We start from the raw sequence: 53,999 nt of genomic DNA, 5'->3' as shown, positions 1-53,999 counted from the left end.
TAGAGCTTTATCACTGGAGAGAAGGGATTTGCTCAGCCCTAAACCTAAACAGGAACAAGTTCAGAAACCGTGTTTTGTCACTCGCTACAGCAAAGAAGCTGTCCAGATCAAACACATTATAAAGAAAAACTGGGATATCATTGAGAGTGACCCTTCTTTACAAGAGGTATTCCCTGAACCGCCGGGTATCAGTTTTAGAAGGGCCCCCACCATCAAGGATAAATTAGTAAGGAGTTATATTCCTGCTCACAAACCAGACACCTGGCTGTGTTGACCAAAGGTGGAGGACAATTGTTGAATAAAAGGCAACAGAATTAAATTTTGTTATTTTGTGTTTTCATTTCCTATTTAATCAACACCTGATACCCACCTAATACTTTATTTTCATTATACCATGCAGAACACAGGTAGGTTAGTGCATTTTAAAATCCAGTTTTAACTTAGGGTGACCAAGAGTTCTCTTTTGGCCGGACATGTCCACTTTTCACGTCCTGTCTGGGTCCGGTTACGAATCGTTTTTCATTGTTTTTCACGGGACTGTTAAGCACATAAAGACTTGTCTATGCGCTGACGGTGCTTTGTGCAGCTTACTACTGTATGGTACTTTTTACAAACTGCAAAATTGCAAGTTACTTCAGTAGCTGACTTGGTAGGAGTTCTGCAACAAATACCCATTGCAATTTTTACTGGAGCGGCACGGGTTCGAGTCCTGCTGTGTTTTTTTTTTTTCAATCCGGTATATTTTATTTTATTTTATTTGTGTACCATTAATAAGTATATCATATAAAAGAATCAGGTGGAAACATGCAATAGACAAAATAATGTAGACCTATTTAATAAATGTTATAGGCTACATGAAATGCTGAGGCAATAAAAACAATCTTAGATTCATTATGTTAATATGTTGGTTGATGGTTTCAAATAACTACTCTTACCCTCTACGTGTGCTGAGATTAGCCTACTGTAAAGTTTACATAGGCTATGTATAAGCCTTTGAGCAGGTGCATCAGCTTTCTTGTGTTCAATTGTTCAAAAATATCTTATTTAGGTACATTAGGCCTACTGTTAAACTATTCAGTGGTAAATATGAGAGGTGTTTTTTTTTTTTTTTTTTTTTTTTTTTTTTTGACAAAGACTGGAAGAGAGGCTCCGACTGTCCAATCAACAAGTTAAATATTTTCCTATGAACTTGTCGCTAAATATGGACAGAGTTTAGGCCTATACCCCATTTTGACAGTTAATGTAATGCAATAAAGTTGCTGACAGACTCGCGTTACATTGTTGTTTAATTAAATATAAATCAACGACAAAGCCGTTTCCTCCAAAAATGTCTACATGATTTTATTTTGAAGTTTCTTGCGTGCACTTCCTGTCCCGAGCGGCCTGACACTGGAGGCAGCCTGAGAGTGGAGCCTGCACCGGAAGCAGCCTCACGCTGGAGGTCTGCACCTTGGGAACATGCAGCCACACTCACTCACACTGATTGGCTGCTGAGTTGATGGGTCGTTAATTAGCAGAGGCCCCAGCTCTGCTTCTGTTTCTCCAGCACCTCTCCAAAAATTTTGTTAACCCTTTAAGTATTTTGCCTTTCTGAAGAAGTTTGACCCTCAAACATGAACATATTTTCACACCATTACTTTAACTAGATAAAGTTTGAATTAAAACAAAGTGCATCCCCTTTTATGCCTTCATATATATTTTTGTGTATATTCATAAATATGAATAAAAAAAAATATATATTTTTTTCACATTCAGTCTTGATCATAAAATCATCTCCATCATCATATTCAGGGTTTTAACCCTTTATATGCCAGATTGATATTACCTAAAATCAAGGCTTACATAAGATGTGTGAATGTTGGTCTCTTAGGATAACAAAGCTCATCCTCTTGAAATAAGATTTATCTTGTTATCATGAGAAAACAAAACACACTTGACAGGATCAGAGGAGCAAGACAATATAGATTACCTTGTCACATATCTCTTCTATCAAGGCCAAATAAAGGCTCTTGTTGTTATAGATCACAACTGGTTCGACTGACTGGGGTTAATAAAGTTAGATTAAATTATTAAGCCACAGGCTCCACAGTTTAGGGCCTCAAAAGTGTCCTGTATTGTTATATTACTCTTTTGACCATGACGTATGTATTCAGTTGAGACACTTCTCATGGCGAGAGGCAAACACAAAGAACCTCCAACTTTTGTTCTTGTCTGATTTGTTTTTAAATCAAGTATTGGTCTTTCCCTCTCTTCTCCCAAACCAGTCAGTGCTCATTTCCATGTGTTAGCTCTAGAATTTGAAAAAAAATTAATAGTTTAGACGGTTTTCATAAATAAATTCCAGTCCTGAATGTTGTATCAACAACAGGAGTTCTTTCCCTTTGAAGCAGTTCTGTGGTTAACCGGGGAGAGGCAGCAATGTGCCGCAAGGCATCTAGCCTGCCGGAAATGAAAAAGAAGAAGAAGAAGGGAACAAGAAATACGCTGGATAAACGGCCCTGCTGTTACCTCGTTTGTTCTTTCGTCTGGTCGGATGGTAGTGCTCACACCATTGCTTGGACATTTTACTGCTTTGGAAAACATACAACGGCTGGAATATAAATTATTGATCAAAACGTGTCAACAGATATGGCTAGGTGAGTTTATTATAACGTTATGCCTTTTATTTTCAATGCTGTAGTGGCTGTCATTATCCGATGTGAGTCCCTGCCCGATGTGACTTGAACATGGTAACAACATTCAGACAAAATACTTTTATAATTGGTTCAACTGTTTTTTTTTTGTACATATTTACGTCATTTTCCTTGCGCATTTTTTTTTCCTGTATCGCGATTCAGTCGGGTGCCTTTTTTCCGTTTTTTTTTTCAAAGCTGTGTTGTTCAAGCTGGCGGAACCGACTGGACCCGACTGCGCATGTGCGACCCACATCTGGCTTTTTATTTTTATTTTCCTACACTTTTGTCAAGTCTTTAAAACCAATTACAATACATAACAAATGAGCTTTTCTGTTTTTATATACTTTACATAAAGGACCATAAAGTTTTAATTTAAAAACGAAACAAGATTTCATTTGGGATAAACACAGGAAATCTGTGTTTATAATTGATATAATTGAAATTGTTGTTGCCATAAAACAGATAAATATGGCTCACTTAGAAGAATACTGAAGGCTCACTATAAACCTTTTTTTTTTTTTTTTCCACTAAATCCGTTTTCACTCTAAAACTTTATTGAAGACATTCTCATTTAATGTTATGTCATGGAGGAGTGGCTGGGGCATATTGCAGACACTTTGGACGCATTGGCAAATGAGCTGCAAATGCCCCAAGCTGAGACTGATCATGTTCTCATCACCTTGGAGAGCATCAGCCATGTTGAGGGATGTAATTCCATGACAGTGATGTCGAGGAACAGCTACAATTCCTATTGGAGAAAAACTTAAGAGTTGACGATATCGCTAGAATTTTTAGCGTGAGCAAAAGAACAATTTGAAGGAGAATGACAGAATATGGACTCTCTGTGCGACAGACTTATTCTGATATCACTGATGAAGAACTTGGGCGAGTGATTTCAGAATACATTTCCCATTGCCCAAACGCTGGAGTAAGGACTGTGACTGGGCATCTCAATTCTAAAGGAATCAGGTTAGTTACTGACTCATTGCCTATACATAATAATAATAATTTGTCTAAAACTGTCACTGCTTAAACCACTGAGCATTTTTACCTTAATTTTATCATCTATATTCTTCATCAAGAGTCCAGCAGTACAGGGTGCGCCAGTGTTTGAAAGCAGTTGATCCTGTTGGCAATTTTCTTCGCGGGCTTCAACTTAACATCACTCCTAGGGTCCCATACACTGTTCCGGGTCCCCTGTCTCTCTGGCACATTGACGGCAACCATAAATTAATCTGGTAAAACAATTTTTACATTGATAAAACAAGTTGTTACCCAATTTGTGCTCACTGTCATACAAATTCAGATCTCATTGGCTGTATATTCAATACATATTTCCCAAATTACATTAAATTATTACATTTATGGAGAAGAAGAAAAAGTCAGCTTCTCTATCACATCTACTATGCATAACATCCACCATCTCCTCAAACTTATGTACCTCGCTCTTCTACCGTTACATGGTAAGAGTGCTATTTTACTTCAAATTAAAATTGTCCTTAAAGCAACACTGCGTAGGATTTGTGGTACTGGTCCTCTGGTTGAGAAGAGCAACTGTCTGATACTGTGTTTTTCTCAGAGACACACTGTAGCCTATGAGAATTTGTTGCCGGTGCCGTCACCGGTGCCATTGCCGTCGCTGCCGTCATTACCGGCAGCCTACTGGTGCCGTAGCCATAACCGGTACCGGTGCTGCCAGTGTTCAACACCGGCGTTGTCGCCGCAGTCATTACAGGTAGCCTACCGGTGCTGTCGGCGCAACTGGACATGTTTTTGTACATGTGCAGCGGCGGCACCATTCATCCTGTTAACTATTTTTCTAACACTTCAATGAGTTTAGAAACATTATTTTAAGGTCGAAAAACTACACAGTGGGGCTTTAAGGTTTTGTCAACAAATCTTGTTATGTATACATTTTGAAAAAATAATGTATTACTAAGTTTTAAAAGGCTGTAATGTACATTCCTTTATTATTCCCTAATAATTTATGTAAATAATTGTTTTTCTCTTCACAGCTGGAGAGTTGCGATACACGGAGGCATTGACGGGTATAGCCGACGCATTATGTATCTTACAGCTAATGCAAACAACGGGGCATCAACAGTTCTCTAGTGTTTTCTAACAGCAGTGAATCAGCATGATTTGCCCCACCGTGTCAGAAGTGACAAGGGAGGTGAAAATGTTGATGTTGCTCAATACATGTTGGAACATCCACAACGTGGACCTGGTAAGAATTTTGTGTTTTTGTACATGTTCTATCCGTGGGATGTTCTATATACATGCCCAAAACAAATGTGGCGATTATAATTGTCTTAAATTTACTAAACATTACATCATTAAGGGAAAATTAAGGACATTGAATTTTTGTTAGGTTGGAAAAAGTTAATTGTGCCAAGCCTCACCCCACTGACGAGGGAGGCGATCTTTAAAGATCGATGATGATGATTTTTTGAGTACTGCATCTCATTCTATGCTGTTATTTTTTGCCGGTCTGTATTTCTGTTTGGATAAGCTGACTGTGACAGATAGGTTAAGCGTACCTGTTAAGATCACGTACCATATAAGCCCACTTGTGACTTCTGAGTCAATTAAAAAAAAAACTACATCAACATTTTTGCTGGTTCATGGTTCTTTCAATGAAGCTGCTTGTTACATAAATTATACTTTTGATTGTAAGCCAGTCAGTTTTGTCGATCTTGAGTTATCGAAGCACATGTGTGACATGTGCCTGCTGCTCCCAGAAGAAGTAGCAAAAAAACTTCAGTGATTTTGATGCCCTGAAAAAACAACATTTTTTCCATATTTCTACTCCTGCTTTTGCTAAGTACTCATTTGTTATCAAAATTTAAGAGATTAGTGCTTTAAATAAAACATATGTTAGAATTTTACTAGAATTAGAAATATTTTTTCTTTTGAAGTCAAAATATGTGTTTTAGCATGCTAGCCAACAGCCCACATGCTGCATCAATACAGTCACTGCATAGCATTGTTCATTGCAATGACATAAAGCATGATAAGCATGTGTAGTTTACATTTTTGTAGGCAGAATATCCTATTATACTGTTAACTAGATAATACATGTGTATATTTATCTTTATTTATTTTTTAATTAACATTTTTACCAAGTGGACTTAAAGGGGACACTAGCAAAAAAAACCCACACCATTTAGGGTGGATGTAAATAAGTATAGCTAATTACTTAAATGCATGATCAATTGATACTTTTCATGTTATGTTAGTGCAGCATAGATAGATTCATGTCATGTAGTTGTTGTGTAGTTGTTGTTTTTTTATGTCGTGTGTAGTATAAAATATTCTGACTTTTAACCAGAAATTCACTGATGTTCCCTTTAAGCCCACCTGCTCCCATTAAGCCCACTTAGCTGTGTTTCAATGGAGATTTTATCCCTTTAGACTTTTGAATCATTTTCCTGCCTAACATTGACCTCACCTAATCAATCAGCTTCATAATTCAGATAATTAAATACCCAAATTTAAATATCAGTGATGTTGCATAGGTCAGTTCATTCTGTTTACCTGTTTATGTTTTAAAAATCAATTAAAGTTATTTGTTTAATTGTAAATACTGAAATTGACTCATTTATTATCTTTAAAATATTAGTATTGAACCAGGAAACTGCCTTTCTTTCAGTCATTAGGTCTTCAGAAATCTAGATAAAAACATCTGCACTCTCAACCGGCTGGCTGGACCAGAAATTTTGGCCAATTGTAAATGCCAACAGTACAATGTAGGATAGAGATACAGACAAAATGACAACGCATATTGAAAGATGAAGAGAGATTGAAGAGTGATTTCCATTCTAATTTTGATTTTGTTAATGAATAGTTTTTTGGCTACATTCCAAAGAAGACATGTTGTAAGTTTAGCTTTTTCTGTGTTGACAACACAGCAAAAGGCTGATCATGCCTATTTCAAATGCCATTTACAGGCCAGAGGAAAGGAGTGGAGACAAAATGAAAATAGCTATTGAGAGCTAAGACATTACATATTTTAATAGAATAAGTTTGGATTGTTAAGATTTTTAAATATATATATGTATTTATCAACAAATCATGAAGTGGGCTTATTTGGAACACCCATGGGCTTAATGGGTACATTAAGTACCCATTAAGCCCATGCCAGACTTTTGACATATATTTTGACAAACAACAAAAACATTAAAAATAGGTATAAATGAATTATTGACACTTCAAATGAGACATTAGACTATGATTTTAACAAAAATGTTCTCACTTCAATTGGGGCGGTATATATAAAAAATGTCTGAAAAGCAGATTTGGTGGGCTTAATAGGGACATTTACCCTACAGTTGTGCTCAAAAGTTTACATACCCTGTCAGAATTTGTGAAATACTGGCTACATTTCAGAAAATATAATTGATAATGCAACAAAACTTTTTTTATTCAGAGTTAGTGGCTGGGCGAAGCCATATATTATCACACAACTGTGTTTGATCTTTATAAATCCTAATAAATGCAAACACCAAAATGGCCCTGATCAAAAGTTTACATACCCTCAAAGTTTTACCCTGATAAAATACACACAGATTGACACAGACAGGTTTAAATGGTTACTCAGGGTAACTGTCCATGCCTTAGTGTCTGTGTATAAAAAGTCAGTGAGATTCTGGGCTCTTGACAAACACCTCATCATTTCATCCATTGCTGCACTGACTTTGCTGGATTCTGAGCCATGGGGAAAGCAAAAGAACTGTCAAAAGTCCTGAGGGAGAAGGTTGTTCAACTTTATAAAACAGAAAAAGGATATAAAAAGATTTCCAAAGATTTGAAAATGCCAATCAGCAGTGTTCAAGCTCTCATAAAAGTGGAAATTGAGGAGTTCTCTTGATACCAAGCCACGGTATGGGACCATCAAAAATTTGTTGGTCAGACTTTTTAACTTTTTAAAAGATTGTGTTATTTTGGGATGTCTCAACAGTTTAATTTGAATCCCATTAAAAATAAGAGAAATCTGTTTTGCCTAATCACTCAAGACCATCGGCTGCCCTCTCCCCTCCCTGATGGACATTTACATCTCCTGCTGCCTCAACACAGCCAAAAACATCCAGGACAACTCCAACTGTTTTACCCACTTCCCTCAGGGAGGCGCCTAGTTGACCCTTTGCCAGAAAATACAACGTTAAAATGCTGTTTTTAATGTATTTTTTGAGCATATGGGCTCAAAGTTAATCTAAAATCTAAAATTAAATATAAAGTGATACAACAGTAAATGAGAGCTATTTAAAAGCTTATATAAAATAAACATTAAACTCTGCACAAAATATAATATCTGTAAATATGCATCTGGATTCTTTTGGGTTGCTGGCCTGTGAAAAGCAGAATGTTAAGTCGGTGTATGAGGTCACAGAAGCAAGGTTTTTATTTCTCATATTGCGGGAACTCTTATCCAATATTTATTTGTTTTTTTTTCCTACAATGATAGTCGGCAAGGGACATCATATCCGAATTGAGCCAGCTGATCCGCAATAGTGCGAATTCCGGACAGACTGTCACTGCCGGGCCTGCTACAGCTGCAGCAACAGCAACAATGGAGCAAGTCATACCCCCCACCTTGGGCAACTTACAAATGACCCGACCAGACCTGGTCAGGGCAAATTTGACCAGGCTATTTCAGCACTACTAGGGTTCAAGAAGGCGCCCAAACAAATTAACACAGCCCTGGCAGCACAAATTTTTCTGCTGCTCTCGGGTAGCTACCCATGAAATCCCTGACCTGGAGGAAAATATGTGTCTCCAGGCCAGTGGACTTGGTGCGACAAAGGTCTTGTTTTGCGATGTCAAAGGCACAGCACAGCAGTTTTTCCAAACACTGGAGAACACTTTCCCCCCATTAAAGAACTGCAGGGGATTTAAAATTATGCGTTGCTGCAGGAGCAGACAATTAATCGACGTAGTAATGCCACCAGGTGGTTATACTGCAGAGTATATTAAAAATCGCAGCACACTGAAGAAGGCTGTCGCCTACATCGTCCCTCTGCAGAATGACCTCCCCCTCAATATGGCAGTGCAACAGGCAAGATATATAGTAAATTATTTGTTAATTTGTATTATTTTCATGTGCCCTAACCCTAACCCATCTCTGTAAATTACATTATAGGAAGAAAATGTGGAGGAGATTACAGAAGATTGCCAAAGATGCAATAGCAAGATCCCGCTGTGTCAACTTGAAAGGCACTTACAACAGTGCAACATCGGGTAAGCCACTATCATATAACCCTTTTTAGACCACTGTGGCAGGGAAGGTGTAGGTTTGCTGTGTGAGCCCAAGTTTAAGACCTCATACAAGATCCCCTGGTGTAGTTGCTTCATCTCTTCAAACAGTGTTTATTAAAATACACATAAGCAATACAAACCACCCTTTGTTGCAGCCTTCATTTCAATGTCTTTGTGAACTGATGGGGTTTTTTTTTCACAATTCCACTCTGATGCAGTGCAAATTTTATTACCTACCGGTATTAATGAAGTTATTACATGATTGTGCAATACATGTTTTGATGCTTTACTTTTGAAAAAGCAAGAATGACATTGATTTCAAAATGAGAACAGTGACATAAGAACAAAGTTTTTTGACTCTAATATTATTGGAGTGTTATTATATGCAGACAGAATATACTGCATTTTTACCACAAAGTTAGCTTGTCCTTTAATTTGGAGGAAGAAAATTTATTTTGCTTGAATCCTGTATTGTTACATAGAAAGTTTCAACATAGTTGGCTATCTAACATGACACAATCATGTGTTCATTTTTTTTTTTACACAGTAGCAGCGCCACAAGGGTGACACACTCCAGCGACCATACGTAAGTAAAAATTCCCTATTGTTTCTCGTAACATATCTACAAATTAAAACATCCTTGCAAGTATATTAGTAGTTATATTAACAAGTCTGCACATACACAAAGAAAATATAGGTGACATAGAAAAAGTATAACTCTATACACAGTTTTCATTCACTACTTTGTGTGGTTATCTATCTTCTCCCAGAAGCAAAACACCAGCCACCCTGCTGTGGGCTGTCAATTTAAGGTCTTAACAGAAGGTGTTGTCCTTTTTTGGCTGGATGTATTTTCATTTGACCACAAGATGGTGCATTAATGTGTGAACTGTAAAGCCAAAAAAGGTGGCAATTTGGTGACAAACACGATGACTTCATAACCAATGATGTAATTATCTCTAAGGAAGCCTTGTAATATTTGAAAATTTGTAATTTATGAAATGAAAAACTGTATTTTAGTTTGGCCCCACATGAATTTATGGAAATGTTGATTTTGATTGATAAAGCGTGACACACCAAAAATAATACCACTGTTTAATTTTATGTTGTTTTTGTAAAAGAACCTCAAAAATGGGGTCTATATCACAAAGTAGTAATGTGTCCTTGCTTGTGTGATCTTGTGTTGCTTTTTTCGTTATAGTAACCCGGAACATAACAGCTGGTCAATGAGGATTTGCCTCATGCGAACCCATCAAAAACTGTTCAACTGCCGCCAAGGTAAAACACCAATCTCTGTTTAATTTTTAAATATTATGTGATCATGTAATTTGTGTTTTCCATGGCCTGTAATAGCCACTTTTCTTTGTTTTTTTTTAATTACCTGGATACATAAAACATAAAATTGTTGGATTAAAATTCAATCAGAAACAGTAAACCCTCTCAAACTGTTGTGGAATGATTACATTTTGAAATGAATAACATGTACAGCACTAATCTAATCTTCGGCATCCAGGGTGTGACTTTGTTGGTACCCACAAGGAAATATTTATATAAAATCAAAATTAAATTTGTGGCATCGGTGGCTTGGTGGTAGAACAGGCGTCCCATGTACAAGGCTGTTGCCGCAGCGGCCCAGGTTCGAATCCAGCCTGTGGCCCTTTGCTCCATGTCACTCCCTCTCTCTCTCCCCCTTTCACACTTGTCTGTCCTATCAATTAAAGGCTTAAAAATGCCCAAAAAATATCTTTAAAAAAAAGAAATTAAATTTACACCCTTGAGTAAATTGAGAGTGAGTAGAGTGAGTGTAATGCAATGGTCATGCGACCCATGAATCCGGCATATGTGGAAAATAACATTTTACCACAAAATGTAAAGTTTGATATACTGTACTTATATTAATTCTCAACAGTTCAAAGTTTCTTTTTTCTGTTTTTTTATTGATGTTTTGTTGTTGTTTTTTTAGCCGATGAGGTGAAAGTTTTCAAGGTTAATAGGAACCTTGATGCAGGTGGCTTTCGGCAGTTTATAAGGGCCATCTACCCTGAGCTGCGGAACAACAACTTTGAGTTCTGCAAAGTCAACAGGCACAAGGTGGTGGTCCCCCTGACTGAAAGCACGCCAAAAGAGATCCGTTCAAGCGGAGTGTTGGGACGCTCAGCTTTATATGTTCGTCCGTTGGTGAGTAATCCTTTTTTCTAGAAAAAAAATCTCAGTTGTTGCAATATTAATGTTTTTCTGTTGTATTAAAATTGTTTTTGTATTTCATAGTGTGAAATTGAAACGGACACAGACAGCAGTGAGCCAATGGACATGGTAAGTTAACAATGTTAAAAAAACAACAACGAACACTTCTGCACTTGGAAAACGTTATGGGGGGAAACACTCACAAGTACTATTCTTCTAATGTCCCCCATTAGTCACCTGAAAGGCTTTCAGAAAATGAGCTCCACACAGAGGAGGAGGAGGAGGAGTGAAGCGTAGTTAATCTTAATGAATTTATGTGTACTTTATTCATGTCATTTATTTGCTGACACACCTGTACAAAGCCAATTCACTCTCCATAGCCAACCTCAAGCATTTCAACTTCAAATGGCTTTGTTTTCATGAACGAATAAAGACAGTATGATAATCTCCCTTTTTTATTTAACAAAGCTACAGTATTAATGACATTAAAAAATTAACACAAACACATAAAGTCTTCTGCACTTGGAAAACGTTATGGGGGGGAAACAGGTAAGTTTAGGAAATTAAATTTGTAATCATCAGTGAAGCGTAGTTAATCTTAATGAATTTATATTTGTACTTTATTCATGTCATTTATTTGCTGACACCCTTTAACAATTTACAGTATTAATGACATGCAGTGCAACAAATCACAGAACTTCCTGAGTATGGCAACAAAACATTTAGGCTTTTGCCATCACGTATGTGACGAATTACATCATTGTTATAATTGGTTATGGTCTGCCACTGCATCAATTACATGATTATTTTCAACACCCCTACTGTGTGTACTGTGCACCCAACATAACAATGGATAATATTATTTGTTAACTCTATTTGTTTGCAGGATTTGGCCTCTTTCCCTTCTGCCTCTTCTAGAAGTTCCCCTCCAGTGTCCCCTCCAGTGTCCCCTCAAGTGTCCCCTCAAGTGTCCCAAGAGTTGAGGGAGGTTCTATGCACACTGGTGGGAAACCTCGACATTAAAGCACTGTCACCTCCAGCAAACAGAATTAATGTCGTGAGGGCTGACATTATAAAGCATAAGAACACATGAATGCCTTATGTTTTATTTCAATCATCATCATTTCAAATCATACTGACACAAATGTTTACAAACGACAAAATGGTGATAATGTCAGAGACAAGTAATACTAGTGTACACCTGCAGTTATCAGTACATTCTGTCTACAGTTGTGTGGTTTTGCTGCCTAACCTTTTCTACCGCAAAATTTCAATTGTCTTTTACACTTTCAGGACTTAGTAGTGGCACCTACAAGGAAACATCATTTCTGTGAGTGTAGTTCATGGAGGAGGGGGGCCACACGTGCTTTCAAAGCGACTGCTCTGCCGGCTGACAGGGGAAACGACTCCCCCTGTTGATTTGATGGAGGTGGAGGATGAGGACTTAAGGAACCAGTTCCAGAAGGCAAGTTTTAAATTACTGGAAGCAATATTCAAAATTTTGATTACCATATACCACTTTATATTTATACCACTTTTATATTTCAACAAAAGGACATTTTACAAAAAGGGACGTAATGTAAAAATAACTTTAGGCTCATGTGATTGTAATTAATTACATTTAAACATAGATTGGTACTTAAAATTATACTTTAGCAAATATTATTTTCTATAACTCATTACACTTACATTCTCACTCCAACTAAATTTGATACACTCCCAGACAGTTGTCATTACAAAGGTTACCGATCCTCTGGTTTGTATTAAATGGACACATGCTGACCACACATGGCAGGGTTTCCTAATACAGTACCATTAGGAGAGCATTAGTTTACACCATCATTGGATTTGAGGTTTTCTACAGTGAAAAATAAAGGACCTGTAAATGGGCAGAGAAAGCTTAGTAGATGTGGAAAAAATAAAGAAAAACATAAAAAAAAAAACATTACTGATATTTGAATTCAATTTTATTGTCAATCATAGAAATTATTAATGGAAATAATAGTCATAGAAAATTTTGAAAATATACTCAGCTCCACCCATTTCTCAATTTACAACTATATTCATACATGTCTACAGCACATAATAGATGCCTACTACTGTATATTTTGTGCCTATTGAAGTAATTAACTGAATATGGAACTGTGACATTATTTATCTGTACCAAAACTAATTTTAGGCTCATTGCAGATAAAACAAGTGGCAACAACAGGAGAAGTCCAAGAAGCTGCGTTGGAGGCAGCGTCCAGCCTGTCACTGGGGGTCCCTATCAATAATCCGGACCCTCAGTGACAGGGCAGACATTATCTCTTCAGCTTTGAGTTATCACTTGGAAGGTCGACTGGACGCACCTTTAAAACAGTCAGTGATTTGATTGTGTCTGTCGTATATTGGAAAGATTAAAGGAGAAGTCTGGTGATATCTGTTTTGGTTCTGTGTGTAAAAATGCAGTGAGAAAGCAGGTTACGCATGTTTCTGGTGGAACTATTACAAGCCCCATAATATATATGGGCCACTGATTAGTCTAAATCAGCATACACAGTATATGTATCAGATCATTTAACAGATTTCTTCACTACCCCTGACCTTACACTCTCACACACAAACACACACACACACACACACACGCCATAATAAAAAGAGTAATGCATCCAAAACCATTAAGCCAAGGTTCCCTGAATTACCCGATTATATTTCAAGTAAGCCCTGATTTTTGTTTTTGATCTTTTCATGTAATTAGTTATAGAAATATAATTTTATCAACAGCTTTGATATATTTAAGATTCTTTTTTTACAACTAAAACGGGTACTACATTTATATTGGCAGGTAGTAATCTGTGTAATCTATGTTATGTCTTAGGCTTCAGGAGGGCATGGAAGCTCTGGGAGTGCTGCAGGCACTCAGGGAAAAGCCTGCCTTACGGCTGCTGTTTTTTGGAGGCCCCCCTGGTCCGCTGACAGCGGAGCAAGTGACAAAACTATTTCAAGTCACATTCAGTGTGGCAGGGAGCTCTCTGCGTTTGGAGGAGGAGAGAGCAGTTGGCCATTGGAGGGACTGGCTCATTGACGTAGAGGGTATGCACATTTTGATAACTAGAAGGAAATCGGGGAATGTTGAACACAATGCAACTTTTACAGAGAAAACCAAAGTATGAATGGTGTTGCAGTGTCTACACAAATTGCATTTCTCTCTCGCACAAAAATATGTGAGCTGTCATATGTTGACATTATACACAGGGTTCCCATGGGGCCTTGAAATCCTTGTAAGTTTTTTAATTAAGAAAAAATAACAGGCCCTTGAAAGTTTTTGAAAATAGGCTTTAAAAGACATTGGTCATTCAAAGTGCTTGAATTCATACCTTGCCCAAGAGGTTTTGTGAATATTTTTTACATATTGAAGAGTATTCCTGCCAGACCAGAAAAAAAATCAGTTTCACTTCATAACAAGATCAGTTTCACGTTATAGTCCGACCCTTTTCTTGTAGGGTCATTCATTCATTAATCTGACGGAGTCCACAAGCATTACCACACATGAAAGGCCATTTCAAGTCCTAATCAATGCTTGTCACATATGATCAGTTCATCTCATACCATCCATAGACCCAACTGCAGCGTGTGGACGTTTATATTCACTTTGTTCAAGAATCTAGCATTTTGTCAATGTGAACGTATCGGCACAGACATATTTTAAAATTGTTCTGTGGATGCAAGTTCCATCATTTTTTTTGTCCAATAATTTTTTTAAAATTGTTTTAAAAAGATAATTTTAACCAAAATAGGACTTACCGTGACGTCAGCATTGTTCATTTCTGGGTCAGCGAGCACTGTACTCCGTTACCATAGATGTTACTCTAATTACTCTCAGCCAGAGGCGTCACGTGACTCGTTAGGTGACGTGATTTCAGAGACAAACATTGGAAAGGCAAGGCAAGGCAATTTTATTTGTATAGCCCGTTTTTACAAACAGTTTGTCTCAAAGGGCTTTACATGGCATCATAACAACATCCTCTGCCCTTACACCCTCACATCCACTGAGGAAAAATTCCATAGAAAACCCTTTTAACAGGGAAAAATTGGAGAAACCTCAGGGTGAGCAACACAGGAGGGATCCCTCACCCAGGACGGGCAGACATGCAATAGATGTTGTATACAGACAAGAAAACTGTTTATAACACAGAATGTGAAAAACATAGAAATGTTAACAAGAGCTGATGGAGGCAGCTTCTGGTGGGAGGAAAGGCAGGGAGAGCAGGCCAGCTTAATGGGAGTACATTGATTAGGACTGGAAATGGCGTTTAAGGAGTGAACAGGTCTTGTGACTCCCTTCATACCTAAATGTTCAGTGATAGCATTTAAATTGACATTTAGCATAGCCACACCTTCAAACGCTATGATACTGGGAGGTGACCTGTGTAAAGCTGCAGGTTTGATCCATAGTGCTCTACGGACCCTCTGACTTGCAGCCTAGAGTTAAACATGCTGCACTGGATCACCATATGCTCCTTAAATTGGAGGGAACTGGACCTGGAAAGTCCTTGAAAGGTCCTTGAAGTTGATGTTAACCAAACAGTGGTAACCCTGTATATATTTACAATGAAATGGTCCATTTTCGAGAACATGGTTTCACAGCATCCAACATAGGTCCATTGCCAAAACGCAATCATAATCATTTTGCCTTCATTAGATTGAAGGGGTAGTTTTGATATTTACACTTACAGATTTATTTGGAGATAATTTTGTTTATGCTTTGTGAATTGTAAAACAACATTTAACCAGAATCACTTCTTTTACATGTATCACATCTTTTACATTGCAGGTGGAGATGCAGTGTTGATCCAGGATGGACTTGAGCCAGTCCACATTACACTAGAGGACGTCCTCATGTTCGCCACTGGGGCGGACAGAATCCCACCTCTGGGCTTTAGTGTGGTGCCGTCACTGGCTTTTTTGCACGAGCCCCTGAACAACCAGAGGAAGAGGAAGTTTCCAGAGGCCAACACCTGCGCCCTCATCATGAGGCTGCCAATGCATGCCTCATATGAACAATTCAGTGATTCAATGATATCTGGGATTAAGCAGTCCCCACAGTTCGGGACTGCTTAATCCCAGATATTGGATTGGCTGACAGTTATTATTAGTTATTAGTTATTATTTTCTCCTCCAGTCCTGATATACTGTATGAATGGTGATTTCATGCTGAGACTGTCAGGTTAGAAGAAAGAACCAGCTGTTCACAGGTGACGTTATCAAGAGCTGTGGATTTCCAAGATGGCTGCCAGAGGGCATGTTACATCACCTGAGACCTGCACATAGCACAGGATGCCCCTACCAGTGTTTTTCTACTGCACAGCCATAATAAATGAGCAGGGAGGCGGGCAGGACACTGCTGACAGATTAATAATGAATGAGCACAGATAGACAGAGAGGGAAAAAGAGAAGGACTACTGGAATCACACACACACACACACACCTCACATACACGAGCCTAGTTTCCATGACTGATTGAAATTGCAATTAGAACCTGCTTCAGACTGCTGCTGGGAACAAAGTACTGTCAGATACTCCTTCACACACACACATGAATGGACGTGAACTCATACTTTCACACACTTGTATTGAAATGATTTGCTATTAAGCAGCGGTACCCTGGCATTTAGACAGCAAATTGCACTGAGTTAAAAAATAATGAAAGGGTCATGGAAGATTTGAATAACAGATTCATGAGTTTGAGGGCATATCATATTCAAAGACACAGAACAGCAGTTTAGAATACCCCGAGAAAGGATTTTCCAGCTCCAGAAAAATGATCACAGTGACAATAATAGTGTCCTCTGTCTGGATGTAAACAGTAGAATTAGCCCATTCGCATCATAAGATATTCTGCAAGGAATGTGTGCGTCGCCTGGTGACATTGCATTAATTGTTGTTATTGATTAAGTGTTTACTGTTATTATTGATATTGTTTACTGTTATTATTGTTTACTGTTAAGGTTGTTCTTAATAAATTTGTTTACTGTCATAATTATTAATAGCCTGTCTAACACCAGACCTCATCTCAATTTAGATTGAAATTCGACTTGCACAGCGAATAAATTCGTGCAAGGCAGCATGGGTATACCTAGGCTAAATTATTAAGTGATTTTTTTTTAAAAAATATAAAAACATATTAACCAGCACATCTCAAAATGAATACGTACTTTAGATTCAACACACATACAATTTGGCCAGAAATACTTTTTTGTTTTTTGTTTTTTGTTATTTTGCATTTCACGTGTTAAGTTCTTTGTGGCAAATCAAACAGCTGGAAAATTGAAAATTCTGTGACTAGCCTATTGATTGCACTTAAGTAAGCAATCTGCACCCTTGTGGCCTATTGCTATGTGATTATATTGAGACATTAAGTTACACACAAACTGTCCACAAAGTTCAATAAACGAGACTCAATTTTTCCTCCTTAACTTTATTGCTGAAATTGACATACAAACAATGCAACAGTGCCATCAAGTGCTTAGAGACCGCAGTACATTAGAAATGTTGAAAACATAAATGAAATTTGACACTGTCTTGATCGTGACAGACTCAAAAGCAAACATTTTGGAGGTAGGTGCAAAGTCTTCCATAACATTTAATGTGAAGGTAAAAACAAAAATATTGCCGTTATTGCAACTGTGGAAGATTGTTATTCAAAAAAATCATGTTTGAATGCCCATGCAAACACAACAGATTTATGGAGACCAGAACTGATGTGAATGAGAAAGTTGACATTGTGTATGTGCATTTTCTTGGGTAAAAAAACATGATTTAAAGTTATTCATTTCATGATTTGTGCACACTAAGCTGTGATGGGTTTAAAAATAATTTAAAATTCATATATACACACATAATTGTGTGTTGGCTGTTACAAAGTTTTGTGCAGCTGTATATGCAACTTTGTCATTGAATAGTTCATGTTCAGTGATTTAAGATAAAAAGAGAGTTCATACTGTACAGTAAAGATAAATAGATAAAAAGCTAAATGCATGAAGAAGAGAGATAAAAGAGATATATACGAATTTATTTGAAAGAGATACTACTACTGCTCTACTATGCTTTCCCATAGTATAAATCTCTAGTATCCAACCGTTGTTTTCTTGTAACAGGTTCAGTCTTGTACTAGTTCCTTGTTATTGCCTTCTTGCATGTAATGGATTATATCTTGGCCACATATCTACCATAATCTATGACATTATCGTTTATATTTCCAAGATACATAACCTTGCAGTCATTATGTGTCCACACTGTTGTTTTTATCATTTGTTTTATAGCACTTTGAGATTCCCTGGAATGTAAGGTGCATTATAAATAAAATGTATTATTATTATTATTATTATTATGTGGCTGAAAGACATTTCCTCATATACAGCATCAGAATAAGGAGCTACACGGGAAATACTTCACAGTCTGTTGTGGCTTAGATATGTTTCATATGTGCACATGCACATGTGTGCAGACATGTATAACTGAATTTTTTTTAATATGTGATGTCATTGCTGTTAATATGCTCCTTGGTCTGGTGGTGAGGGCCCTTATCTTGTGGAATTATTACTTCTTTTAATTTTCAAGTCTGTGTTTTCTTTTGCAGACTGCTCTGTGTTTGGGGAAAAACATCAATAAATAAATATAAATTTTTAAAGAATGGTCTCGAGCTGATGAATCAAATCAGTCACATTTTAAATGACCATTTCTACGCTTTTAATTGAAGGCAAACCATCTAACTTGCTTGCTTTAGGTTCAGACCGACAGTGGCTGTCATGTGCTGTTGGTGCCAGAAAGTTCCTTTTGTGGTGGACAAACAAAGATCGTGTGTGAAGAACAGGATGACTTAGTAGTGGAAAACGTGACAACATCCGCTCAGCAGTCAGACAGACTAATACTGATCACTGACACGTTATGAGACAAATTAGTTGATTTCATATTTTGAAATCTTGTATATAGTCTATGATTTTCTTTTCAACAGAACCTTGCTATAAAAGGGTATTATCAGAAAAACATAGTTTAAGTATCAAAAGCAAACTTTTATGCTAAAGAAACTGCTTTTCACATGCAAAAGAAACATTTTCTGTGTATTTTCTACACAGAACCTTTAACCTGAAACTGAATCAACAGGTTAGTCTGACTTGAATATTTACAGCTATGACAGATAATGACAAGAGAGATGAGATCCAATTTTTTTTTTTTTAATTGATGTACTTGATGTATTCCAATTGAAAAACAATAAACCAATTAGCTTTTGCTGCATGGCTTGAAAAAAAAAACAAAAAACGGGAGAACCGGAGCACCCGGAGAAAACCCGTCACCCAGGAAGACAACATACAAACTCACAAAGGCTCAGGACCGGAAATCGATCCCTCACCTGTGAGGTTGCGCTGCTGACTCCCAAGGTGGTCCTGAGAGCTCAAGTCCTGTCTCACATGTGTCCAAAAGGTAACCTGGAGGTCACCTGGATGGGATGGGAGGCAGGACATGAGCTCTCTATTGAATTCATGTTGGAAGAAAAAAAGCCTCACGCCAGTTTTTTCCTCCAACATGAATCCTATGGGCTCTGTGCAGCATTGAGTATTTCCTGTCCTATACTATTGGATTAAGTTACCTGATTAACCACTTAATCCAATAGTATAGGACAGGAAATACTCAAGCCTACTTCCTTTCAGGAAGTAGTGGAGCTGATGCACAGAGTCCATTATACGTCACCTAAATGGGACTGGCCCTCCTGAAGGACTTGGAGATTACTCCGCCCAGACTGGAAAAGAACCTGCAGATGATGTTTCTCTGCGGTGTCTTAAGGTGACGTGCAAAGGTGCAGACTGCATAATCCATTTCTGGTTGTTCTTGACATAATGAAACCAGAACGAGCTCTGCACAGCCCCAGAATCTACAGAGGTCCTTGAAAATGGTCTTGTCCAGACGTTTAAATGTTTCCGGGGTGATATCACAATCATCCCCCTGGACTTCGGCCCATATCTTTTCAAACAGGCAGTTGATGATGATATGGGGGTCTTTCAAGTGAATGTTGACCTTTGCTTTTTTGTAGACCCGCGTAACCAGCTTTTCAACAAGAATTTGGACACAGATTTTGTTTTTCTCTGTGTTCAAATCCCTGTCTGGTCTTACATGCAGCACAGGTTCAGCACCTGCCTCAGGTACACTGAGTGCTGGTTCTAGTGCTGGTTCTAGTGCTGCTGCTGCTGCTGCTGGTTCTAGTGCTGCTGCTGCTGCTGCTGCTGCTGGTTCTAGTGCTGCTGCTGCTGCTGCTGCTGCTGCTGGTTCTAGTGCTGCTGCTGCTGGTTCTAGTGCTGGTGCTGCTGCTGCTGGTGGTTCTAGTGCTGCTGCTGGTGTGGCTCTGTCCTCTGATCCCACTGAGATCTGCACAGGAGAGAGCCAAGACAGCTTGGAGCTCTTTATTGGTGTAGATGTTAAGTGGAAGCTGTCATCGTCATCAGCCTTCAGATCTACACGTCTTGTTCTGCAACATAAACTGACGTTGCCCATGAATGATGTTTTCACCGGGCTCTCTATCGGTGTAGATGTTAAGTCGAAGCTGTCATCATCGTCATCAGCCTTCAGATCTACACGTTTTGTTCTGCAACATAAACTGACGTTGCCCATGAATGATGTTATCATGCTGCAAGCATGTTCCACCATGTCAGTCAGTCTCGGAGTGTCCCCGCTGGTGCAGGTGGAGGAGCTGATGCTCTTGGAAATCTCCTCAGACATCATCTTGGTTAGAGTCTCAGAGCTGTCACCTGATTCCTGATCGCTGACGCCCAGAGCCTGAGCAAAAGCCTCAGGGACTACATTGCCCAGTGTGGACGCAACGCTCTCTTCAGTGACCATTTGATTTTTGTCCACATTTGTCAGGGAGTCAGTCAGGGAGTCCTTCAGGTACACCACCAGGTCCATGAGCAGCACCGCCAATATATCTCTGGTGGTCTCATCAGGTTTCCCATCCCGCAGCTTTTGGCGCTGCACTTCTGACAGCTCCTGGAAAAATCTCTTCGCAAATGGAATAACATGGTCCACTCCCAACTGAGATGACTCTCTTGATGGTGTCATGCTGAGTTCTTCTTCCAAATGTCTCAATTTAAAAGAGTCAAGGTAAAGTCTGCAACTGTAGTCTGAGTTCAAATCGACTCTTACTTACAAACTCGCAAAATGTGTATCGTGATGTCACATATGACGTCATCGAATAACCCATACGCTAGCCCCTCCCCCAGAGCGACTGCAGCTTAGCAACCGTTGCTAAGCACCGGCGGAACGCTGTGTGGCACGGCCATGACGGGCATTTTGACCGTTTTCAAATTTCTATGTCAAAGAACTTTATTGAATTAAAAGTTACAGTGCTGCTGGTTACTGACTTTCCCTAAAAACATCTTTAGCCTATCCTATTTAGGCCTATTTAAAACGTCATTTAAGCAAATTTGACAAAAGGCATTAAAATGTGATGATTTCTAGGCTACCTATTTCGGCCACAGGCGGTCATAATGATTGCACGACGATAAACTGATAAATTTATCGCGCCGCGGCAGATGCATCTTGGTTGCTAGGCAACTATCATTGTCTCTGTCAAAAGTTAAAGTCCGGGAGAGAATTCATTCATTTCATACTAAGCTAAGTGGTGATAACTGGAGGAATCAATAAAAGAGAAGCCGGCTGATGCTGAGGGATCGGTACCGAGACCCGGTAGCTATTAAACGGCCCGAGGCAAATTTAATCAAGACCATAATAATAATAAGCTCCGACGTCATCGGCTCTTATCGTTACTTTTTAAAGTTTGGTTTCATGTATCATCATGAAGCAGCCTCTCTCCTGCTGCCTGTCTGCACGTCAGGGCTGACCTCCTCCTTACATCGTGCACACACACACACACACACACACACACACACACACACACACAGAGTTAAGTCAGACATCAGCAGAGAGGCCGCGGTGCAGATGAAGGGAATATAACTTCAAGATCACTCTAGTTGACAACAGCTGCGCTTGTTACTGTGAGTAAGAGCAATAAGACCTCTGCCAATAAAAAGCCAATACTTTATCAATACATGTGATCAGCATGTAGAAAGCCGTATTTCAATTCGCTCTGTCCGCACTCTCTCATTCACCGCTATTATGATTCATGATCGCGGTCGACACAAGCACATCGCGCTCGCGAGGCTAACAGCAAAGTGTTATAGACAAACTAAATGTAGGCTAACACTTTATCTGAAGATGCACCTGAGGCAGCGACCTGCAGACAGAGTGTCCTCAGTAGAGGGGGGACAGAGAGCAGGATGAATGACTGATACTGATGTCTGTCTTCTTCATGTTGACATAACGTGACTTTCTTCACTCAGTATTGTGATGTCAGGAGGAATATTTATTTTATTGACATGTTAGATTTGTTTCCACTGAGACATTATTGAGTTTATATCGTGACTTTGTTGTTGTAAATATGACTGTTGCTGCCACGGACTGTATAAAACTATATCCTGTGTAACTGACCTATAAGGAAAGCATCAGGAGGTGAGGTGTGTGCATGTGTGGAGCAGAGGGAGAGAGGGAGATGCTGGTAGAGAGATAGAGTGTGTTATTACATACTGTTAATGTTACTTATTATGCTTCTGTGCAGTGATAGCTCTTTTTTATTCTGTTTCTGAATGCGCGTGTGTGTATAGGCTTATATATAGGCTATATATATGTAGGCCATTAGCCTATCTGGTTTTAAAATCCAGCCCAGCTGAAATTGAAATTGAATAGCCCTGTCATAGAACTTTATTGAATTAAAAGTTACAGTGCTGCTGGTTCCTGACTTTTCCTGAAAATGTCTGTATTTTTATTTAAAGCGTTATTTAAGCAAATTGGACAAAAGGCATTAAAAATGTGATCATTTCTACCTATTTCAGCCACAGGAGGTCATATGATAAACTGATCAATTTATCGCGCTGCGGTAGATCCATCTTGGTTGCGAGGCAATTATCACTGTCTCTGCCAAAAGGTAAACTCCGGGAGAGAATTCATTCACAGATTTAAATGTAATCAATTGTTATATTCGTGTTCTGAGCTCTGTTTGTTGAAATAATTAGCATTTGTTTTGCGTGATGATCAAAAATATTGAAAAAATGTTTAATTAAACTTGTTGAAAGTTACATTTCTGTGTCACTGAATTGAACTGAAAATTGAAAACTTATTCTAACATCATGTAACGCCCATTAGTTACACACACACAGAGTAATCCCCAATGTTTACAGCTTGACAATGTGTAGAGCCATACTGCCTAGTAAGATTTCAGATGTAGTTGCTTATTGTCACCAGCAGGGTGCGCATTCATCCCACACAAATGCTGGCAGCGCCGCCAGTTTCCTTGTTTTTTTTATACGCCGATGCAAACCAGAGCACTACAGGACAGACGAGTGAGCTTGATAAGGTTGATAACTGCCTGTAAAGTTGTTGAAACTATATTTTTTGTTCGAGTTATCAGTTCGGAGGACTTCCGTGTAAGGAAGAGAAGGTTTTCTTGCCAAACCTGACCGTGTGGATATTGATTTTTATCGAGCGAAAACTCCAGTGAGTAAATGCTAGTAACGATCAACTTAGCGTAGCATGCTAGCGATGCCTACCACGGCTAATTACCTGCTTATTTTCTTGAATATGTCTCTACTACGTATAGTTATGCTTCTGTGATAGTGTTTAAAAACCAACCGGAGACTGATAAACATTAGTCTTGGACCCGCTTGGACCAAGACGTTCATTGCATTGCATGAACGTCTTGAAAACGAACCCCGTTTTTCGTGTGGGGGTTCCCGGTCTAGACCGATTCACGTCTCCATAAACGTTCAAATCAAACATGTAATGTACTCACCGCATAGGCACAGATGTTAGGAAGGTGTACGGGGGTTGCCGTGTGTTTGTATACCCGTTATTGTTCAATAAACATGCATTTTATCGCGGATGTCTGAAATTTTCTTCACCACTACTTCTTCTTGCAATGAATGAGTGCACCGGCTTTCTACTGTGCCACAGCGCCCCCATAGCGGTTGGGAGGTGTATTGCACATTGGTAGTAAGAGGCACATGCGCTCCTACATCAGGTTCAGGTAACGTCCTTTTTAATTGACCAATTATGGGTGAGGTCGATTTGAGGTCAAAACGTCACAGAGAGATGAGAACAGAAAAAAAGCCGCAAAGGGGGAAAAAACATGTATGTAGTTGGAGTTGAGTGGATGTTTAGTAGTTTTTCCTATTTGATATGGCTGTTTCGCTCGAGGACGCATTTGCGTCTCTCCCCATTCCCCTTAAGGAAGAACAGAAACAAATCTTCCAACATTTAATTGATGGAAGACATGTTTTTGGCGTCCTGCCTACAGGGTATGGAAAAAGTGTTTGCTTCGGATACTATGGAGCAATAATGGATAAAGTAAGTCATTTAATTACTTATTTATTACTTATTGCCTTTGTTGAGTGGCTGATATTAAGTTGTGTTGTTCTAATAATAATAATAAGAATAATAATAACAATAATAATAATACACTAGAGTGCTTTTCCATCAAGAAGAAGCTCAAAGAAACAGGATAGAGGGAGAATGGGGGCAAACCTCGTCACAAAATGAATAATTTTAATTTGCTAATGTGTAGCATCCTCCTTGGTGATGCTAAGGCCAGCAGCTAGTATACACTACAGCTTATCATGTCATTCTTTTTGATACTAGGAAAACTATGACTCACTGAACATGCATTTAGAAAACTGTAAGGAATAGCAGATTTTTTTTTCAATACTACTAGTGTAATTGTGCTGCTTTTATTTATTAGTGTGTTATTGTGTATGCTGCTCTTAACTTGTGTGTTTTTTATACTCTGATTTTTATTTATTGTCTATAACTGTTTTGTGTTTATCTGCTGGATACCTGAATTTTCCCACGGGTATGAATAAAGTATCTATCTATTTATCTATCTATCTATCTATCACCAAAAGTAGTAATTGTCTCTGAAAAATCAACTTTTTAGCTTCATCCTGAGGAAAAGCACATTGTGCTTGTCATCAGTCCTCTCAAGGCCCTGATGAAGGACCAGGTGAGCCGCAGATTAAAAGTGCTGCAGTCACCAGAGACATGTCTGCAGAAGACAAACAGTGTGAGTAATAACACCATGATTATTAAGCATCTAAAGGCTTTTTTTATTGAAAGAAACTTAACCTGTGTATCTTATGCATTTAAGCTATTCTGGACAGCAACATGAACCTTGTGTTTATGTCCCCTGAGGCTGCAGCGGACACCTTATGGTTTGGCTGGGTGAGGCAGAATAAAGAAAAGATCTGCCTCTTGGCAATCAATGAGGCTCACTGCCTTACAAGCTGGTAAGATAAATTGATAGTTAACTCACTGCCGCAATCTTAATCTATTGACTTTCAGTGTAAACATCATTGGAGATCAGAATAGAATATATTTTGTATTATGTATGATGAAAACATTATATGCTCACATCAGAGATGTTCTAGAGTGAATGACGCTTATATATAGGTTAGGTCTGTCCATGAGAGTGTAATAGCAAACTGATTTTCTATGTAGAAATTTCAATAACAAATATAATGTACACTTAATTATTAAATTTTCAAAATCAGGGGAAAAAGCTTTCGGGGGGAGACTACCTAAGGATCCCCAGTCTGAGGATATATATCACAGCGCTAGTCCTGCTACTGACGGCGACAGTGACCCAGGACATGGTCACTGAGATTCTAAACCTCCTCCGCCTGGAACCACCCCAAGTGACAATGGTCATCTACCTTCCCGACAGGTATGAAATAGGATTCTACCTTATGTCCATTAACTGCTACTGCTTTGTAGATGTATTGGAAAACCTTAAGTAATATAGTTGTAAAAACATACAATTGTGTAATGGATTATTTTACTAATTGAAAATAGTTCAAAAACATTATTTTCAATTAATGTACATTGTATCTAAACAGGCCCAACATTTTCCTGGATGTCCAAAGGACGAAAGATGAGGACATCACTAGGGTTGGGTACCGAAACTCAGTACTTTTTGTACTTGGTACCGATTCACGTTGGTACTACCGAGTACCAATTCACTTAAAATGAAACAGTGCCAAATTTCGGTACCTGAGGTGGAGGCGGAGCGAGAGCGCATGACTCGCACCTCAGACTCAGCAACAATGGCGACAAAAACAATGTGCAGACAAAAGTTAACGTGCAGCACTGTTCCTAAATATTCTCAATAAAATGTTGGAACTGAGAAGTTTAGACTATGGGCCCCCAAGGACGCATAGTGCATCCAAATTCAAATTCACCCGTTCTTCTCTGTGGATTTTCTCCACGACCGTGCATCCAAGCGAGAAGCCACGCATATCACGTGAAACAGCAGAATTGTAGCTTTTCGACAAGGCCAAGCACTTGTCGGTGATCCAATGTTTTCACAGTGAAAAATTACAATAAAATGATGTACAACTTTGCACACACATTACTCTTGGATGGATTACTCGCGAACGCAGGCTCGCACAGAAATGCCACGCACATCACATGAAAGCGCAGGACCACACACATCATTGTACTGTCATCCCATCACGCTCTAAATACAGATCAGTTGTCTACAAAATAAAAACTTGACGAATTTCTTTACAATCCATTATACAGATCTTGTTATCAGTCACTTCATATAGTGAGGAATATCGTATCTTACCACGTCTTAGGCTTGCCTGTGTTTCTCCCTGTCTATCCACATTTGTAGTCCGGCTTTCAAGATGCAAGTATCTCCATATTGTCCAGTTGACACTCCATCAAACTTTGTATGACAAGACCAGCCACTTCACCTTTGCGCACCCAAACAACTGCAGCCTAATGCATGCTGACAGGGCCGTAGTCACCATATACATTGAGGGGGACACGTGCCCCCCCACCAATGCCCAAAATGTCTCCCCAATATATAACTGAAACTGAAAAACAAATATTATCTTGGAGGACATCATTGCACTTGGTTGACTATTCTTCTGTTATCTTAGATGTAAATATTGCATGTTTCTTTCAGATAATGAGTGAATGAGTCAATGGAATTTCTTGCAATAATGAAAAAATACTGGCAATCATGTCCGCCTGGCACAAACCACCCCTGCGTTCCAATACCCATACTACCATACTATTTAGTATGCCAGAAAAAGAATTAGTATGTCCCAATACATAGTATGTCAGATGCAGTATGCCTAAAGTACCAGGATGTTCTACTACATCCGGTCACATTTCGCAGTATGCATGTCAGCATGCTTCTTTGGCCATTCTGACCCACAATCCTTTGCACAGCGGAAGTTACGTCACACTGACTGAGCTGCGTGTACAACCAACACCCACACTTCCTTTCATACATGGTTTATTTAATTTGAGATACTAAGACACTACATATTAGGACTGCAATGATCTGATTATATACTGTCACATATCATACAGTTTTGCAAGAACACGGTTACAACATTCAACTTTACTGTGATTATAGTATAATCAATGTTAGGGTTCAACTATGACTACAATATAGAAGATTCTACCAGTACAGGCAGTGGTGTAAGTGTGGTATAAATAATGAATGCATATGACTAAATATGAATACACTATGGGCCAGGTATGAGCAGTATAGACTAGTAAATATATGAATAGTAAAAGTCAAACACATATTAAGTAATGTAGTAAGAATGTGCAGGTATGTTACACTACAAATAAAAGTAATGTGAATGTAAGGCTGCTTCACGTGCAGACAAAATATAGTGCCAGCAGCTGCATAGCTGTAAATATATTTAACAACAAACATCTGCCAGCAACAGAGAGCTGTGTGTGAAGGGGTTAATATGCCTACTGGTGACTAGTTCAATAGACAGGTCACTAATAATAGGCTTGGGACTGTTTATTAGAAACAACAACATACATGACGACATAACAGCAACAGAGCTCTCCGGCACCTCCGACAGTATGCACGACTCTGGCGAGCTCGACGAGAGGAGATTTGCTGCATCTCTGAAGTACAACAACATAAAATATTCAAATGTGGCGCTACGGACGGCGGCGGAAGTAAGCAAGAGGGTCGGAGTTCAGGGAGCGATGTGATGGCGGATGTAGTGTGTCCCAATAGTATGCATACTGCATGCATACTGCATACTACACTACATACTTTTTAAGGGCAGCTGCAGTACATACTAAAAGTATATAGTAGAAGTATGCGATTTGGAACGCAGGGCACATGTTTTGGACAACTGTGAAGTGACAGAATGTCCCGGCATCATGGTTCTTATATTACCAGATTCTCCAGAGTACAGAGTCTCCCCTCTTCATATATGGTATTATGTCTTTTTCCAACTTGCTATGGTGAGATACATGTAATAATGTAAGAATTTAGGCACACAGATTTGTTTTTTTTCATTGATATAAAAATTAATATAAAATACAGGCACATAGGACATGAAATGATGGCAAATCTGGTTAGCCCAGATTGTCCTGAAAAAAACAAGATATAGCATGTGTATGTAGCCTTTATAATGACTGTGATATGAGCTTAAAAGTAAAGGCAGTAAAAATACCTCAAAAAAAGGCCTAGGGCCCATAGGGTTAAAAAGTACCGAAATAAGGTACCGCTTGGTACCAGTACCGAATTCCAGATACCGGTACCGGTACTGTATCAGTTTAATTATGAACGGTACCCAACCCTAGACATCACAAAGGCAGCAGAATGGCTGGTACCTCACCTGCGCCAGGGGAAAATGCAGGGAAGGTCATTGTGTACTGCAGGTTGGTAAAAATCTTAATATGAATTCTTTTTATAAGGTTCTCTTAGAAAAAAAAATAATAAGTGAATACATTTCAGAATACTGCAAATTGTCTTCAGTGATACTAATGGACCGTTAAGGAATATGTTTTTTTTTTTTTTTGGTAAACCCACCTACTTTCCTAAGATACATACAAGTAATTACAATGTTAACATAAACATTTTATTTTTAAGGACCATCAGTGATGTGACCAATGTCTACAGTAACATCATGGCAAAGTTGGGGAATGCTGCCTGGGTGTCAGATGAACACAGTCCACACCAGGATAGTGGAAATGTTCCACAGCCACCTGGACTCCAACAGCCAGAAAAGGACACTGGATGCATTTGTTGAAATGGAAACAAATGTGCGCTGTGTAGTTGCCACAGTGGCCTTCGGGCTTGGAGTGCAGGTGCCAGATGTTAGATACATCCTCCACTGGGGACCGGCCTCAGACATTCTTTCGTACTGACAAGAGGTTGGACGATGCGCTAGGGATGGTGGTGGGGGAACCGCCGTAACCTACCTTTACTTGAGGTTGATAAATAAGTCATTTATCAACAGCAAAAACATTGAAATGCTACAGAAAATTGAAACGGGCACTTGTATTCGGAGGTCAGTGTTTGAGTTTCTGCACCTGAAGGGAATGAGCCAAGACTACAGCAGGACTTGTGAGCATCAAGATTGCTGCTCAATTTGCAACACCAGACTGCAGAACTAGAGGTAGACTGATGCATCGGCCGGCCGATATTTATCGGGCCGATATGTTTTTTTTTTTAGGGCTGTCAAGATTAATCGAGTTCATCGCAATTAATTTTTTTAAAAGTTAACTTGTTCATTTACTTTAATTGCGACCTATTTTGTCCCTCTATTTTGTGTTTCCTGTGTAATTCACATGGCGGTGAAATAACACCCTGTTCTGTTTGTAATAAGCTTGGTGCAAATCTCCCTATTTTTGTAGCAGCACAAGAGAGTGATCTGCTCTTTGTATGAACATTGTCTTATTGCAGTGGTTCTCAAACTTTTCCGGTCATGCCCCTCCGGTCAAGCGCTATATTTCTGTATTCCTGAATGCTTATGGACAGAATTAGAATATGCAAAACACTTTGAAGTTGTCTACTACCTCTTTAGTTTTAAGACCACATTGTTGTGTCATTTTATGTTGAAGCTGTATTATAAGTAGACATGTTAATTGGGTCTACATTGCATTTTGCAACCAAAAACAAATACTATGCTGCTTTTTGCTAGTGTGTGCAATACTATTTTAATTTAATATTTTATTAATGTTTACATGTTAATAGTGTTCAATTGATTAATAAATTAAATTAATAAATTTAATAATATAATAATAATAATAAATGTTCCTTTTTTTGGTTACATTGTGACTTGTGTATTATTTTTGTTAAGAGACAATAATAACACCGTGTAGCTTTGTTTGGTTGCCTTTACTGACCAGCCTGCATGTTTCATTTTACACTAACACATGGCGCACATCGCAGTGAAACCTTATAGGCACAGTAACCAGTCTGCGTACATTTTCTAGTCCTGTACAGGTTGAATACCACAGAAGGTGTCCCACTTATCCATGTCCTGGGCCAACTGCTGCATCTTCTTTCCCATTTTCTTTGGGTTTCTGATGTTGGTGTTGTACTTAAAGTTGTTCAGGCCACGGTGGTATCTCCCAGGGACACAGGTGAACAGTCTGTCAGATCGTTATTCTTTTACAAATCGCCCGACATCCTCCCTCTGTCTCTTTTTGAGACTGCTTCGTCTTGACCATGTGTCCCCAAATGAGACGACTCCTACACTTGTAAGGATATTGTCGAGGTCCTTCCCAAACGCTCCTCCCATCTCCGCACACCTTTTGGCTTCATTGTCTGTCTATTTGCCATTGGATCTCTTCATCATTTCTGAAACAACATGCAGTATGTACTTCTTTAAAGCAACTCTTAAAACAGTGCAATATTCAAGCTCTTATCTTAAATCATGTGAATTTTTGCAAGTAAGACAATTATCCTACGTTTGAAATTGTTGTTGAGGAACTTGTTGACAAGGTCAAGGCCGACGTTTCCCCCTGGTGTCCCCGTCAGGTTGGCAACTCTATTCCAGATCATGTCATTCCTTAGACCTTGAGAAAGGTAGCCTTCTACTCCTTACATTTTCAGAACTAATTAAAAATCCAAAATCTAATATAAAAGTACTATAAACCTTTTTCAACTGTAATACATACAATAATTTGTATAAAACAAAATAAACACTAGCACATAGTTACAATGTGTAATTTATTTTACTGGTTAGCATGTTGTGGGCTATGATAAAGTATTTGGGATGGCTCCTGCTCCAGAACTGGATAAGATCCATCTTCCAACTCTCCAGCATTGCTGGCCCATCACCTTCCCGCACCGCATCCTTCCTTGCGAGGTGATTAAGTCCCTCCCACATTAAGGCCTTTGTTAAGGACAAAATCCTCTCCCTTCCGACCTGAGTCCACCACTTTGCAGCCTTCGCAGCAGTACCAGATGTCTGAGGTAGAAAAATTATATCATACACTGTAAAGTTCATTCGCACAGTTAGACAGTTACATGTTAATTCAGAACATCAATTGTATGACAATTAGAAAGCATACCCTGTGCATCAGGTCGGTCAGATGGCATGAGGCATGCCATGTGGTACCACTCATGCTTGGTACAGGTGTCAGCAAGCTGGCACTGAACCATTTCTCCCTCTTGTCTTTCCTGGCACCAGCAATAAATATAGCTACTGTCCTCCTCACACTGCTCGCTACAGAACCAGTCTCCCTCTGGAGCTTGGGAAAGGCCTGCACAAGAGAGATGGAGCCAGCACTGCAGCTAGAGCTGCTGCACTGCACCATGCTCTCTTGCTTGTCTATAAATACACATGAAAAGTATGAACATTATTAATTTGGTGTTTTATCAAAAAAAAAACAAAAAAAAAAAAAAACCCTGACATACAAAATGATTTTTATACACAGACCGGCTTTAAATTAATCTTTTTTTTTTTTTTTGGTTTTGATAGAATTTTCAAAAAATGTAATACCATCTTTGCATATACAGTACAGGAATATATCTTCTTCAAAAGACTCCCCTGGACTTCCTGCACAAGCTGCAACCAGGTCGATCTGCTCCTGTTCAGGAGGCATCCAAGCAAAGTCCACGATGACGTTTGCTAGGCTTCTCAGCCAGGTCAGCTGGTCCTCCTTGGCTTCTGGAAAGTCTGCAGGAACGTCATCAACGGTGGACATCCTGGCAAGTCGTTGTGGCCAGCAGAGTAATGTAGGCTGTGGTAGCAAACTATGTATATAGAAACAGATAAGTCATTTTTCAGATGAGCGATGGTGCCTCTTGCAAAATCACTCTCGTGGATGTACAATAGATCCATTGTGTCCTATGTACAGTACAGGCCAAAAGTTTGGACACACCTTCTCATTCAATGCGTTTTCTTTATTTTCATGACTATTTACATTGTAGATTCTCACTGAAGGCATCAAAACTATGAATGAACACGTGGAGTTATGTACTTAACAAAAAAAGGTGAAATAACTGAAAACATGTTTTATATTCTAGTTTCTTCAAAATAGCCACCCTTTGCTCTGATTACTGCTTTGCACACTCTTGGCATTCTCTCCATGAGCTTCAAGAGGTAGTCACCTGAAATGGTTTCCACTTCACAGGTGTGCCTTATCAGGGTTAATTAGTGGAATTTCTTGCTTTATCAATGGGGTTGGGACCATCAGTTGTGTTGTGCAGAAGTCAGGTTAATACACAGCCGACAGCCCTATTGGACAACTGTTAAAATTCATATTATGGCAAGAACCAATCAGCTAACTAAAGAAAAACCAGTGGCCATCATTACTTTAAGAAATGAAGGTCAGTCAGTCCGGAAAATTGCAAAAACTTTAAATGTGTCCCCAAGTGGAGTCGCAAAAACCATCAAGCGCTACAACCAAACTGGCACACATGAGGACCGACCCAGGAAAGGAAGACCAAGAGTCACCTCTGCTTCTGAGGATAAGTTCATCCGAGTCACCAGCCTCAGAAATCCCAAGTTAACAGCAGCTCAGATCAGAGACCAGATGAATGCCACACAGAGTTCTAGCAGCAGACCCATCTCTAGAACAACTGTTAAGAGGAGACCGCGCAAATCAGGCCTTCATGGTCAAATAGCTGCTAGGAAACCACTGCTAAGGAGAGGCAACAAGCAGAAGAGATTTGTTTGGGCCAAGAAACACAAGGAATGGACATTAGACCAGTGGAAATCTGTGCTTTGGTCTGATGAGTCCAAATTTGAGATCTTTGGTTCCAACCGCCGTGTCTTTGTGAGACGCAGAAAAGGTGAACGGATGGATTCCACATGCCTGGTTCCCACTGTGAAGCATGGAGGAGGAGGTGTGATGGTGTGGGGGTGTTTTGCTGGTGACACTGTTGGGGATTTATTCAAAATTGAAGGCACACTGAACCAGCATGGCTACCACAGCATCCTGCAGTGACATGCCATCTCATCCGGTTTGCGTTTAGTTGGACGATCATTTATTTTTCAACAGGACAATGACCCCAAACACACCTCCAGGCTGTGTAAGGGCTATTTGACCAAGAAGGAGAGTGATGGAGTGCTGCGGCAGATGACCTGGCCTCCACAGTCACCGGACCTGAACCCAATCGAGATGGTTTGGGGTGAGCTGGACCGCAGAGTGAAGGCAAAGGGGCCAACAAGTGCTAAACACCTCTGGGAACTCCTTCAAGACTGTTGGAAAACCATTTCAGGTGACTACCTCTTGAAGCTCATTGAGAGAATGCCAAGAGTGTGCAAAGCAGTAATCAGAGCAAAGGGTGGCTATTTTGAAGAAACTAGAATATAAAACATGTTTTCAGTTATTTCACCTTTTTTTGTTAAGTACATAATTCCACATGTTCATTCATAGTTTTGATGCCTTCAGTGAGAATCTACAATGTAAATAGTCATGAAAATAAAGAAAATGCATTGAATGAGAAGGTGTGTCCAAACTTTTGGCCTGTACTGTACATAGAAGTAGAATGTTAGCAATCTACAGCTGTGGGCATTGAATGAGACATGTTGACCATGTTTTACACATTTAAGACATACATTTTTGGAATAGGACACTGACAATGTCCTTAATACGGTATACAACTGTGTAAAAAAAGAGTTTTAAAATTTATATTTGTTGACTAATCAATTGACTTAAGTTTAAAACTTGTAGAAACAAAATTAACCTGTAGCAAGATCATCTCACGGTGGAACTCCTGTGGAGTAGGTATGAGTCCCTCCAATCGGTCGGAAGGTGTCTCTCCGGTATTCCACGCACGGTGACAATGGATCATCCTCTCCACGCTCAGACCATCCCCACAGCAAAGGATGGGCAGCAGTTTGTTGTCCCTCACCGGTACAAACTGGTGGAGGAAAGTCAATATTTCTGTGACTCCAGAGTTGGAGCTGGGGTTGCAGGACAGCACACCCAGGTTAACCTATGTGACAGGGAGAGACATAAGTTAAATGAATCTACCGTTCCACAAACTACATTTTAAAATTAAAGTACATTTTTTCATATCTTACTACGTTGCTTCTGCTGTTCATTTCCTGTGTGTGCTGATGCTGAATATGGTGGGGGACCTGGCGCTGCATGACTGACAGAGTGGGAATGTTTTCCACCAAAATCCTCATCACTAACACCACCATGCGTTCGCGCATGAGGCTAAACTACCACAAAGTGTGTATCTAACGTTAGCTCCTCTGTAGGAGAGGTGGTGGGGCCCGTTGTCTCATAACGCGCCCATGCAAACGTCCCCTGACTAACCGTTAGAGCTAACGTTACTTTGGAGCTAGCATGAAATGCTTCCTATAACCTCAACATTTCAGCAGAGACCAAAAACAAAAAGCACAGAGAGGCACCAGGTGTTTATCAGGTAACTTACAGGGTGTCTCATCCTGTCCCGGGCGGGCTCCAACTGTCGGTCTTCCAGGTTGTTGAGGAAGGAGGACAGGATTTTGTGGGACATGTCCTCCTGCATGTCCCGCTCCGTCCCATCGTTCAACATACTCTCCTCTGCTAATGCCGCCACGTGATCATCGTGCCGGGTCACCGGTGAGTCGGTACCGGAGGCCTGGCTCATACTGGTCCTTTCACTGCTGCTCTCCATTGTGTCTTTCAGTGGTGGACAATTTAACGATGAAGTTGTTCTTCCTGTTGCATGTGAAGAGTGCCATCGATAGAGCCAATCCAGTTCTCTGTTCCACGAGTGCTTGGTGCTCACTTTTGTCTCTGAAATGCATGTAAAAGGGTATTAAGAGAAAAGTATTTCTACATTCTGACAACATTTATTTAGCATTATGTAGATAAAAGGTGGTGCTCACAATATAATTATTTAATGAAATTAAATAGATTTTTATAAGAATGTTCATTTTGAATTTGAAGTCAAATGAATGCCCTTTACACCTAAAGTTTTGAAATCCTACAACCATCAACATCAAGACGTCTTGCCTTTAGACAATATGTAAACACACACAAAGAATTTATCTACCATAACATAGAATAATTATTAATAGAAAAAAATCAAACTTGGTGAGCTTGCGAGGTCTGTCTAGTGGCTCTCTGGTTTTCGCTGGACGCTTCAGGATTCTTCTGCCTCTTACTCCGGTTCTCCTTGATAGAAATAGTTGAGATAACAATAATAAGACATTAGATTTCTATAGCATTTTAAATCTAAAACAGATCTCAAAGTGCTCAATGTTTTTTATAGACATGAAAGTGATAGATTAAGATAAGTGATTCAAAATAAAAGAAGATATAAAATATGATAATAAAACGTAAACTAAGATAGTTAACTTAGCCGAAAAGTAGGGTTTGGAGGGCTCATTTAGAAGTATCCACACTCTGTGTTGCCCTCAGACGGTCAGCGAAAGCTTTACATAAACAGGAAGTAGCTGAGCACAATGCCCATTCTCCCCTAATGTGGAGCATGGTATTGGGTGTATTGAGGAGGTTGAGGTTAATTTAAGATGGGGGTGACATATGAATACTTATTGTTTTTAAGGAAATAATATTATAACAAAGAATCACACAGTACAAATAATTAAATACACTTACCTGGGGATTTTTGTTTTTAATTGTCCTTTGGCTGGTGGGAATGTGGCTCTCAAAGATGCCATCAGGAGGGGTGCCTTGCTGTCAGCCTAGTCCAGAACACCATCCCATGTAAATGTGGAGATGTTGTGTGGGTCAACCTTTTTGTTAAAGGGCCCATCCACATCTTTGAACAGAGTTTTTCTCTGAATAAAATAAATATACAATATTAAACATACAAATACAAAGGTTCCATGAAATCTACATGAATAATAAGACATACGACTGACAAAACTTACACCTGCCGTAATGTCTTTACAGTAGGCAGCAATCATATGGTGCCTAACTGAGGACTCCAAGAAGGAGCAGAATGCCCTGTAATACATATGTCTGACCAGGTATTCTTTGGCCTTGGCCAATGGTCCACGTACTCTACGTTCTGTTGGAGATCCTGATGTTTTTGATGTACTTCTCCTCTTCCAATTTGGTGATGTGTGTGTTTGTGTGGGTGGGTGTGATAGCTAAAGCCACAGTATTTAGCAAAAAAAAAACAAACAAAAACCTAAAAATAGCAACTACAATAACAATAAATTAACTAAATAAACCACAAACAATGAAAACCAATCACTGCTGTGGCGCAGTAGAAAGCCGGTGCACTATTCATTGCAGGACGAAGAAGTGGTGAAGAAAATTTCAGACATCCGCGATAAAATGCATGTTTATTGAACAATAACGGATATACAAACACACGGCAACCCCCGTACACCTTCCTAACATCTGTGCCTATGCGGTGAGTACATTACATGTTTGATTTGAACGTTTATGGAGACGTGAATCGGTCTAGACCGGGAACCCCCACACGAAAAACGGGGTTCGTTTTCAAGACGTTCATGCAATGCAATGAACGTCTTGGTCCAAGCGGGTCCAACACTAATGTTTATCAGTCTCTGGTTGGTTTTTAAACACTATCACAGAAGCATAACTATACGTAGTAGAGACATATTCAAGAAAATAAGCAGGTAATTAGCCGTGGTAGGCATCGCTAGCATGCTACGCTAAGTTGATCGTTACTAGCATTTACTCACTGGAGTTTTCGCTCGATAAAAATCAATATCCACACGGTCAGGTTTGGCAAGAAAACCTTCTCTTCCTTACACGGAAGTCCTCCGAACTGATAACTCGAACAAAAAATATAGTTTCAACAACTTTACAGGCAGTTATCAACCTTATCAAGCTCACTCGTCTGTCCTGTAGTGCTCTGGTTTGCATCGGCGTATAAAAAAAACAAGGAAACTGGCGGCGCTGCCAGCATTTGTGTGGGATGAATGCGCACCCTGCTGGTGAAAATAAGCAACTACATCTGAAATCTTACTAGGCAGTATGGCTCTACACATTGTCAAGCTGTAAACATTGGGGATTACTCTGTGTGTGTGTAACTAATGGGCGTTACATGATGTTAGAATAAGTTTTCAATTTTCAGTTCAATTCAGTGACACAGAAATGTAACTTTCAACAAGTTTAATTAAACATTTTTTCAATATTTTTGATCATCACGCAAAACAAATGCTAATTATTTCAACAAACAGAGCTCAGAACATGAATATAACAATTGATTACATATAAATCTGTGAATGAATTCTCTCCCGGAGTTTACCTTTTGGCAGGGACAGTGATAGTTGCCTCGCAACCAAGATGGATCTACCGCAGCGCGATAAATTGATCAATTTATCATATGACCTCCTGTGGCCGAAATAGGTAGAAATGATCACATTTTTAATGCCTTTTGTCCAATTTGCTTAAATGACGGTTTAAATAAAAATACAGACATTTTTAGGAAAAGTCAGGAACCAGCAGCACTGTAACTTTTAATTCAATAAAGTTCTATGACAGGGCTATTCAATTTCAATTTCAGATGGGCTGGATTTTAAAACCAGATAGGCTAATGGCCTACATATATATAGCCTATATATAAGCCTATACACACACGCGCATTCAGAAACAGAATAAAAAAGAGCTATCACTGCACAGAAGCATAATAAGTAACATTAACAGTATGTAATAACACACTCTATCTCTCTACCAGCATCTCCCTCTCTCCCTCTGCTCCACACATGCACACACCTCACCTCCTGATGCTTTCCTTATAGGTCAGTTACACAGGATATAGTTTTATACAGTCCGTGGCAGCAACAGTCATATTTACAACAACAAAGTCACGATATAAACTCAATAATGTCTCAGTGGAAACAAATCTAACATGTCAATAAAATAAATATTCCTCCTGACATCACAATACTGAGTGAAGAAAGTCACGTTATGTCAACATGAAGAAGACAGACATCAGTATCAGTCATTCATCCTGCTCTCTGTCCCCCCTCTACTGAGGACACTCTCTGTCTGCAGGTCGCTGCCTCAGGTGCATCTTCAGATAAAGTGTTAGCCTACATTTAGTTTGTCTATAACACTTTGCTGTTAGCCTCGCGAGCGCGATGTGCTTGTGTCGACCGCGATCATGAATCATAATAGCGGTGAATGAGAGAGTGCGGACAGAGCGGACTGAAATATGGCTTTCTACATGCTGATCACATGTATTGATAAAGTATTGGCTTTTTATTGGCAGAGGTCTTATTGCTCTTACTCACAGTAACAAGCGCAGCTGTTGTCAACTAGAGTGATCTTGAAGTTATATTCCCTTCATCTGCACCGCGGCCTCTCTGCTGATGTCTGACTTAACTGTGTGTGTGTGTGTGTGTGTGTGTGTGTGTGTGTGTGTGTGTGTGTGTGTGCACGATGTAAGGAGGAGGTCAGCCCTGACGTGCAGACAGGCAGCAGGAGAGAGGCTGCTTCATGATGATACATGAAACCAAACTTTAAAAAGTAACGATAAGAGCCGATGACGTCGGAGCTTATTATTATTATGGTCTTGATTAAATTTGCCTCGGGCCGTTTAATAGCTACCGGGTCTCGGTACCGATCCCTCAGCATCAGCCGGCTTCTCTTTTATTGATTCCTCCAGTTATCACCACTTAGCTTAGTATGAAATGAATGAATTCTCTCCCGGACTTTAACTTTTGACAGAGACAATGATAGTTGCCTAGCAACCAAGATGCATCTGCCGCGGCGCGATAAATTTATCAGTTTATCGTCGTGCAATCATTATGACCGCCTGTGGCCGAAATAGGTAGCCTAGAAATCATCACATTTTAATGCCTTTTGTCAAATTTGCTTAAATGACGTTTTAAATAGGCCTAAATAGGATAGGCTAAAGATGTTTTTAGGGAAAGTCAGGAACCAGCAGCACTGTAACTTTTAATTCAATAAAGCTCTTTGACATAGAAATTTGAAAACGGTCAAAATGCCCGTCATGGCCGTGCCACACAGCGTTCCGCCGGTGCTTAGCAACGGTTGCTAAACTGCAGTCGCTCTGGGGGAGGGGCTAGCGTATGGGTTATTCGATGACGTCATTTGTGACATCACGATACACATTTTGCGAGTTTGTAAGTAAGAGTCGATTTGAACTCAGACTACAGTTGCAGACTGCACCTTGACTCTTTTAAATTGAGACATTTGGAAGAAGAACTCAGCATGACACCATCAAGAGAGTCATCTCAGTTGGGAGTGGACCATGTTATTCCATTTGCGAAGAGATTTTTCCAGGAGCTGTCAGAAGTGCAGCGCCAAAAGCTGAGGGATGGGAAACCTGATGAGACCACCAGAGATATATTGGCGGTGCTGCTCATGGACCTGGTGGTGTACCTGAAGGACTCCCTGACTGACTCCCTGACAAATGTGGACAAAAATCAAATGGTCACTGAAGAGAGCGTTGCGTCCACACTGGGCAATGTAGTCCCTGAGGCTTTTGCTCAGGCTCTGGGCGTCAACGATCAGGAATCAGGTGACAGCTCTGAGACTCTAACCAAGATGATGTCTGAGGAGATTTCCAAGAGCATCAGCTCCTCCACCTGCACCAGCGGGGACACTCCGAGACTGACTGACATGGTGGAACATGCTTGCAGCATGATAACATCATTCATGGGCAACGTCAGTTTATGTTGCAGAACAAAACGTGTAGATCTGAAGGCTGATGACGATGATGACAGCTTCCACTTAACATCTACACCGATAGAGAGCCCGGTGAAAACATCATTCATGGGCAACGTCAGTTTATGTTGCAGAACAAAACGTGTAGATCTGAAGGCTGATGACGATGATGACAGCTTCGACTTAACATCTACACCGATAGAGAGCCCGGTGAAAACATCATTCATGGGCAACGTCAGTTTATGTTGCAGAACAAGACGTGTAGATCTGAAGGCTGATGACGATGACAGCTTCGACTTAACATCTACACCGATAGAGAGCCCGGTGAAAAAATCATTCATGGGCAACGTCAGTTTATGTTGCAGAACAAGACGTGTAGATCTGAAGGCTGATGACTATGACAGCTTCCACTTAACATCTACACCAATAAAGAGCTCCAAGCTGTCTTGGCTCTCTCCTGTGCAGATCTCAGTGGGATCAGAGGACAGAGCCACACCAGCACCAGCACTAGAACCACCAGCAGCAGCAGCAGCAGCAGCAGCAGCAGCACTGGAACCACCACCAGCAGCAGCAGCACTAGAACCAGCAGCAGCAGCAGCAGCAGCAGCACTAGAACCAGCAGCAGCAGCAGCAGCACTAGAACCAGCACTAGAACCAGCACTAGAACCAGCACTAGAACCAGCACTCAGTGTACCTGAGGCAGGTGCTGAACCTGTGCTGCATGTAAGACCAGACAGGGATTTGAACACAGAGAAAAACAAAATCTGTGTCCAAATTCTTGTTGAAAAGCTGGTTACGCGGGTCTACAAAAAAGCGAAGGTCAACATTCACTTGAAAGACCCCCATATCATCATCAACCACCTGTTTGAAAAGATATGGGCCGAAGTCCAGGGGGATGATTGTGATATCACCCCGGAAACATTTAAAAGTCTGGACAAGACCATTTTCAAGGACCTCTGTAGATTCTGGGGCTGTGCAGAGCTCGTTCTGGTTTCATTATGTCAAGAACAACCAGAAATGGATTATGCAGTCTGCACCTTTGCACGTCACCTTAAGACACCGCAGAGAAACATCATCTGCAGGTTCTTTTCCAGTCTGGGCAGCGTAATCTCCAAGTCCTTCAGGAGGGTCAGTCCCATTTAGGTGACGTATAATGGACTCTGTGCATCAGCTCCACTACTTCCTGAAAGGAAGTAGGCTTGAGTATTTCCTGTCCTATACTATTGGATTAAGTGGTTAATCAGGTGTGCGGCACACCCAGAGCACACACCTGATTAATCACTTAATCCAATAGTATAGGACAGGAAATACTCAATGCTGCACAGAGCCCATAGGATTCATGTTGGAGGAAAAAACTGGCGTGAGGCTTTTTTTCTTCCAACATGAATTCAATAGAGAGCTCATGTCCTGCCTCCCATCCCATCCAGGTGACCTCCAGGTTACCTTTTGGACACATGTGAGACAGGACTTGAGCTCTCAGGACCACCTTGGGAGTCAGCAGCGCAACCTCACAGGTGAGGGATCGCTTTCCGGTCCTGAGCCTTTGTGAGTTTGTGTGTTGTCTTCCTGGGTGACGGGTTTTCTCCGGGTGCTCCGGTTCTCCCGTTTTTTTTTTTTTTTTTCCAAGCCATGCAGCAAAAGCTAATTGGTTTATTGTTTTTCAATTGGAATACATCAAGTACATCAATTAAAAAAAACAAAATTGGATCTCATCTCTCTTGTCATTATCTGTCATAGTTGTAAATATTCAAGTCAGACTAACCTGTTGATTCAGTTTCACCCAGGTTAAAGGTTTTGTGTAGAAAATACACAGAAAATGTTTCTTTTTCATGTGAAAAGCAGTTTCTTTAGCATAAAAGTTTGCTTTTGATACTTAAACTATGTTTTTCTGATAATACTCTTTATAGCAAGGTTCTGTTGAAAAGAAAATCATAGACTATATACAAGATTTCAAAATATGAAATCAATTAATTTGTCTCATAATGTGTCAGTGATCAGTATTAGTCTGTCTGACTGCTGAGCGGATGTTGTCACGTTTTCCACTACTAAGTCATCCTGTTCTTCACACACGATCTTTGTTTGTCCACCACAAAAGGAACTTTCTGGCACCAACAGCACATGACAGCCACTGTCGGTCTGAACCTAAAGCAAGCAAGTTAGACGGTTTGCCTTCAATTAAAAGCGTAGAAATGGTCATTTAAAATGTGACTGATTTGATTCATCAGCTCGAGACCATTCTTTAAAAATTTATATTTATTTATTGATGTTTTTCCCCAAACACAGAGCAGTCTGCAAAAGAAAACACAGACTTGAAAATTAAAAGAAGTAATAATTCCACAAGATAAGGGCCCTCACCACCAGACCAGGGAGCATATTAACAGCAATGACATCACATATTAAAAAAATTCAGTTATACATGTCTGCACACATGTGCATGTGCACATATGAAACATATCTAAGCCACAACAGACTGTGAAGTATTTCCCGTGTAGCTCCTTATTCTGATGCTGTATATGAGGAAATGTCTTTCAGCCACATAATAATAATAATAATAATAATACATTTTATTTATAATGCACCTTACATTCCAGGGAATCTCAAAGTGCTATAAAACAAATGATAAAAACAACAGTGTGGACACATAATGACTGCAAGGTTATGTATCTTGGAAATATAAACGATAATGTCATAGATTATGGTAGATATGTGGCCAAGATATAATCCATTACATGCAAGAAGGCAATAACAAGGAACTAGTACAAGACTGAACCTGTTACAAGAAATCAACGGTTGGATACTAGAGATTTATACTATGGGAAAGCATAGTAGAGCAGTAGTAGTATCTCTTTCAAATAAATTCGTATATATCTCTTTTATCTCTCTTCTTCATGCATTTAGCTTTTTATCTATTTATCTTTACTGTACAGTATGAACTCTCTTTTTATCTTAAATCACTGAACATGAACTATTCAATGACAAAGTTGCATATACAGCTGCACAAAACTTTGTAACAGCCAACACACAATTATGTGTGTATATATGAATTTTAAATTATTTTTAAACCCATCACAGCTTAGTGTGCACAAATCATGAAATGAATAACTTTAAATCATGTTTTTTTACCCAAGAAAATGCACATGCACAATGTCAACTTTCTCATTCACATCAGTTCTGGTCTCCATAAATCTGTTGTGTTTGCATGGGCATTCAAACATGATTTTTTTGAATAACAATCTTCCACAGTTGCAATAACGGCAATATTTTTGTTTTTACCTTCACATTAAATGTTATGGAAGACTTTGCACCTACCTCCAAAATGTTTGCTTTTGAGTCTGTCACGATCAAGACAGTGTCAAATTTCATTTATGTTTTCAACATTTCTAATGTACTGCGGTCTCTAAGCACTTGATGGCACTGTTGCATTGTTTGTATGTCAATTTCAGCAATAAAGTTAAGGAGGAAAAATTGAGTCTCGTTTATTGAACTTTGTGGACAGTTTGTGTGTAACTTAATGTCTCAATATAATCACATAGCAATAGGCCACAAGGGTGCAGATTGCTTACTTAAGTGCAATCAATAGGCTAGTCACAGAATTTTCAATTTTCCAGCTGTTTGATTTGCCACAAAGAACTTAACACGTGAAATGCAAAATAACAAAAAACAAAAAAGTATTTCTGGCCAAATTGTATGTGTGTTGAATCTAAAGTACGTATTCATTTTGAGATGTGCTGGTTAATATGTTTTTATATTTTTTAAAAAAAAATCACTTAATAATTTAGCCTAGGTATACCCATGCTGCCTTGCACGAATTTATTCGCTGTGCAAGTCGAATTTCAATCTAAATTGAGATGAGGTCTGGTGTTAGACAGGCTATTAATAATTATGACAGTAAACAAATTTATTAAGAACAACCTTAACAGTAAACAATAATAACAGTAAACAATATCAATAATAACAGTAAACACTTAATCAATAACAACAATTAATGCAATGTCACCAGGCGACGCACACATTCCTTGCAGAATATCTTATGATGCGAATGGGCTAATTCTACTGTTTACATCCAGACAGAGGACACTATTATTGTCACTGTGATCATTTTTCTGGAGCTGGAAAATCCTTTCTCGGGGTATTCTAAACTGCTGTTCTGTGTCTTTGAATATGATATGCTCTCAAACTCATGAATCTGTTATTCAAATCTTCCATGACCCTTTCATTATTTTTTAACTCAGTGCAATTTGCTGTCTAAATGCCAGGGTACCGCTGCTTAATAGCAAATCATTTCAATACAAGTGTGTGATAGTATGAGTTCACGTCCATTCATGTGTGTGTGTGAAGGAGTATCTGACAGTACTTTGTTCCCAGCAGCAGTCTGAAGCAGGTTCTAATTGCAATTTCAATCAGTCATGGAAACTAGGCTCGTGTATGTGAGGTGTGTGTGTGTGTGTGTGTGTGTGTGTGTGTGATTCCAGTAGTCCTTCTCTTTTTCCCTCTCTGTCTATCTGTGCTCATTCATTATTAATCTGTCAGCAGTGTCCTGCCCGCCTCCCTGCTCATTTATTATGGCTGTGCAGTAGAAAAACACTGGTAGGGGCATCCTGTGCTATGTGCAGGTCTCAGGTGATGTAACATGCCCTCTGGCAGCCATCTTGGAAATCCACAGCTCTTGATAACGTCACCTGTGAACAGCTGGTTCTTTCTTCTAACCTGACAGTCTCAGCATGAAATCACCATTCATACAGTATATCAGGACTGGAGGAGAAAATAATAACTAATAACTAATAATAACTGTCAGCCAATCCAATATCTGGGATTAAGCAGTCCCGAACTGTGGGGACTGCTTAATCCCAGATATCATTGAATCACTGAATTGTTCATATGAGGCATGCATTGGCAGCCTCATGATGAGGGCGCAGGTGTTGGCCTCTGGAAACTTCCTCTTCCTCTGGCTGTTCAGGGGCTCGTGCAAAAAAGCCAGTGACGGCACCACACTAAAGCCCAGAGGTGGGATTCTGTCCGCCCCAGTGGCGAACATGAGGACGTCCTCTAGTGTAATGTGGACTGGCTCAAGTCCATCCTGGATCAACACTGCATCTCCACCTGCAATGTAAAAGATGTGATACATGTAAAAGAAGTGATTCTGGTTAAATGTTGTTTTACAATTCACAAAGCATAAACAAAATTATCTCCAAATAAATCTGTAAGTGTAAATATCAAAACTACCCCTTCAATCTAATGAAGGCAAAATGATTATGATTGCGTTTTGGCAATGGACCTATGTTGGATGCTGTGAAACCATGTTCTCGAAAATGGACCATTTCATTGTAAATATATACAGGGTTACCACCTTTCAAGGACTTTCCAGGTCCAGTTCCCTCCAATTTAAGGAGCATATGGTGATCCAGTGCAGCATGTTTAACTCTAGGCTGCAAGTCAGAGGGTCCGTAGAGCACTATGGATGAAACCTGCAGCTTTACACAGGTCACCTCCCAGTATCATAGCGTTTGAAGGTGTGGCTATGCTAAATGTCAATTTAAATGCTATCACTGAACATTTAGGTATGAAGGGAGTCACAAGACCTGTTCACTCCTTAAACGCCATTTCCAGTCCTAATCAATGTACTCCCATTAAGCTGGCCTGCTCTCCCTGCCTTTCCTCCCACCAGAAGCTGCCTCCATCAGCTCTTGTTAACATTTCTATGTTTTTCACATTCTGTGTTATAAACAGTTTTCTTGTCTGTATACAACATCTATTGCATGTCTGCCCGTCCTGGGTGAGGGATCCCTCCTGTGTTGCTCACCCTGAGGTTTCTCCAATTTTTCCCTGTTAAAAGGGTTTTCTATGGAATTTTTCCTCAGTGGATGTGAGGGTGTAAGGGCAGAGGATGTTGTTATGATGCCATGTAAAGCCCTTTGAGACAAACTGTTTGTAAAAACGGGCTATACAAATAAAATTGCCTTGCCTTGCCTTGCCAATGTTTGTCTCTGAAATCACGTCACCTAACGAGTCACGTGACGCCTCTGGCTGAGAGTAATTAGAGTAACATCTATGGTAACGGAGTACAGTGCTCGCTGACCCAGAAATGAACAATGCTGACGTCACGGTAAGTCCTATTTTGGTTAAAATTATCTTTTTAAAACAATTTTAAAAAAATTATTGGACAAAAAAAATGATGGAACTTGCATCCACAGAACAATTTTAAAATATGTCTGTGCCGATACGTTCACATTGACAAAATGCTAGATTCTTGAACAAAGTGAATATAAACGTCCACACGCTGCAGTTGGGTCTATGGATGGTATGAGATGAACTGATCATATGTGACAAGCATTGATTAGGACTGGAAATGGCCTTTCATGTGTGGTAATGCTTGTGGACTCCGTCAGATTAATGAATGAATGACCCTACAAGAAAAGGGTCGGACTATAACGTGAAACTGATCTTGTTATGAAGTGAAACTGATTTTTTTTCTGGTCTGGCAGGAATACTCTTCAATATGTAAAAAATATTCACAAAACCTCTTGGGCAAGGTATGAATTCAAGCACTTTGAATGACCAATGTCTTTTAAAGCCTATTTTCAAAAACTTTCAAGGGCCTGTTATTTTTTCTTAATTAAAAAACTTACAAGGATTTCAAGGCCCCATGGGAACCCTGTGTATAATGTCAACATATGACAGCTCACATATTTTTGTGCGAGAGAGAAATGCAATTTGTGTAGACACTGCAACACCATTCATACTTTGGTTTTCTCTGTAAAAGATGCATTGTGTTCAACATTCCCCGATTTCCTTCTAGTTATCAAAATGTGCATACCCTCTACGTCAATGAGCCAGTCCCTCCAATGGCCAACTGCTCTCTCCTCCTCCAAACGCAGAGAGCTCCCTGCCACACTGAATGTGACTTGAAATAGTTTTGTCACTTGCTCCGCTGTCAGCGGACCAGGGGGGCCTCCAAAAAACAGCAGCCGTAAGGCAGGCTTTTCCCTGAGTGCCTGCAGCACTCCCAGAGCTTCCATGCCCTCCTGAAGCCTAAGACATAACATAGATTACACAGATTACTACCTGCCAATATAAATGTAGTACCCGTTTTAGTTGTAAAAAAAGAATCTTAAATATATCAAAGCTGTTGATAAAATTATATTTCTATAACTAATTACATGAAAAGATCAAAAACAAAAATCAGGGCTTACTTGAAATATAATCGGGTAATTCAGGGAACCTTGGCTTAATGGTTTTGGATGCATTACTCTTTTTATTATGGCGTGTGTGTGTGTGTGTGTGTGTTTGTGTGTGAGAGTGTAAGGTCAGGGGTAGTGAAGAAATCTGTTAAATGATCTGATACATATACTGTGTATGCTGATTTAGACTAATCAGTGGCCCATATATATTATGGGGCTTGTAATAGTTCCACCAGAAACATGCGTAACCTGCTTTCTCACTGCATTTTTACACACAGAACCAAAACAGATATCACCAGACTTCTCCTTTAATCTTTCCAATATACGACAGACACAATCAAATCACTGACTGTTTTAAAGGTGCGTCCAGTCGACCTTCCAAGTAATAACTCAAAGCTGAAGAGATAATGTCGTCCCTGTCACTGAGGGTCCGGATTATTGATAGGGACCCCCAGTGACAGGCTGGACGCTGCCTCCAACGCAGCTTCTTGGACTTCTCCTGTTGTTGCCGCTTGTTTTATCTGCAATGAGCCTAAAATTAGTTTTGGTACAGATAAATAATGTCACAGTTCCATATTCAGTTAATTACTTCAATAGGCACAAAATATACAGTAGTAGGCATCTATTATGTGCTGTAGACATGTATGAATATAGTTGTAAATTGAGAAATGGGTGGAGCTGAGTATATTTTCAAAATTTTCTATGACTATTATTTCCATTAATAATTTCTATGATTGACAATAAAATTGAATTCAAATATCAGTAATGTTTTTTTTTTATGTTTTTCTTTATTTTTTCCACATCTACTAAGCTTTCTCTGCCCATTTACAGGTCCTTTATTTTTCACTGTAGAAAACCTCAAATCCAATGATGGTGTAAACTAATGCTCTCCTAATGGTACTGTATTAGGAAACCCTGCCATGTGTGGTCAGCATGTGTCCATTTAATACAAACCAGAGGATCGGTAACCTTTGTAATGACAACTGTCTGGGAGTGTATCAAATTTAGTTGGAGTGAGAATGTAAGCGTAATGAGTTATAGAAAATAATATTTGCTAAAATATAATTTTAAGTACCAATCTATGTTTAAATGTAATTAATTACAATCACATGAGCCTAAAGTTATTTTTACATTACGTCCCTTCTTGTAAAATGTCCTTTTGTTGAAATATAAAAGTGGTATAAATATAAAGTGGTATATGGTAATCAAAATTTTGAATATTGCTTCCAGTAATTTAAAACTTGCCTTCTGGAACTGGTTCCTTAAGTCCTCATCCTCCACCTCCATCAAATCAACAGGGGGAGTCGTTTCCCCTGTCAGCCGGCAGAGCAGTCGCTTTGAAAGCACGTGTGGCCCCCCTCCTCCATGAACTACACTCACAGAAATGATGTTTCCTTGTAGGTGCCACTACTAAGTCCTGAAAGTATAAAAGACAATTGAAATTTTGCGGTAGAAAAGGTTAGGCAGCAAAACCACACAACTGTAGACAGAATGTACTGATAACTGCAGGTGTACACTAGTATTACTTGTCTCTGATATTATCACCATTTTGTCGTTTGTAAACATTTGTGTCAGTATGATTTGAAATGATGATGACTGAAATAAAACATAAGGCATTCATGTGTTCTTATGCTTTATAATGTCAGCCCTCACGACATTAATTCTGTTTGCTGGAAGTGGCAGTGTTTTAATGTCGAGGTTTCCCACCAGTGTGCATAGAACCTCCCTCAACTCTTGGGACACTTGAGGGGACACTGGAGGGGACACTGGAGGGGAACTTCTAGAAGAGGCAGAAGGGAAAGAGGCCAAATCCTGCAAACAAATAGAGTTAACAAATAATATTATCTATTGTTATGTTCGGTGCACAGTACACACAGTAGGGGTGTTGAAAATAATCATGTAATTGATGCAGTGGCAGACCATAACCAATTATAACAATGATGTAATTCGTCACATACGTGATGGCAAAAGCCTAAATGTTTTGTTGCCATACTCAGGAAGTTCTGTGATTTGTTGCACTGCATGTCATTAATACTGTAAATTGTTAAAGGGTGTCAGCAAATAAATGACATGAATAAAGTACAAATATAAATTCATTAAGATTAACTACGCTTCACTGATGATTACAAATTTAATTTCCTAAACTTACCTGTTTCCCCCCCATAACGTTTTCCAAGTGCAGAAGACTTTATGTGTTTGTGTTAATTTTTTAATGTCATTAATACTGTAGCTTTGTTAAATAAAAAAGGGAGATTATCATACTGTCTTTATTCGTTCATGAAAACAAAGCCATTTGAAGTCGAAATGCTTGAGGTTGGCTATGGAGAGTGAATTGGCTTTGTACAGGTGTGTCAGCAAATAAATGACATGAATAAAGTACATGTCTGTGTCCGTTTCAATTTCACACTATGAAATACAAAAACAATTTTAATACAACAGAAAAACATTAATATTGCAACAACTGAGATTTTTTTTCTAGAAAAAAGGATTACTCACCAACGGACGAACATATAAAGCTGAGCGTCCCAACACTCCGCTTGAACGGATCTCTTTTGGCGTGCTTTCAGTCAGGGGGACCACCACCTTGTGCCTGTTGACTTTGCAGAACTCAAAGTTGTTGTTCCGCAGCTCAGGGTAGATGGCCCTTATAAACTGCCGAAAGCCACCTGCATCAAGGTTCCTATTAACCTTGAAAACTTTCACCTCATCGGCTAAAAAAACAACAACAAAACATCAATAAAAAAATAGAAAAAAGAAAACTTTGAACTGTTGAGAATTAATATAAGTACAGTATATCAAACTTTACATTTTGTGGTAAAATGTTATTTTCCAAATATGCCGGATTCATGGGTCGCATGACCATTGCATTACACTCACTCTACTCACTCTCAATTTACTCAAGGGTGTAAATTTAATTTCTTTTTTTTTTTTTAAAGATATTTTTTGGGCATTTTTAAGCCTTTAATTGATAGGACAGACAAGTGTGAAAGGGGGAGAGAGAGAGGGAGTGACATGGAGCAAAGGGCCACAGGCTGGATTCGAACCTGGGCCGCTGCGGCAACAGCCTTGTACATGGGGCACCTGCTCTACCACCAAGCCACCGATGCCACAAATTTAATTTTGATTTTATATAAATATTTCCTTGTGGGTACCAACAAAGTCACACCCTGGATGCCGAAGATTAGATTAGTGCTGTACATGTTATTCATTTCAAAATGTAATCATTCCACAACAGTTTGAAAGGGTTTACTGTTTCTGATTGAATTTTAATCCAACAATTTTATGTTTTATGTATCCAGGTAATTAAAAAAAAACAAAGAAAAGTGGCTATTACAGGCCATGGAAAACACAAATTACATGATCACATAATATTTAAAAATTAAACAGAGATTGGTGTTTTACCTTGGCGGCAGTTGAACAGTTTTTGATGGGTTCGCATGAGGCAAATCCTCATTGACCAGCTGTTATGTTCCGGGTTACTATAAGGAAAAAAGCAACACAAGATCACACAAGCAAGGACACATTACTACTTTGTGATATAGACCCCATTTTTGAGATTCTTTTACAAAAACAACATAAAATTAAACAGTGGCATTATTTTTGGTGTGTCACGCTTTATCAATCAAAATCAACATTTCCATAAATTCATGTGGGGCCAAACTAAAATACAATTTTTCATTTCATAAATTACAAATTTTCAAATATTACAAGGCTTCCTTAGAGATAATTACATCATTGGTTATGAAGTCATTGTGTTTGTCACCAAATTGCCACCTTTTTTGGCTTTACAGTTCACACATTAATGCACCATCTTGTGGTCAAATGAAAATACATCCAGCCAAAAAAGGACAACACCTTCTGTTAAGACCTTAAATTGACAGCCCACAGCAGGGTGGCTGGTGTTTTGCTTCTGGGAGAAGATAGATAACCACACAAAGTAGTGAATGAAAACTGTGTATAGAGTTATACTTTTTCTATGTCACCTATATTTTCTTTGTGTATGTGCAGACTTGTTAATATAACTACATATAATATAATATACTTGCAAGGATGTTTTAATTTGTAGATATGTTACGAGAAACAATAGGGAATTTTTACTTACGTATGGTCGCTGGAGTGTGTCACCCTTGTGGCGCTGCTACTGTGTAAAAAAAAAAAATGAACACATGATTGTGTCATGTTAGATAGCCAACTATGTTGAAACTTTCTATGTAACAATACAGGATTCAAGCAAAATAAATTTTCTTCCTCCAAATTAAAGGACAAGCAAACTTTGTGGTAAAAATGCAGTATATTCTGTCTGCATATAATAACACTCCAATAATATTAGAGTCAAAAAACTTTGTTCTTATGTCACTGTTCTCATTTTGAAATCAATGTCATTCTTGCTTTTTCAAAAGTAAAGCATCAAAACATGTATTGCACAATCATGTAATAACTTCATTAATACCGGTAGGTAATAAAATTTGCACTGCATCAGAGTGGAATTGTGAAAAAAAAACCCCATCAGTTCACAAAGACATTGAAATGAAGGCTGCAACAAAGGGTGGTTTGTATTGCTTATGTGTATTTTAATAAACACTGTTTGAAGAGATGAAGCAACTACACCAAGGGATCTTGTATGAGGTCTTAAACTTGGGCTCACACAGCAAACCTACACCTTCCCTGCCACAGTGGTCTAAAAAGGGTTATATGATAGTGGCTTACCCGATGTTGCACTGTTGTAAGTGCCTTTCAAGTTGACACAGCGGGATCTTGCTATTGCATCTTTGGCAATCTTCTGTAATCTCCTCCACATTTTCTTCCTATAATGTAATTTACAGAGATGGGTTAGGGTTAGGGCACATGAAAATAATACAAATTAACAAATAATTTACTATATATCTTGCCTGTTGCACTCCCATATTGAGGGGGAGGTCATTCTGCAGAGGGACGATGTAGGCGACAGCCTTCTTCAGTGTGCTGCGATTTTTAATATACTCTGCAGTATAACCACCTGGTGGCATTACTACGTCGATTAATTGTCTGCTCCTGCAGCAACGCATAATTTTAAATCCCCTGCAGTTCTTTAATGGGGGGAAAGTGTTCTCCAGTGTTTTGAAAAACTGCTGTGCTGTGCCTTTGACATCGCAAAACAAGACCTTCGTCGCACCAAGTCCACTGGCCTGGAGACACATATTTTCCTCCAGGTCAGGGATTTCATGGGTAGCTACCCGAGAGCAGCAGAAAAATTTGTGCTGCCAGGGCTGTGTTAATTTGTTTGGGCACCTTCTTGAACCCTAGTAGTGCTGAAATAGCCTGGTCAAATTTGCCCTGACCAGGTCTGGTCGGGTCATTTGTAAGTTGCCCAAGGTGGGGGGTATGACTTGCTCCATTGTTGCTGTTGCTGCAGCTGTAGCAGGCCCGGCAGTGACAGTCTGTCCGGAATTCGCACTATTGCGGATCAGCTGGCTCAATTCGGATATGATGTCCCTTGCCCTCTATCATTGTAGGAAAAAAAAACAAATAAATATTTCTTTGGATAAGAGTTCCTGCAATATGAGAAATAAAAACCTTGCTTCTGTGACCTCATACACCGACTTAACATTCTGCTTTTCACAGGCCAGCAACCCAAAAGAATCCAGATGCATATTTACAGATATTATATTTTGTGCAGAGTTTAATGTTTATTTTATATAAGCTTTTAAATAGCTCTCATTTACTGTTGTATCACTTTATATTTAATTTTAGATTTTAGATTAACTTTGAGCCCATATGCTCAAAAAATACATTAAAAACAGCATTTTAACGTTGTATTTTCTGGCAAAGGGTCAACTAGGCTACATATTACCCATATGAATTTTTTTAAGGACAGATGCTTTTCTTTTTTACATTGCTTCAACATTTCCTCAATTACTCCAATGTGACTACAATAAAAGGACACAAACTAAAAGTTTAAAGCTTCGAATCACGCTGCAAAATAAAGTACTTTTTTTTTCTTAATCGATTACAAAGGCTTAAAGGAAAATCTACCGTTTAAATTCAAATATGAGCGGGAAGGAAAAGCGCGGCACTATCAATGTAGAACACAGCTCATATAACATAGATAAATGCTCAAAAATAAACGTCTACAGTAAAAAATACATAGTTTATAATTAGAGTGTTTAGTTACTTAATGCAAAGCCATAATTTACTTGTAGGCCTATATCCTTGTCTTTATAGCCATTTCAGTTATTCAGTGAATGTGTCACTTCAGACATAACGTAAATGTAATGAAGATGAACATCAACTGTACAACACTAAAGACATAACGTAAATGCTTATGTTACTGTATAAAAAGTTACCGTTGATGCTGTTCTGTAGACATGATGGAACACTCCCGCAACAGTGCCCACCAAACTGAGATGGGTTAGTTCGTATCGGTATTCGGTTACGAATTGCCTTGTTGTTTACAACTACTTCCGGTTTCAAAATAAAGTTCTGTGGGAACTTTCATAAAAAACAGTCTGTGATAAACAGTAGGCTATACGATGTTTAATCTGATTATTTCTTATATAGTCAAAATAATCCAGATATTGTGTTTTTTAGAAATCAAATTTAAGATGCACCTGTAGCGCCTCCCTGAGGGAAGTGGGTAAAACAGTTGGAGTTGTCCTGGATGTTTTTGGCTGTGTTGAGGCAGCAGGAGATGTAAATGTCCATCAGGGAGGGGAGAGGGCAGCCGATGGTCTTGAGTGATTAGGCAAAACAGATTTCTCTTATTTTTAATGGGATTCAAATTAAA

The 53,999-nt window shown here is 39.2% G+C and overlaps 1 protein-coding gene and 3 long non-coding RNA genes across 8 annotated transcripts; 2 read left to right on the top strand and 2 right to left on the bottom strand.

Moving 5' to 3' along the window:
• Positions 1 to 8,429: 8,429 nt before the first annotated feature.
• On the top strand, positions 8,430 to 10,208 carry LOC144463901 (uncharacterized). Its single transcript, XR_013491891.1, has 3 exons — positions 8,430 to 8,912; positions 9,478 to 9,516; positions 10,132 to 10,208. It is a non-coding gene; the product is annotated as an uncharacterized LOC144463901 (long non-coding RNA).
• A 13,305-nt stretch (positions 10,209 to 23,513) lies between these two features.
• Positions 23,514 to 30,298, top strand: LOC117261338 (uncharacterized). 4 transcript variants are annotated; one of them, XR_013491845.1, is made up of 7 exons: positions 23,514 to 23,696; positions 24,496 to 24,545; positions 25,132 to 25,257; positions 25,342 to 25,480; positions 25,745 to 25,917; positions 26,090 to 28,904; positions 29,116 to 30,298. It is a non-coding gene; the product is annotated as an uncharacterized LOC117261338 (long non-coding RNA). The 4 variants fall into 4 exon arrangements; XR_013491846.1 differs by lacking the exon at positions 24,496 to 24,545; XR_004502024.2 differs by having other exon boundaries at positions 24,496 to 25,257.
• A 53-nt stretch (positions 30,299 to 30,351) lies between these two features.
• LOC117260601 (uncharacterized) lies at positions 30,352 to 37,289 on the bottom strand. Of its 2 annotated transcripts, XM_078169569.1 has the most exons (9): positions 37,103 to 37,289; positions 36,042 to 36,223; positions 35,514 to 35,597; positions 34,870 to 35,216; positions 34,171 to 34,422; positions 31,979 to 32,232; positions 31,548 to 31,807; positions 30,942 to 31,444; positions 30,352 to 30,831 (listed from the first exon to the last, which is right to left on the bottom strand). In XM_078169569.1, the coding sequence occupies exons 6-8, from the start codon at positions 32,181 to 32,183 to the stop codon at positions 31,190 to 31,192; spliced, it is 720 nt and encodes a 239-aa protein (XP_078025695.1). In that variant the 5' UTR covers positions 32,184 to 32,232; positions 34,171 to 34,422; positions 34,870 to 35,216; positions 35,514 to 35,597; positions 36,042 to 36,223; positions 37,103 to 37,289; the 3' UTR covers positions 30,352 to 30,831; positions 30,942 to 31,189. The 2 variants fall into 2 exon arrangements, with proteins under 2 accessions (XP_078025695.1, XP_078025696.1); XM_078169570.1 differs by lacking the exons at positions 35,514 to 35,597; positions 36,042 to 36,223; positions 37,103 to 37,289 and having other exon boundaries at positions 31,548 to 32,232; positions 34,870 to 35,504.
• Positions 37,290 to 50,638: 13,349 nt separating this feature from the next.
• On the bottom strand, positions 50,639 to 52,041 carry LOC144463900 (uncharacterized). The gene is made up of 3 exons (XR_013491890.1): positions 51,944 to 52,041; positions 51,339 to 51,377; positions 50,639 to 50,715 (listed from the first exon to the last, which is right to left on the bottom strand). It is a non-coding gene; the product is annotated as an uncharacterized LOC144463900 (long non-coding RNA).
• Between the last annotated feature and the right edge of the window lie 1,958 nt (positions 52,042 to 53,999).

The sequence above is a fragment of the Epinephelus lanceolatus genome, chromosome 7 (assembly GCF_041903045.1).
Source record: "Epinephelus lanceolatus isolate andai-2023 chromosome 7, ASM4190304v1, whole genome shotgun sequence".
Classification (NCBI taxonomy): Eukaryota; Metazoa; Chordata; class Actinopteri; order Perciformes; family Serranidae; genus Epinephelus; species Epinephelus lanceolatus.
Note: the sequence above shows the minus strand (reverse complement) of the source record. Positions and strands in the feature narration are given on the sequence as shown.

Coding starts and splice junctions, on each gene's coding strand:
- LOC117260601 (XM_078169569.1), bottom strand. CDS start 32,183: ATGTCCACCGTTGATGACGTTCCTGCAGACTTTCCAGAAGCCAAGGAG. Junction 31,808..31,978: donor GTACTGTATATGCAAAGATG/GTATTACATTTT, acceptor GTGTATTTATAG/ACAAGCAAGAGAGCATGGTG. Junction 31,445..31,547: donor TGACCGACCTGATGCACAGG/GTATGCTTTCTA, acceptor TTTCTACCTCAG/ACATCTGGTACTGCTGCGAA.